The following is a 72,089-nucleotide window of genomic DNA, read 5'->3' as shown; positions in this document are numbered from 1 at the left end:
ACGCTTCCTACACAGTTAGAGATGTCATTCCAGGGGTCTGATTGATTGAAATGAATAGTTTAATCTCTCATATAATAAAATTAGTTATGTTGTTAGGTTTATGATTAGGTTGAAAACCTTAAATGATACCTAAACATCTCCCATGCTAACTGCAACTTGCATGTAAGCTAGCCTCAACAGCACTACAATACAAAACTGGTTTATTGGGTATTGTGCAAAACTCCCTGCAGTTGGTCAAGGGTTTTTTTTTTTTTTTTTTTTTTTTTTTTTTGTTACAGCACAGGCTGGAGCAGATTTTCGAATAACTGAACAGTTGAAAACAAAAATTGACACTCATCATATCCATTCATCCCATGCAGAAAATAGAATAGATTCTAATATAAAATCTTAAGCAGCATTGCAGTGAGTCGGTTTTGGACTTACATACATGTGTTTGTTTTCAGGATTTACGTGTGGTTTTTGCCATGCACAAAAATTGGACTCTTTTGGAATTGGAAATTTGAGGAAAGTCCTTTAATCTTAAATTCTGAACAGTGAATGTTTCACTGTGGACACTGTGGACATACAGATTTGAACTGAAGGGTATATCCCCGGTAGGGTCTATCCGGGGGTACTGGAGAAGAGAGTCCGACTGATAGTTGAACCTAACCTCGGATACAGGAGGAACAATGCGGATTCTGCCCCGGTCGTGGAACACAGGACCAGCTCTTTACCGTCGCTAGGATCCTGGAGGGTGCGTAAAAGTTTGCTCAACCAGTCTACATGTGTTGTGTGGATCTGGAGAAGGCATTCGACCGCGTCCCTCGAGGTATTCTGTGGGGGGTGCTCGGGGAGTATGGGGTACTGGGCTCTTTGCTACGAGCCATCCAGTCCCCGTATAAACAGAGCAGGAGTCTAGTTTGTATGGCTGGCAGTAAGTACGACTGATTTCCAGTTGGAGTTGGACTCCGTCAGGGCTGCCCGTTGTCACCGGTTCTGTTCATAACTTTTATGGACAGAATTTCTCGGCGTAGCCAAGTGGTGGAAGGTGTCTGGTTTGGTGGTCTTAGGATTCCAAATCTGCTTTTTGCGGATGATGTGGTCTTGTTGGCTTCATCGAGCTGGGACCTCCAATTTGCAGCTGAGTGAGAGGCGGTAGGGATGAGGATCAGCACCTCCAAGTCCGAGTCCATGGTACTCAGTCGGAAAAGTGTGGAGTGCTCTCTCCAGGTTGGAAGTGAGATCCTGCCTCAAGTGGAGGAGTTTAAATACCTCGTGGTCTTATTCACGAGTGAGGGAAAGATGGAGCGTGAGATTGACAGGCGGATCGGTGCAGCGTCAGCAGTAATGCGGGCTCTGTACCGGTCCGTTGTGGTGAAGAGAGAGCTGAGCAGAAAAGCAAAGCTCTCGATTTACAATTCAATCTACGTCTCAACTCCATCACTGCGTTTAATGAACAGATCACAAGAAGACACTTGGTTCTACAAAGTTAATGTGAAGGAGCTTTAATCCTAATTCTGATTTGGGGTTTAGTCTCTGTTAAACTGAATCTGTTAAACTAGGCTCAGTTTCCTAAAAACATCTTAGTGTTAAGATGTGTCGTCTTAATGGAGAAAGAGTGTTCAGTGTGATCCTCACTCGACCACATAAAAAGCTTCTTGTTCTAAGATTCCTTTCAGGAATCCAGATCTGATTGGTTGGTGTTGTGGTTTAGACTCTGGTAGACTGAATCTGATTGGTTGGTGTTGGGGTTTAGACTGTGCTGGATTGGACCCATATTCATGTTATCCCCATCTTCAGTTTCATAATCTTTATGAACCTGAAATATGAGCAACACACAAAATAAGATCTTCTGTAAACTTCAGTTCACATAACTGCCTGCCATGTCATCGCTGTCCAATCTAAAACATATATCTCCAGTGGATTTTTAGTTTATCATATCATTTGAACAAAACAGCTGTCCTTCACACTGTCAGAAAATTTCATGGCAAAACGACCAATAGAAATGCTCTAAAATTACTTGGAATAAAATGTTTAACATTAACTTTCACTGAAGTTTTTTATTCTTCTCCTGTAAAGTTATCATATTGGAGACAGATTTTTCTTTGGACAGCGCCAATATACAGTTCCAACATCAACAAATTCTGTATCAGATTAAAGCATGTCTGATCTATAGCTCAGAGCTTAGACACAGAAAATCATGAAAGGATAATATTAATTTGGTCATTGTGCATTAACTGAGATAAACATTGTTTAAGTAATGAATCTCTCTACTGTACACACTATATTTAAATAAAATTTCCCTTTTTTTTTTTGTACAGTTCTCTCTTTAACGTCATCACCCCTCTTCACTTACTCTGTCCTTTGTTTCTGATGGACGGCTGATAGAAGCTGAGTCTACAGAAAGAGAGAAACTGCAGTCAGACAAATGTTCTTTTCATTAATTCTCCACTAGAGGGAGTCTGTGGCATTAACCAGATGTGAGAAACTATTCCAGGTCTCTACTATCTACTGTTCAGCAGTAATCTCAGATAGATCTCCTCTGATCTCAGCTGTAGATTAAAGAATTTCAGTCATTTCTGTCACTTTCTTTGAGATTATTATGTCACACCAAACCCCTGAATAATCCCTGAATGATTTCTGACCGTGTTGTTTATGTGAGTGAGTCTCTGTGTGTAGAGGACCTTGTGTTTTCTTCCATCTCAGTTTGTAGAAGATCAGAGCTGATCCCACGATCAGCAGCAGAGTCACACACACAGTGATTATGATGATGATGATTATGATGATGACGAAGAAAGTGGAGGGACCTGGAGCTGAGAGACAGAAAGAACAGACCAGGATCAACTTTATCACACACACCTTCTCAATCAAAACAAGAACCCTCCACTTCCACATCACTTCCACATCGAGTCAAGTTCCTGGAGTGGAGTCTAAACACTGAACCACTGTCTGTTCACATTTAACATGAAAATAGAGTGAAGAGGGAGTTCTGAATAATGACTGAGTTCTTACTGTGATGTTCTTCATCAGTTGAAGCTGCTGTTTGGTTCATAGTTGTGGGTGGTCTCTCTGGGAGCAGTAGATGTTTTATACATTAAAACACATAAAAACACAGTAAAATCTTTAGTAATTCTGTACATTCATATGTGGACACACACACACACACACACACACACACTAGAAACATCTGATAAAACCCAGGCAGACAATCTGATCTCAGACTCTGTTACTGCCCTGTTCTCTGTGGTCTGAAGATGACCCTCACACTCAGTGTGTTGTTCAAATGATGCTCATTATAGATTTACACTAAACACATTTCCCCAATAATAACATTATGGAGTTTTAGATATTTTTGACAAACATGAAAAACAAAAAGGCTCTAAATCATCTTACAATCAGAAAAACACTCAGGACTCTCTGACCAATAGGAAAAGACCATGTCTCTCACCAGTGACCTGCAGCTGGATCTCTGAGAAGAGGGAGTAATAACTGACATTGTTCCCTTTATTCCACACTCCACAGTAATAAACTCCTCCATCTTCTTCTCTCACATCACTGATTCTCACACTGACAACTTTAGAGCTGTCTTCAGAGAAGGAGAATCTGTTTCTCTGAGACTCTGTGGTAGTGATCATTTTAGTAATATAATGACCATCCTGTTTGTGGAAGAACTTGATGTCTGTCTTAAACTCATCTGGAGATGAACAGTTGATGGTGAGGGTCTCTCCCAGAAAACCAGTCACAGCACTTGGACCAGAACAACACGGATCTGTCAATCACACAAAATAAATGACATCGTCTAATAATTTAAGGTGGAGTTTCTCAATGACCTTATGACCTCTTTATTCTTTCAGAAATATCTCAGTTTATACAGAATTTCATGATGAATATCATTAGTTAGATATTGATGTTCCTAACCTCTGATCACTTTCAGTTCCACATCATGACTCCAGTCTCTCCACACCGATATGATCCAGAGTCCTGTAAACTCAGGTTTCTGTAGAATACTATAAGAAATCCCAGAGAGTAGTATACAGAAAGTCTCTCTTTATGAACCCATGTGTACTGTGTTTGTACATTTATACACTCATCTTTTCCCTTCTTACAGAAATATGTTTCATGGTTTCCATAATACTGATGTTTAGACTGCATCCAGACACTTCCTCCGGTATAGCCAGTCACATCGAAGCAACCCACTGGACCTGCCAATCAAATTTAAAATAGCACATCACCTTCTGTAATTCCAATAAATTCTCTCAGATACCACACATTTAGAGATGTAAAATCTGAATATGTTTCTGTGTAAAAGAATCTTAAAGTTAAACACAAAAAGTCTTCAGTTTACAGCAGAAAAACTGACCTGAGATCAGGAAGAAGGTGAAGATGAGGAGGGTCTTCATCCTGAACTGAACTCCAGCTTCACTGATGTTCACCCAAAATCCAGTCCACTGAGTGTGTGAGTGTGTTGTTCTCCTCAGAGCTCAGTTCTACTTCTCTTTGGAATGTCTTGTCCTCTCTGTGTTGCTGTCTCTTCTCAGTTTTAAAAGCTCCTCAGAACTCACAGCTCCTCTCTTCACCCCCAGACCCATTTTAAGAGGATATGACGTGATGTATTTTGTGTTATTTATACACACCTGCACAGCTATATGACTAGAAGTACCACTGCATTTCAACCACAATAATACTTATTATTCAGACAGATGCTATGTTTGTTCACTGCTCATCGTCCAGCTCTTAGAATCCAGCACATCACAGGCTCTGATGGTTAAGGTCAGGTCCACGATAAAACCTTTTAAAGGGGCAATGTGATAGAGAATATATCCAATCTCTTGCTACATGAGACCATCTCTGATCATCATCTAATCATATGAAAAAAAATGTCAAGACAAATATGAAATTGCTTTAAACCATTATATCCACCCACAATCATGCAATATTAGAAAGTGCAATATAATGACTTCAACTGTTAGTGATTTTATCATTAACCTTCCAAAACTTACCACCATTTCTTCCCCAACTCACCCAAATGACCCTGAGCTCATTACAAACAACCTACAGACTGCACTGTGTACAGACCTAGATAGTGTTGCACCAGTCAATATCAAACAATTCAGAGAGAAAAAGCTAGCTCCATGGTACAGTGACAGCACACATGCCTTAAAACTGGCTGCGTATAAAAGGAGACACACAAATCTAGAATGTTTCCTCACCGACTACAAACATGCCTTATCTAAAGCCAAATCACATACATCTCTTCCCTTATAGAAAACAACAAAAACTACCCTAGATTCCTTTTTAGCACTGTGTCAAACCTAATTGGCAACAAAAAGGAAATCAACTCCATTGTCCCCTCTGATTTCGGTAGCAATGACTTTATGAGTTTTTTTAATGATAAAATTGATTGCAATCGACTTAAAATCCCAAATCAGTCCAAAGTCAGATCTGTTCTTGTAGATGAACCCCCCACCAGCTCTGAGGTGCACTACTTCAGTCTTGTCAATGAAAATGACTTGCTTAGTTTAATTAGCTCAATGACAATGACATTCATGAAAATTTTCAGTCTGGATTTAGACCAAATCACAGAACACAAACAGCTTTAACAAGAGTAACTAATGACTTACTCCTAGCTGCCCATGGGTCTGTGATTTGTAACACTGAAGGATCAAATCCATATGCCTTCCAATTTGTTTCTCTTTTCTGTAAAGCATGGTAATGGTCAGTCATTTCTTCAGTTGTGCAGTCAAGTCAAAGGACTCATTTTGTACTTCTAAATTAATAAGTTGATACCAAAACATTTGAATTCAATTTCTTCCACCTGAAACTATCTGTTTGCTAGTTTCAGAAAACACTTTACTAGTATCCACATTATGCTCTATTTTTAACATAAGCTTCTGAGTTATGTTTACTTCCTTCTGCAATTGTAAAGAATTTACTTCATAGTTGACATACATGTTATTGTTTCATTCATAAAGGTTGTAATAGATTCAGATGTGATAGAAGTAGAAGTTATCATTAGTAGTGTAGTAGCATTTATCTCTACTTATCTCTACTTATCTCTGTTTGCTAAAGTAGTAATCTGATTTGTTGCATTATTTCCCTTAATTATTTCTGGAGACAAATTAATCAGCTTCATTTGTGTTTAATTAACCTTCAGAGTGGTTGCCCCAGTATATTGGTCCTGAACTCCTTTATATAGCAACTATATACTTCAATAGGACTCAAGTTCTTTATCCTAACTGTCACTGTACGAGTTATGTAATCCCCTCTATCCACACATTTGTAAATGGTACAAATTTAAGCTCTGGCTCTAAATAAGTACAGGTGTATTCCCTTGGTCATCCCATGTAACATTACACAAAAGAATTGAAAAATCATCTCTAATTTTGAACCATCTAAAGGTACTAAACTAAAGATAGTTTCTCTGGTCATGAGGCAAAGAGAAGACATGCTGGAGAGATTAAATTTTTTGACAGACCTGGGAACACCTTGGCATTTCCCTGGATGTGATGTGTCATATGTTCACTGGTTGTCCTTGCTTGGATGACCTTTGGCAGGTACTAACTAATGTATATTCAAAATACCCCACAATACTGCCTTTTTAAATGCCCTTTCCAAAATATTTTGTCCCTCAAATTAGTATCTGTTCAATAATCATTTTTATGCTTGGCCATTTCTCCTGCTTCCAATTCTAAAATCTAAAATTCAGGATCCAAATCTAATTCAGGATCTGTATATTTACTTGTACCTAATACATTCCACCCTTCACCAGGTGTTATTCACTTCATCCACCTTGGTGCTTTTATATATTTAACCACAAAGTTCTAAGCAGATACGAACACACCTGCCTTTTTCATGATAACCACTAGATGGCAGAAATGCACTAAGAAAAGCAGACGTTAATATAGGCTCCCAACAGGACACAGCTCTGGGTAAAATAGCATAATCCTCATCTGAACAAACCAATGAGTAAAAATGGAAAAATCTTCATCATGCTTTTAATTTCAGGGATGTGGCAGCAACAGGGCTAGGATTTGATGTTGATTAGATGTGAACATTTTGTTGTAAATAGTACACAAACACCTTGAAATATTAATATTGTGAAGTGATGTGCTTGAGATCATTGTACAACCGTATGATGAAATTTGATCACTGTATTTAACCCACCAGTGACAGTGAGCACACATACACACTAGTGATTAGAGGCAGTGAACACACACACACACACACACAGAAAGAGCAGCGGGCAGCAATTCTCTACACCTAGGGAGCATTAATAATATGTAATAATAATGTAATAAAAATATTATTATTTTTTTTCACTCTGTTAAAATAAAATATTTAATATTTTTGTCTAAAACTGGGCTACAGTTAGTGTAGCTGTCACACAGCTCTAGGGTCCTGACTGACTGAAGAATTTGGTTCTTTCCAAGTCTGTGTTTACAGATCCCTGGAGGGGACGTCAGGGAAAAAAACTATTTGAGTAAACAATTTACACATTTTAATCAAATAGAGTGAACAAATAGCAATTTGTGAGCACATTTTAGTTAATTTGGGTGAACAAATTAGTAATTTGGGTGAACGAATTAGTAATTTGTGCGCATGATTTGGCAATTTTGAGTGAACAATCTCTGTATGACTGATGTTTTCTCTCACTCTATAGGCTCCACCTTCATCAACAGAGGAACAAAGGATTGATTTATTAAATCCTTTACATTTAAAATTTTTCATTTATTTATTTAACATTTTAAAAATTTATTTTAAGTTTATTTAAAAATTGAGTTCCTACATGTAATAATCTTTCTGTATTTAACCATTTATTTCTTAATTGGTTTATTAATTGTTTATTTGAAGGTAGTGTCAGTTGGTTTGTAACTATAAGCTTTCATATTATTCTTATATATTTATATAAGTTAAAACACATGCCCCTGCCCAGAGAGACTGACGCACAGATAGGAGTCTAACCAACCTTCACAGGAATTATGTAAAATATCTATGGCTCCTAAGTTATAAACAGGACAATTGTGTAAAATGTAAAGCTATGGAATTCGATCCAGTGCAAATAATTATTCTATTTTGGTGTCGTTGTGTTTAAATGACAGCTATGAGCTTCTAGTGCTCAGCCGAAAAATGATGCACGCCATTTACTTCAACACTTCCGTACACTCACATCATAATCACAGTGTAATATACACTGAACTGATATCTTTTGTCTTTATGGACAAAATAAAGTCATTTTATTCCATGTGCAGTGACTGCAGTCATTTGAACCAGGCACATTATAAGAGTTGTGGCAAAAGGAAGCTTCTTCTATGGAGCCCCCAGTGAATTAATTAGTTATTTGGTGTGCAGAATTAACTAAATTGGGCGCACAAATTACTAATTTGTTCACGGCAATTCGTTCACTCGTTAAAACATGTAAATCATTCACTCAAATTAATTAAAATGTGTGAACGAATTGTGAACCTTTCACTGAATTTTTTCTTTCACCCACTTCCCCTCCAGGACTCCATACTGGTTTCCTCCTACAGTCCAAAAACTCATTGGTTGGTGGATTAGTTCATATATTCATATGTGCTGTTCATGTGTCTATATGAGTGAATGATGAATGGAAATGATGGATGGAATGATGGACGAAAAGGTTTAGATCTCATGTGACCTCTGAAGTGGTCCTATCTTTAAAGATATTTAAGAATTTTTTTTTAATTTGGAGATTCTATGAGATTTCTTTTTAAAACCACCCAGACTTCCTCAAACCATTCTGAGAGGAAGGCTTTGGAGAAAATAAAGTTTTAATCTTACAGTCTGGTTGTAATATCTCTGTCAAATCAATAATGAGAAAACCTTGTAAAAAAGTGTTTATCCAAATGTAGTGCATGGTTTATATGTGTTTATTTATGTGTTGTTTTTTATGCTTTTTATCTTCACACTCTAAAATCCAGTGTTTATTCCAAGAAAATACAGATGGTACATATATTTAGTCATAAAATATTTGGCAGCAATGTATTAATAATATCACAAACTTAAAGAAGCAAAAATCCTTCTTTTGTATTGATGTTTCATTCCATTTATTCCATTATATAATTACATATGTTATAAATAATTCAAAGAGAAACTCATAAAAGACATGCACAACTACAACTAACAGTGCTCACAAAATTATACTGGATTATAGAAAACATTTACATAAAAAAAAAAAAATTAAAATCCCCGTAGCTTTATAAAGTAGAAATGCTTCTAAATGTATAGTGAACACACAATAGTGAAATAAATGAGTTGCTCATTTATTTTAAATCTTAAAAAAAGTAAAAAAAAAGTGTAGAAGATTATTAATTAAATTAGTAATTTAATTAAAATTAGTAATTTAGTAATTTTAGTAATTAAAATTTGAAATGGTTAATTACTGAGCAATTAATCAGTATAGGGCTGAGTTCAGCTGAATCTGATTGGTCGGTGTGGAGTTTAGACTGGTAAACTGAACTAGTTTATATTACATTGGGGTGATTTTAGATTCTGGTAAAGAGAATCTGTATTCTCATAGACTGAGTCCGATTGGCCACTTTTATTATTGAAGTTCTGGTAGATCAGATCCATGTTCATATTCTGGTTTCCAGGTGGACCATTTTCATAATCAGTTTGAAATAAGAAGAACACAGGGTACAGGTTAACAATGTGTTTAGGTTAATCACTTGCTGTATGTTTCATCCATGTTTCATACACGAAGATAAATGTATACTGATTTGAGTTAAACTTGACAAAAGTCAAACACCAGAAATTATGAAGAGTTTAAAATTAAACTATTGAGGTTTGTTTAAAGAATATAAACAATATAAGTCATGTTCTGATTCTCCATAATCTATTAAAGATACTATGTAGGTTTGAGACTGAGTTTAAAATTGTTTTCTTTGTTGTTCCTTGACTTGCATTTAGTCAGTTCACTTACTGCATCTTTTGTTCCTCTGTTGATAATGGTGGAGCCCAGAGAGCGAGAGAAAACATGAGTCATACAGAGATCGATTCAGTTTCTCTCCACTAGAGGGAGTGTTCATGAACCAGATCTATCCACATACATCTGAAGCCAACACTGGACCTATAGAACTAGAATTCAGTAGTGTGTGTGTGTGTGTGTGTGTGTGTGTGTGTGTGTGTGTGTGTGTGTGTGTGTGCGTGTGGTAGGTACCTTGTTTATTCCTGTATTTCAGTTGTAGAAGATCAGAGCTGATCCTCCAATCAGTAGCAAAGCACACACATGATGATGACGTTAGAGGAACCTGGAAAATAGACACAAAGAGAAACCCAAACAAAACAAACTATTAGACCCTCTTCCTCCATCTGTAACTAAATCCTGTCACTCTGCACTGGTTTCTCAAATATTCTTTCCCTGCCTTAATCCTTCATGTGCTGTTGCTAGTCTGCTTATAGACTATCTCAAAACTCACAATCTCTTTGGACAATTTCAGTCCGGATTCTGTCCCAACCACTGCACTCTACCTTAAAAATAAGCAAAGATAATGAAACCCCTTTTCATCTTCCAGGCTACCAACTGAAGGGTCACAGTTGAAGGATTTTCCATCATAGGTGTGGACAAAAATAAATCCAAGTGAAACTATTGGATAAAATTAATTACTTCAGATTAACTATTGTCTTGTTACAATTTTTATGTTGCTTTAGTCAAAATAAGTTCAGGTACTAGGCAAATGTTATCAAGATTTGCAATAAATGTATATGCTAATATGTTTCCCATTAATGTTAAAGAATATTTAATCATGTGCCAGACAAGAAAAGGTTGCTAGTTTTCTCACCAGTGACCTGCAGCTGTATCTCTGTGTAGAGGGAGAAATGACTGACCATCCCTCCTTTCCACACTCCACAGTAATAAACTCCACTGTCTTCTTCTTGTACATCCCTGATATTAACACTGACATCTTTAGAGCGCATGTCTTCAGAGATGGAGAATCTGTCGTCCTGAGACCATGTGAAATTAATAACTTTATAAAAATCCTGACCATCTAATTTATAGAAACCTTTAGTTTCTGTCTTAAACTCCTCTGGAGATGAACAGTTGATGGTGAGAGTCTCTCCCAGAAAACCAGTCACAGCACATGGACCAGAACAACACGGATCTGTCAATCATACAAAATAAATGACATCATCTAATAATTTAAGGTGGAGTTTCTCAATGACCTTATGACCTCTTGATTCTTTCAGAAATATCTCAGTTTATACAGAATTTCATGATGAATATCATTAGTGAGATACTGATGTTTCTAACCTGTCTTCACTTTCAGTTCCACATCATGACTCCACCCTCCAGACTCTCCACACCGATATGATCCAGAGTCCTGTAAATTCAGGCTTCTGTACAACACTGTAAGAACTCTATAAGAGTCATGTAGAGAAAGTCTCTCTTTATGAACCCATGTGTTCTGTGTTTGTACATTTACACACCCATCTGTTCCTTTCTTACAGAAATATTTATTATTCTGTCCATACTGCTGGTGCTCACAGAAGATCCTGAGACTTTCTTTTGAGTAGCCAGTAACATTGAATGCAACCACGGCACCTGCCAATCAGAAGAACTCACTGAACTCATCTTATAAAACACGTCAATGTGCTGTGTACAGTGGTAGACTACACCACAGCTTTTCACAAAGAGGACTAGGGTTCAGTTCCCTGGTCAGGTAGGAGCACCACTACACCATTAAGGGTCCTTGAGCAAGACTCCTATAGCTCCATTATACTTACACTTTAAAATGATTGTAACTGCATAGCTTGCAGTACAAGTTAGTGCCTTAACAGCCAATTATATCAAAGCAACTCACTAGACTAGCCAATCAAATAGAAGTATCCACCTCATGCTCCAATGTCATTATGATGCTTAAATCACAATTTCATAAATATGTCAACAGAAGAATTGACCTGACATCAGGAAGAAGGTGAAGATGAGGAGGGTCTTCGTCCTGAACTGAGCTCCAGCTTCACTGATGTTCACCCATCTCCAGTCCACGGTCTTTAAGATTGTGTGAATATGTTGTTCTCCTCAAAGCTTCTCTTTGGAATGTCCCATCCTCTCTGTGTCTCTGTCTCTTCTCTCTGCTTCAAAAGTTGTTCAGAACTCACAGCTCCTCCCTTCACCCCCAGACATCTAGTTTAATAGGATATGAGGTGATGTATTTTGTGTTATTTATTCACACCCGCACTGCCATAGAACTAAAGTTACCACTGTGTTTCAACCGCAGTGATACTTTTTATTCTGACAGTGGTTGTGTTTGTTCACTGCTCATCGCCCTGCTCTTAGAGTCCAGGAGATCACAGGCTCAGACGGTTAAGGTCAGGTCCAGGATAAAAACATTTAATGGTGTAGTGGTGCTCCTGCCTGATCAGGGAACTGAACACTAATCCCCTTTGTGAAAGGCTGTGGTGTAGCCCAACACTGTAAACACCACATAAAAGTGTTCTATAAGATGAGTTAAATGAGTTCTTCTGATTGGCAGGTCCCATGTGCGGATTCACTATTATTGGCTACTCAAAAGGAAATCTCAGGAATGTTAGTTTTCTAAAATTCTTGGTCATTTTCGTAGGTTTCTCTTTCTCGGGTGTATATTTCTGCCTTAAATGTTTTTATCCTGGATCTGACCTTAACCGTTGGAGCCTGTGATCTGCTGGACCATGAGCAGTTAACAAACCCAACCACAATCAGAATAAAAAGTATCACTGCGGTTGAAACGCAGTGGTAACTTTAGTTTTTCACAAGTGCTGCAAAAGCATGTGCATTAATATGTTAAGTTCTACAGGATTTGCATACAATATTTTGCATCTTATCCTGTGTATAAATACAATGAACTGCAAACATCGCTTCCTGAAGATTCATATGAAATGCAAAAAGGAACTCCTGAACAACTTGGAGTAACTCAGCAAACTCCTTCCAGTCATTTACATGCAGCGGGAAACATTTAAAAAGAAGGAAATTGAAGGCCTCATGAACAGAGTCAGAAGAATAAAAATGACTAAAGTGATAGATACTGTAACTGAGAATAATTTGATGATTAAATGTATTCTTGTCTAATCACAAGTAAATTGTAAATAAAAACACTTTTAAACACATTCCTACACCTGATATTTAAGAGTGAAAGAATAGAGTAGCTGCCGAGATATTTTGAAGAACACAGTTTCAGAAGGTGGAGTTTAATCCACATGTTATACTCCAGTCCTGGAAGGTCACAGGTCAGTAGAATTTATTCATTATAACATTTGTCAGCTGGAATCAGATCAGCAGATGAGGATCAGTCTACTTTACCCTGAGCTGTGGACTGGAGGGTGCCTGGTTTAACATACCTGTTTGATCAGTGTATTCTGCCATGTAGTGATTAACACCGGAAAGGCAAGTGTGTAATCAGGAACTAATAGAAAGTTGTGCATAATTAATTAGTGTAGCTGTACAAACTGATGGATGGTGTCTTAGTTCCAGGGAAACTTACTGAGTCAGAAATGTTCACAGCTGTAGTGAATGGAACAAGATGTCCTCCTCAAAAATCTCCACACAGGAAGAAACTACATGAAATTATTATAAACATGACATTGATTGACCAGTTTAGAAAATATGTTGGCCTTAATCCATCAGCCTCAAGATGAAGACATCTGAATAATGCAGTAACGAGTAACACTGATGATCTGATTGCAGTTTTTACCTCAAAAAATTACTCTTTATCAATTGGGCGGAGCTGGGGGACTTTAGTCTGGGTCGTTGTGTGGATGTGAATTTGACATGTTCCATGGCTCAAACACTGTCACTGACCAAATGCACTCCTTGAGACTGCTGTAAAATACTTATAATACAGCACTTTCAGAGGGCTTGTGGTGTCAATGACTCCAAGGCTTTTTGTAGTACGAGGGGGACCAACACAATATTAAGCTGGTGGTTTTAATATATGCATGATTAGCGTATGTGTGCCTATAATATAGATTTGTGTATGTATAATATATAGTTGCTAGATGTTTAGTTTAATCTGCAATAACCTCACATCTTTTTGTTAAACTTGGCATGTGGTCAGTGATGCTGAAGGGAGGTGTTGACTTGACAGGAAACCTAGATAAAGACCTAGACAGAAAGAGAAACAGACTAAACTCAGAGGGAGCTGAACAGACAGAGAGAGCAAAAGAGACCATCCTGGACAAAGAGAGCTAAACAGACAAACTTAGACATGGAGAGTTAAACAGAGACCTAGACTGAGTGACAGATACATACAGACCAGGATAGGGAATTATTTACTGACCAGAGACAGAGAGAAATACTGACAGACCAGAGACAGGGAAATACTAACAGACAAACCAAACAAATACACGAAGCACAAGGAAGGAACATACAGATCAGACTGACATACAAAAAGAAGCACGAGGGGGCAGGATTACAAAGGAGACACAGATGGAGATACTGACGAGGGGGTGGAGCGAAGGCGGGACTAGGACATGAACAAAAATAAATAGAACCATGTGCTGGATGTGTGAATCTGTCACTTTCCTGAGGAGGATAAAATTACAAGTGCTACTAAGTTTCAAGTAATGAAATATATATATATATATATATATATATATATATATATATATATATATATATATATATATAGACACACACATACATACACTAATCATCCATATATTAAAACCACCTGCCTAATATTGTGTTAGTACAGCTCATACTACTCTTTTAATAACATAATAACATTGGAGCATGAGGTGGATACTTTTGATTGGCTGATCTCCTGAGTTGCTTTGATATAATTGGCTGTTAAAGCACCAAAATATACTGCAAGCTATGCAGTTATAATCATATTACAGAGTAAGGCTAATGGAGCAGTAGGATTCTTGCTCAAGGTCATTTAATGGTGTAGTGGTGCTCCTGCCTGATCAGGGAACTGAACCCTAGTCCCCTTTGTGAAAGACTGGTGTAGCCCAACACTGTAAATACCACATAAAAGTGTTTTATGAGTTAACCCTAAGAACTCTATCTATATAGCTATTTTGCTATTCTGTTTTTTTCTTTCAGTGCCTCTTTCAGTTGCATTTAAACAGTAATTATGTGACATAGCCATATTCAGTATGTTGTTTTATTTTCTAAAGACCCTTTGCTACTCAAATATATAATCACTTGAGGTTTTCATGCTGACCGATAAATCAATTTTTCTATAAATTTGTCATGTTTTGACCAAAATTTTACCTAGCGCCTGCTTATTTTTTTTTTCATATTTCTCAATGTACAGCCTTGAAATCATACTCCCACATCAGATATCTTGACACAGATTGTTAGTGTGAGGTGTCTGTTAGTTGAAAGCATAAGCATTTTTGATGCTAATTTATTACATGTCATATTTCTGTGACAAAATATATTTGTAGCATCATATGGACATATTTTTCTTGATATTCTAAGCTCTGGGATGTATGACTGATAAAGCTCTGGCAGTCACAGCAGGCCCAGACTTTCAGGAATTTAGTTCAGGGCAAATATGAACAATATCCCAACAAATAAAAAATGTTTTGGTACTTTGTCAGTTTTCTCAACTGCTGATATTAATTACAATTATTATTATTATCATAATCTTTTAGAAATATGATGAAATAATACTTGTTTATTTAGAATACACACATTAAAGATTATTTAAGCTTTTTAGTTTATATTTGTTGATCTAATGCAGTGTTATTTGATGTGAAACTTACAAATACCTTGAAAAACTATAAATCAATAATAGGAATATGTTTTTGCTGATGACTCGTATTTTTCTGCCCGGAGACAGCGTGGGTTGACGTCATGTGAGTCAAAACTAAACTGAAAGTAAACAGTGTCCTTCTTGTCCCTTGGCAGAGTCCTCATTTATTATTATTGTGAATATGATTACAATCCTTCATGACAAGAACATAACACATAGATTTTGAAGGAGCGCCTTGATTTTTAGGTGATTTTTCACACTGTATTATTCCCAGAGGCTTCACAGCAATATTTTTAGAAACGGTAGGATCTGCGCTTTCTAACGGTATACGGAGCTCACAGACGCATTCAGACATTCAAGACTTACAAATCTAATTATATAAGTTGTGATTTTACCCCGCAAAATGCGGAGTTCTTAAATGAGTTCTTCTGATTGGCAGATCCTGTGTGCGGATTCAATATTTTTGGCTACTCAAAAGGAAGTCTCAGGAATGTTAGTTTTCTATAATTCTTGGTCATTTTCGTAGGTTTCTCTTCCTCATGTTTGTATTTCTGCTTTAAAGAATCTTGAGCAAGACCCCTACTGCTCCATTAGCCTTATTCTGTAATATGATTATAACTGCATAGCTTGCAGTACATTTAGTGCCTTAACAGCCAATTATATCAAAGCAACTCATGGGATCAGCCAATCAAATAGAAGTATCCACTTCATGCTCCAATGTCATTGTAATATTTTGGGTATTAAAAGAGGACTCTTTTGGTAGTATGAGCTGTACCAACACATATTAGGCAGGTGGTTTTAATATATGAATGATTAGTGTATGTGTGTGTGTGTGTTTGTGTGTGTGTGTGTGTGTACATATATATATACAGGGGTTGGACAATGAAACTGAAACACCTGTCATTTTAGTGTGGGGGGTTTCATGGCTAAATTGGACCAGCCTGGTGGCCAATCTTCATTAATTGCACATTGCACCAGTAAGAGCAGAGTGTGAAGGATCAATTAGCAGAGGGTAAGAGCACAGTTTTGCTCAAAAATATTGCAATGCACACAACATTATGGGTGACATACCAGAGATCAAAAGAGGACAAATTGTTGGTGCATGTCTTGCTAGCGCATCTGTGACCAAGACAGCAAGTCTTTGTGATGTATCAAGAGCCACGTTATCCAGGGTAATGTCAGCATACCACCAAGAAGGACGAAGCACATCCAACAGGATTAACTGTGGACGCAAGAGGAAGCTGTCTGAAAGGGATGTTCTGGTGCTAACCCGGATTGTATGAAAAAAACATAAAACCACGGCTGCCCAAATCACAGCAGAATTAAATGTGCACCTCAACTCTCCTGTTTCCACCAGAACTGTCTGTCGGGAGCTCCACAGGGTCAATATTCACGGCCAGGCTGCTATAGCCAAACCTTTGGTTACTCATGCCAATGCCAAACGTCGGTTTCAATGGTGCAAGGAGCACAAATCTTGGGCTGTGGACAATGTAAATCATGTATTGTTCTCTCATGAGTCCACCTTTACTGAGTTACGGTGTGGAGAAGCCCCAAAGAAGCGTACCACCCAGACTGTTGCATGCCCAGAGTGAAGCATGGGGGTGGATCAGTGATGGTTTGGGCTGCCATATCATGGCATTCCCTTGGCCCAATCCTTGTGCTAGATGGGCGCGTCACTGCAAGGACTACCGAACCATTCTGGAGGACCATGTGCATCCAATGGTTCAAACATTGTATCCTGAAGGCGGTGCCATGTATCAGGATGACAATGCACCAATACACACAGCAAGACTGGTGAAAGATTGGTTTGTATCCTGGTCTGTATGTATCTGTCAGTCTAGATCTCTCTGTATCTGTATCTGTCTCTCTAGTCTAGGTCTCTGTTTAACTCTCCATGTCTAAGTTTAGTCTGTTTCTCTCTCTGTCTAGGTCTTTATCTAGGTTTCCTCTCAAGTCAACACCTCCCTTCAGCATCACTGACCACATGCCAAGTTTAACAAAAAGATGTGAGGTTATTGCAGATATGTTCACAACATTTGGACTAATGTTAGAAGTGCATTTAACATCTAGCAACTATATATTGTACATACACAAATTTACACAAATCTATATTATAGGCACACATACGCTAATCATCCATATATTAAAACCACCAGCTTAATATTGTGTTGGTCCCCCTCGTACTACAAAAAGCCTTGGAGTCATTGACACCACAAGCCCTCTGAAAGTGCTGTATTATAAGTATTTTACAGCAGTCTCAAGGAGTGCATTTGGTCAGTGACAGTGTTTGAGCCATGGAACATGTCAAATTCACATCCACAAAACGACCCAGACTAAAGTCCCCCAGCTCCATCCAATTGTTAAAGAGTATTTTTTTTAGGTAAAAACTGCAATCAGATCATCAGTGTTACTCGTTACTGCATTATTCAGATGTCTTGATCTTGTGGCTGATGGATTTAGGCCAAAATATTTTCTAAACTGGTCAATCAATGTCAAGTTTATAATAATTTCATGTAGTTTCTTCCTGTGTGGAGATTTTTGAGGAGGACATCTTGTTCCATTCACTACAGCTGTGAACATTTCTGACTCAGTAAGTTTCCCTGGAACTAAGACACCATCCATCAGTTTGTACAGCTACACTAATTAATTATGCACAACTTTCTATTAGTTCCTGATTACACACTTGCCTTTCTGGTGTTAATCACTACATGGCAGAATACACTGATCAAACAGGTATGTTAAACCAGGCACCCTCCAGTCCACAGCTCAGGGTAAAGTAGACTGATCCTCATCTGCTGATCTGATTCCAGCTGACAAATGTTATAATGAATAAATTCTACTGACCTGTGACCTTCCAGGACTGGAGTATAACATGTGGATTAAACTCCACCTTCTGAAACTGTGTTCTTCAAAACATCTCGGCAGCTACTCTATTCTTTCACTCTTAAATATCAGGTGTAGGAATGTGTTTAAAAGTGTTTTTATTTACAATTTACTTGTGATTAGACAAGAATACATTTAATCATCAAATTATTCTCAGTTACAGTATCTATCACTTTAGTCATTTTTATTCTTCTGACTCTGTTCATGAGGCCTTCATTTTCCTTCTTTTTAAATGTTTCCCGCTGCATGTAAATGACTGGAAGGAGTTTGCTGAGTTACTCCAAGTTGTTCAGGAGTTCCTTTTTGATAAGATGCAAAATATTGTATGCAAAATCCTGTAGAACTTTACAAATTAATGCACATGCTTTTGCAGCGCTTGTGAAAACTTGACTGCAGTGACCAATAAATTGTTTCTCCCTTGCCATATTATTATCATATTATATCCCTTGGCATGGTGGCGCAGCAGGTAGTGTCGCAGTCACACAGCTCCAGGGACCTGGAGGTTGTGGGTTTGATTCCCGCTCCGGGTGACTGTCTGTGAGGAGTTGGTGTGTTCTCCCCGTGTCTGCGTGGGTTTCCTCCGGGTGCTCCGGTTTCCTCCCACAGTCCAAAAACACACATTAGTAGGTGGATTGGCGACTTAAACAGTGATGACACTTCTGCTTTAGATTATCGTAATGCTTATGAGCTCATATGATACCTTATATATAACTAAACCACTCATCCGATATCACTGCAGATTGTTAGAGCTCTAAAAGATATCAGGTTTGTGAAAGGCTCAGTTAACACTCAAGAACAAGGGGTATGAGTAACAAAAATAAATTACTGGATTGAACCTTGGTCTTGAACATCTTGGAATAAGGTGGCCTGAGTCAAAACTGTTTTAACTGTTTATTAAAGATATTTACCTGTCAAAATGTTTCATGAATTATAATAATGCATAAAAAATTAAGGAAAATGATTAATGGAAAAAGATAATAGGGATTTTCAAACCTTTTTCGACCAGGGATTTGACCAACATTTTGTCCTGTGATATATTTCAAGACCTAGGCAACACAAACCCTGAACCTTTACCACTTTATAAAATGAAATATAACATGCATTGGCCTATTTTTTTCTCTATACTACAATTAAATATATTCAGAATTAGGGTGAATCCCATTTCTGTGTATTGCCTTGGGTTATAGGAAATAAACTGAACCATGTCAGTAATTTCCTTAAACTATGATAAGAAGTTTATTAACATAGTTTACTGTAGTGTCAATGTGTTATGACACTTTTCTTCATAAAATCATAAAACAGTGGTAGTGGTACACCGATGTCTCAGTAGGTAGTTAGTTAATTCCCAATTTCATCTTAAATGGTGAATCAGTTACATTCTAGCATATGATGTTACTGCAAAATTTGAGTGAAAAAAAGTGGAACTGGAAGGTTCAAAACATAGCTGTGGAAAAAGATGCTGAATTTAGTTTCATATCACAGAAGAGTGAGAAGCGGGTGCTGACTATTGAAAACGAAGACGAATGACAATGCATATTCCTCAAGTCCAACAGTGCTCCTATAACTGCAGACTAGCAGAGCTGCTTACAGAACAACTATACTCTCCTGGGAATGAAGATCAGCTCTTTTTTATTTGTGTTCTGGTGACATATCAGGCCTTGAAATGCTATTCAGATTTGTAGGGGAAGATTTTAAACACTACACCCAAGGATGACACTCAAAAACAAGGGGTAAGGGTTATGGGGTTCGCCCTTAAAGTTAGAACAGCAGCAGTCGGACTAACAATACATTCTGGGTTGCAACATAATTTAAAGCCTGCACAAGGTGCTGGGGTGTTGTACATTTTCGTTTTGTGTTTGTTAAAATTCAGTGACTTCATTATTTCCATATTTTTATAACCCCTAAGCTAGACCAAAAAACATTTAACCCTGAAAAAACATCATTAGATATACACTATATAACTATTACATCTGAAGTAAACACACCCACAAAAAAAAAAAATATATATAAAACCAAAAGACAAACAAAACGCATTAACCATTTAATAAACATTAAGACATTTTCAACAAACCTTTAAAATGATGTTGCAATTTTAATCTAAAACACTTTTTTTAAGATTCTGAGAACATTTCCTCACCATTTGCTGCTCTATGCTTTCTTTGTACTCTGGAAAATATTTCTATGTTTGTACACAGCTCTGGCTCAGTAAATGAGAAACAAACTAAGTGTCTCAGTCTGAAGTGGCTGAACTCAGGGGTTCTCTCTCTCTCTCTCTCTCTCTCTCTCTGTCTGAGCCACAACCCAGAAATGTTGTTCGGATGCAGGAGAGTGTGCAAAACATTGAAAAGCAAGAAAACGATTGAGGATGTCTCTCTATTTCTGCACCACAAGTGGGTAACATTGACTTATTTTCACTGTTCAGATGTATAATGTATACTAGAAATTATTCCATATTTGGGAGACTACTAACTTTTCATGAAAATAAACACTGAGAGAAAACAGTTATAAATGAGTTTGCATCATCAAACAGTGAATAAAAACTTACAGACAAGTTAAACTTCAACCACAAACACACTACAGTAGTCTTCATACTCAAACATACCCTTCCACCTTTAAAGTTTCTAAATGAACACAAACAGAGGGGTTGTTTGTTTTGCTGAGATCAGCAGTTCCCCAGAGTCACCTTTAACCCTGAATTAAACACTAAAATGTTCCTTAAAATGTTTACCCTGAAGTAAAATGTTAATACACTCAATAAACCAGTAACCATGAGATAAACACCTTAAGCCACTTAGTAAAAAATTAACCCTGATATAAACATTAAGATGCTCAATAAACCATTAACCCTGAAATTAACACAGCAAGACAATCCATAAACAAAACTCAAATAATCATTATGACATTCAACAAACCATTGATCTTGAAATAATCCTAATATTTTCAATTAACCAATCATCTGAAATAAACACTGAAAGACACTCAAAACATGAATAAACCTGAAGATGCTCAATAATTCCTTTATCTATAATTTTGATGTTGTGGTATCAGGATCTACTTCAGTTGTCAGAGTATTGGCCGGACAGATACCGCTCCACCATTTCGCATACAACAGCCTCACCTGGAGGTAAAAGAGAGGACAGAGGAGTGAGAGTGTGAATTAGAAAACCCTGTATTACATGGTTCAAATCACTGGGACATGTGAAATTAGCTGTTTTGTAAGGTGTAATAAGAGTGTAGGAATAAAATGTTGGAGGCTTTTTATAAAGTGTTCAGATTTACCCCAGAGCTAAAGAACCATGTTTGTGTGAGAGCACACAACTGGTAAAAGGGTAGTGTTGGTGTTTGTTGGGAAATGGTGGGTCAGTGGGATTGACCCTAAGGTGGAGCAGGTAAAGACAGACCTCTTGGTTGAAGACACAGTGGATGAGGAAGATGAATGTTCCCTGCTGGGAGTTGAGGAGCAGGAAGATCATCTCCAACACCTTACTGCCGTCCATGAAGAGACCCAGGACCCAGGAGCAGCCGAGGATGATGAACTGGAGCATGGTTTTCAGCAACACACTTTTAAAAAGTCGCTGGTCACGCTCAGTGCGTTTGGTTTTCAGACTTTCACTCGTCACTTTTTTCAGAGTTGAGGTCATGAGGATCAAGATGCTCAAGAAGAGAAGAGTGTTGGCCTGACAAGGAATATAACAGCAGTGTAATCTTTGTCTGTGTTCATAATTTTACACCCCTTTGGTCCTTTTATCTTTGACTTTAATTGTTATTTGTGCACTTGCCACCATGAGCCATATTCTCACTTTGTTCATGCATTAAAAATGTTTCCTAAGCCTGTTTTCTGAGTCTCAGTTTTGTTATCTTTGTCACTTTTGTTCAGTTTATTTCACCAATGACATTTCAAACAATACATCTCGCACATCCATCCTGCCTCCATTCCTGATTCATTACAGATCACTGCTCTAAAAGACCAAAAGAGAACCTCACAATATTTGTGTTGTACTTACAGCAAGAATGAAACAAACAGGCCCCAGAAAGCTCCACATAAAGCCTCCATCTATCTTAAGCCAGCATCTAAAAAAACACACACACACATATATATATATACCTGTTAAGAACCTTAATTCGACATCTAATTTATATCTCCACTGAATAAAAAAAAACACACCCAACACACTTACTTTTCACTGCCATATCCTTTAGGAACCAGTCCAGCAGACACACCCACCACAATCAGAGGAATAATGTATCCAATCAGAACCAGGTATTTCCAGTTAAGCCCCTCCTTCTTTGATCTTAACTTAGCGAGGTTCTTCACATGGATTAAGAGCAGCACAGCTTCAATGAACATCCACACAAAAGCAGAGAGGAAGAGGAAGTGTAGAGCACCTGCCAACACTGCACAAAACACCTGAAGAGAGAGAGAGAGAGAGAGAGAGAGAGAGAGAGAGAGAGAGAGAGAAACAAAAGAAATAGAGAGATAGAGAAAGAGCAAGTATGAGTAATAGTGAGTTGCACAGTGAGTGATAGACAGAAATCAGGATTGAAAATTGTATTTATTTATTTATTTTAAAAAATCTATATTTTATTACTTGCTCCCAACAATTTGATCCATAAAAGATCCAGTCACAACAGCTTTGTGTGAAGTAATTGAGTTTGAAAAAGTGTCAGCCTGAAAAGCATCTGTTTGCTACCTATTGCTAGACTCTAATTTATTCCAGTTAACCTGAGTGAGTCACATTTCCAAAAGCCTCTCGGCATAATCATACAGATAAATGTAGCAGTACATGTGCTGGTCATACAATTAGAATATCATGAAAAAAAGTTTATTTATTTCAGTAACTCCATTCAAAAAGTGAAACTTGTATATTATACTTATTCATTACACACAGACTGATATATTTCAAGTGTTTATATTTTTTATTTGATGATTATAACTGACTAATGAAAACCTCAGATTCAGTATCTCAGAAAATTATAATATTGTGAAAAGGTTCATTATTGAACACACCTGGTGCCACACTCTAATCAGCAAATTAACTCAAAACACCTGCAAAGGCCTTTAAATGGTTTCTCAGTCTAGTTCTGTAGGCTCCACAATCATGGGGAAGACTGCTTGACAACTGTCCAAAAGACGACCACTGACACCAAATAAATACACCTTTCACGTTTAACTTTTTGAATGGAATTACTGAAATAAATCAACTTTTTCATGGAGAGGGCTGCATCTTCCCTCCCTTCTTTCCCTCTCTGTGCTTGACAGCAGTAAGCAATATAGGGAACGGACAATGGCTACATTGAGAAACTTGGAAATGTTTTGGTTAGTTTCCCCTGCCCCCCAAAAGGTAATTCCACTCACCTACAGAGGTTTTATGTAACGCAGGAATATCTGTGTGAGCAGAAAGAGGAGGTGAGCCAGCAGCAGGGTTAAACACAGGTTGATCAGAGCGGTGTTGGTCAGTCTTGGGTTTCGTTGATAATTAGCAAAGGTGAACAGGGACAAGCTCAGGAACACCAGCCCCACTGATACAGCTAGGATCCCAATCACCTTCTTCACAGTATTATTCTGAAAAACAACACTCAGGAAACTGTTATAACAGACGAGAACCTCCTTGTCTGAGCTCCTGCTAGTGAACAAAATATATTTGTCCTTTACTAAATCACTGAAGAAATCTTTGTCTGAGAGACTGATTTGTGTTAACAGTAGCTCCTCTCCAGAGCTTAAGGCTGATAGAGAAAAACAATAAAGCACAAAAAACACAAACCACAGAAATGTTCATGTTTTATATAATTGGTCAGGTATGCACTTACTATGTGTTGATTTTCCTAGATATAGCACTGACTAGATGCACTTAATATGCTCTGTTCTTAGGTATAAGCACTGACTATATACTGTGTATTGTACCTACTATGTTTTGTTCTTTCTAGGTATTGCACTGACTAGATACTATGCAAATTTAGTTCTTTCTAGGTATCAGCACTGGCCCTTGTTCTTGCAGTGTCTAAGCACAAGGGGAGACTGGACTCAAACCTATTTGTAGTAGCTAGGATAAAACATTGTTTGAACACTAAGCACTTTTGTGAATTGCTCTGGATAAGACCGTCTGCTAAATGCTGTAAATATAAATGTATGACAATGCACAGATGCTCCTCAATGAACTCTCACTACATCCCCTAATGTCATATAACAGTTATGGGTAAACCATCCCACCATGTGCTTTTTAACTCTGTAGGACCATTTCCAAAGTCAAAAGCAGGCCTTTGTGTCTTTCTAGTGGTTCTGAATATGTTTCTGTATATTAGCCGCATTGATTTATGAAGCTGTTTAAAGTGTTGTTAAGAAGTCAATTAACATTTTTAAATATGTTGGTAATGTTTGGGAGTCATTGCAAGATATGAATTCACAAGAAGTCTGGGTGATTATTACTTACAATGTTACATGTCACTGGATCACCTCTATTGGAGGGAAGGTAGTAGAATAATAAAACCTATGAGATCAGGACCCTTAAATGTTCCAAGTAACTTCTAATGCTGTCTAGTTCCTAAGCTGTGGCCTTCATAGCAACATTTCCACAGGTTGCTTTGTGTTTGTGTAGAGAAATGATGGGATAGAAAAAATAATATTACACATGTGCTCCAGTAAAAGGAGAACTGTTTGATCTTAAATCTTTTTCTGTACATAGATATCATTTTGCTCTTACTTCATCATCTGGACATGGTCTTGTCTGCATGATGAGAGCGAAGGTGGACAGGTGAACACAGGAGCACACACTGTGACTGCTGTTGTTCGGGAGAAGTTCACAACCATCTTCACTCCATGCAGTTTTGTTCCAGTACACACACAAGAGTTTAATATATGGTACAAGTTTCTGCACAACAGAAAAGAAAATAACCCTTAAATTGAGACTTGTTTATCTCATACAGTGTTGCACAAGTGTTTTTAAACACCTCCACTTTTAGCAGTTGCTAAGTAACAGTACCAGATTTTGATTTTGTGTTCAGATTATACACCCATAACTGACATTAAATGAAGGTGAACTCAGAATCTTGGGGTAAAGGTCTCAACAGCATTGCCGTAGTAAAAGACAAGGCCCTAAAATAAGGGTATAATGGCATCAGACACCAAAGTGCTTGATGTAAATTTTAAGTGAAAATGCCAATGTAGGTATGATATTCCTGGGAAGAACAAAGCCCAAAAAGCTGAACAGTATGGTCAGAGAGTCATTATAGTGAGGCAGAGAATGCTGCACCAGTTCTAAAAAAAAATGGGATATGAAAACTGTTCTGAAAAATGTGAGATTTCCTGTGTTGTAGTCAAACAAGGTAAAAAAAAGAAAATGGTTATTTGGTAATGTAGATTGAAGTCATGTAATTGTAAGTTTCTGACAAGCATTCTTCACATGTGCACAAAAGTGACAAATGTGAGAGATAAATGTGTCCCTGAAGGATAACAGTGAATGGTATTGTCAATTATACACCAGGATATACAGGAGTTGTTCTTGGTCCACTGGGACAAACAACAAAACTGGATTAGACAAGGGTTGTGTCATCATGCTTGACCAGAGTATAGTAGGCCTGCAATGAGATAGAATCTAAGAATATACCAAGGCTTCAGGTTGAAGTGGATACTTCCTCAGTTTTCAAGAATGAGAGAATGAGAGGGATGAATATCTAGCCACTGGAATGTGGAATACAGAAAAGTCAGGCCATAGCCAAGAGCAGAAAAAAGTGATCAGTGATCGTTCTGGCTTCAGTTATACTTTTACCTTTAGTAGCTGTTATTCTCCTGTTATTCTCCAATTCTTTTGACTGTCATGTAATGCAGCAGTTGTAAAGCACATTGTTTAGAGATAATTGCAGTTATATTGTTCAGAATGCATCCGTATCTATCCCGCATTTAATTATTACTAATGCATTGTCTTTAATTGCATTTTAGAGTGACATGCTTATTGGATATATTTCTTTAGTTTTTGAGAATGTAATGATTACATGTTATATGTGTAGACAGCATGGATGCTTCACTCTGGTGTATATTCAGTATATTTATGTGGGATTATTTGTGTTGTAGTTTTACTGAGTTCCTGGCACACCCTTCTGCTGAATGGTGAACAATAAACCTATTTAAATTTCAAGAGTGTTTGGACATGTTTATCTGACAAGCTGTGTAACTGGTCTTCACCTGTGAGGGCAGAATAGTGATAAAGTTCCCAATAAGGTGATGTTGCAGAGGAGTCACTGAAGAGCCATATTCATGATGTGACAAATCATGGGGGCATATTACTGCAATGGAAGTCCAGGCAAAATAGAACTTACCAATCTGAAGCCCTCCAAAACCTGCTTAACCTGAAGTGTAGACACAATGAAAGGGCTGAGATGGGGATGGGACACGATAAGAATGTGCTGGGGGCAGCTTCAGCAAGAGTGAACCTGTCCAGTGGTGCTCACATGAAGGAAACTTAAGCAGTAAGGATTAGTATTACTTAATTAAACCTAATGATAAAATTGAATCTCTGATTGTATCACATTTGGTAGTAAACACAGACTAGGAGCAGTGAGCACACAAACACTTTGAGAAGCAAGCAGCAAGTCATAGCACCCAGGGAGCTTTCAGTTGTGGATTTTAGGAAGGAGAAAGCACAGTTTCATCTCTTACTCAAACATGTTTTTCCTACCAGTGCTGAGTGTACATTTCTCTAATATAAGTACAGTGCTGCTCCCAAGAACCTACACTAAGAAGAGAAAAATCCTGCTTCATTAGTCATTGCAAATTAATGTAAATAATGGGTCTTACGTTATCTGCTGTCAGTCATGTGCATGAATGTGGGATCAGAAACAGAGTAAAGATGGAAAAGAAGTACAATGGAAGGAAGACAAAAGTATGGTGAAAGAGAGCTTGGGATGATAAAGGCAGAAGTTGGGATAATAAAGAAAGGAGTTGAAAAGGACAGCAAGAAGAAGGCAAAAATGAATGTTTTACAACAGACAGGGCAGCAGATGTAGGACTGCAGGCTGAAAATTATGTGGATTTCTGGGATCAAATGCTCAGAGCTCAAGCAGGAGGCAGGATGCTCACTAGGAAGATATAGAAGAGGTGGGCAGGGGTGTGGGGCTAAAGTGTTGCTTACACTTGCACATGTTGCTTACCTAAATTTGAATAGTTCTGAAGCAAACTGAGATCCCTTTGAGGGCAGAGTGAAAAAATTGACTGTTTATTCATACCCTTCTGAAAAATGGCCACTTTCCATGTTGATATAAAAGTGAACCAAGGTACTGAAATGCAGGAGTGTGCACAAACAGCACCAGCCATGAGAGTCAGAATATGCAATTAAGGAGAGTACAGGAAGGAAGTCCTGCTGCATTGAGACCCAGCATGGTCTAGTGAATGCAGTGAAAAAAAAATTTAGATGATATGTTGTTAGTAGAAGTAGCCGGAATAGCCACAAAAGATCTTAAACAAGATAGAGGGACCTTGCTGGTGTGGTGATTAGCTAGATGGTTGCTATGATACCTCAAGATGTTGCTAAGGTGTTGCGAGGGGTTTGTTTTAATGGAATGAATGTACCCTAAGAGGAATAATTTGCCTGCCTCTAATGACTATTTGCCTGACCTCTAATGACAATAAAAAAAGAGTTACACTCTGTGCCACAATCAAGTTTTTTTTAGAACCTGGCAGTCCAAATTTCTCTGCAAAGGGCTGGACTTTTGCAAACAAACATAGACACCCAGTTTTCCATTTATCAGGTTATTTCACTTGATCTCAGTCTCTAAACAGCTGATCAGCTGAGCTCCTTCTGTGTTGTAATGAAGACCTGCAGCTGCACTGGCCCTTTGTGGATAAAGCTGGACACCTCTGCATTAGAAAAGTAATAACTCACTGCAGTATGTTTCAGGGTGAGATTGACTGGTTTGGTGAGCTGTGTGATGTTGGTTCTCAGCAGTGTGACAGAAACCACAGGGGATATCATGGTTTTGGTTGTTTCATTGTCGGTGTTAAAAAGGGCAGGGTCCTGCAAGGTTGTGAAGTTGGTGTAACTCATCAGAGAAACAGCTGCTGATCCTGAGAGCCAAATAAATAAGTTTGCTTAATATATATAAATTAATAAATACCATAATTTAACAAAAATAACTAATTAAAAAAATAATAATTGTATTATTTTAATTTTTAAATAATTAATTTTAAAAATGAATATAAATTAAAACGTACCTTGGTTTTTTTCTGCAATCCCAATAAGGTCAATATCCAAATGAACTGTGCTGGTGGTGAGTGGAGGGATTTTTACTGTGGAGGCATTAGGTCCCACCATCAACAGTTGTATCTCTGACATGTAAAAAACACATTAGTCCATTAGACCAGAGATCAGTTTCTGTAACATTGGTTCAGATATGAGTCTGGTATTCAGTCACACTCTCTGCAGAGTAACACACCACACTACTAAAGTATTAAAGAAAACCATTATGGAATAGTAAATACTGAGTCTGTGACAGTGGGAGCTGGGTATTTACCTAAATTTGGGACAGTTATGTGTGTGATGTTGTAGGTTTCTACAGGCACCACCAGAGCAGACACCAGTCTCTCAGTCGCTATCAATATGTCATTGGCATGTTCCACATACTTTTTGTTGGGTTCTCCATATAAGATACTGTCATTCATCATTGTCTTCACAGCATCAACCACAACCTAGACCATTCCAGAAAATACAGGGAATGTTAGATATTCAAACACAAAGACACAATGTTCATCAATGGTATGATTTCAGAATAAAGTGTTATAAAGAATAAAGTGTTCCTCACGTTCTGTGGTAGTTCTGTAAATGTTTTATTGAGAACCTCCTTTGAAAGGGCAACTGAAAACTTTTCTTTAAAATAATCCTAGAGAACAACACAATAAAAAAACAAAAACAAACAATGATTCAAGCTTTTAAAAAAATCCTAACATTACTTAGTTTGGACCCTGGGAGGAAACATGCAGGGCACCCAGAGGAAACCCACACCGACACGTGCAGACACTGCAGAAGGAAAGCAATTTCAGGTTAATGAACTTACATTTTATTCTGTGAACTAATTAAACCCGTCCTGATTATATATATTATATATACATTCTTTTTTTTTCCACAGAAGCATGACACGATTGCAGCAGGTCGTGTCGCTGTCACATAGCCCCAGGGACCTGTGGCTGTGGGTTCAAGCACCCCGTGACTGTTGTGGTGCGGAGTTTGTTGTGCTCTCCCTGTGTCCATGTGGGTTTCCTCTGTTTGCTCCGGTTTCATCCCAGTCCAAAAACACACTTTGGTAGGTGGATTGTTGAATCAAAAGTGTCCATAGATGTGAGTGTGTGAGTGAATGTATGAGTGTGTGTCACCCTGTGAAGGACTGGCACCCTGTCCAGGCTCCTAATGAAATAATACTTATTTATAGTATACACAATAAAAAAATGGGGTGGCACGGTGGTGCAGCAGGTGGTGTCACAATCACACAGCTCCAGGGACCTGGAGTTTGTGGGTTCGAGTTCCACTCCGGGTGACTGTCTGTGAGGAGTTTGGTGAGTTTGAAACACTAAAAATAAATGAGTAAAAATAAAGAACTGCATGTTTTTGCTGAATGACAGGGTTGATGTCATGTGACGCCATGTAATGAGTTATAATGGCAGAATAAAACATGCAATTTGAAGGAGCGCCTTGTTTTTTAGGTGTTTTATCTGGGATTACTCCCAAAGGCTTAACCAAACTGCAATGAGAGCACTGTTTTAAGAAATGGGACATCTGTGGTTTTATCGGTATGCAGAGCACACAGATAACTTGAGGCATTCATGAGTTATAAAGCTGAGAATATAGGTTGCGCTTTTATCCCTCAAACTGCGGGATTCAGGTACAAAGCTTAGGTGGGAGCAGAACAGATGTTGCTGATCTTTGGTAAGAGAGGGTGTGTGCGGGACAAATGCTAGCAGGAGCAGGCAGGAGTGGGATAAAAATAATCAGCGTAGAACTCTAGTTTGTGACTTACAAACCTCTAGACCTTGTTACTTAAGTGTTGCACTTGAATGTCAAAAATTTGTGTGTATCTGCGATGTGGTTCCTGTGGTGTGGAAAATATTCTTGCAAATATTTTAATAATAATAGAAAAATAAATGTTTTTCTTTCATTCATTATCTGTAACCGCTTATCCAATTCAGGGTCGCGGTGGGTCCAGAGCCTACCTGGAATCATTGGGCGCAAGGCGGGAATACACCCTGGAGGGGGCGCCAGTCCTTCACAAGGCAACACACACACACACCCACACACATATATTCACTCACACCTACGGACACTTTTGAGTCGCCAATCCACTTGCCAACGTGTGTTTTTGGACTGTGGGAGGAAACCGGAGCACCCGGAGGAAACCCACGCGGACACAGGGAGAACACACCAACTCCTCACAGACAGTCACACGGAGCGGGAATCAAACCCACAACCTCCAGGTCCCTGGAGCTGTGTGACTGAGACACTACCTGCTGCAACACTGTGCCGCCCAAAATAAATATTTGTACATGTTAAAACATTACAGATGTACTAATTAAATCTGGGTGCACAAAATATTTCTACAGCCACAAATGTATTACACATTCACAGATATGAACTTGGGAATTCTTGAAGTTTAAACATTAATGTACATATGTGATATACAGTACAACTGCAGGATGTTAAAATATTTTTGATTGTCATTTCACAAGCTCAAAATATTTATGACAGTAGTGTGACTCAGAACAACAGAAAAATCAAATTTTATGGTTGATAGTATCTATTATCTTTCCCTGACTATAAACTTGCCCTGGTATAACATACATTTTCTATGGACAAAAATAAATGAATAAATAAATAAATAAATAAATAAAAGTGAAAAGATTATGAAAATTAAGTGTAAGAATACCAGTATGGTTTAAACCTGAATTTACAATGAAATTTCTTTGCCCTTGTCCTTTAAAAGCAAAACATTTTAAAAACTTTAACTGTTGTGTAAAAAGCTTTAATTTAGTACATTTCCTGCATTCAGAACTTTATGAGCTGAATGTTTTTTGTCCTAGAAGCAGTGAAATGTACAAAAGGGTCAAAATAATATTATATACAGAACTGATCAAAACAGGACCGGGGCTTTTATTAATGTAAACTTGACGTGTCATAAAGCAGTCTTCCTGATCCCTGAACAGACTGGATAAATAGAGGTGGATTTAACCGATATTATGTTTCAAATTCAATTTAAAAAAAAAGAAAAAACTATGAATGGTTTCCCATTGAAAATAATAATACTTTTAATATCTGAATAGGAAATATGAAGACTACCAAACTTATTTAGGAAGAACTTGAAACAAACCTGCATTTCTGGAGACAGTGTGGCATTCAGAACTGTAAGACAAGGACAACTTTTTTAGCTACAGAATACAATTTTTTTTTTTGCATATGTGTATAAATAAATCTTAGTGGGAGTATATACAATTATGCTTATTATTAATTGGGACCCTGATGAGTCTGATTGAAGACTTGTTATAATTAAACTATAAGTCATCTTACAATCAAAAATACCCTCAGAACTATCTGACTAATAGGAAAAGAATTTCTCTCACCATTGACCTGCAGCTGGATCTCTGAGAAGAGGGAGTAATAATGGACTGAATCCGATTCATTCCACATTCCACAGTAATAAACTCCTCCATCGTCTTCTCTCACATCACTGATTCTCACACTGATAACTTTAAAGCTTCTGTCTTCAGAGATGGAGAATCTGTTTCTCTGAGACTCTGTGGTAGTGATCACTTTAGTAATATAATCACCATCCTGTTTGTAGAGGTACTTGGTGTCCGTCTTAAACTCCTCTGGATACGAACAGTTGATGGTGAGAGACTCTCCCAGAAAACCAGTCACGGCACTTGGACCCGAACAACACGGATCTGTCAATCATACAAAATAAATGACATCATCTAATAATTTAATGTGGAGTTTCTCAATGACCTTATGACCTCTTTATTCTTTCAGAAATATCTCAGTTTATACAGAATTTCATGATGAATATCATTAGTGAGATATTGATGTTTCTAACCTCTCTTCACTTTCAGTTCCACATCATGACTCCACCCTCCAGTCTCTCCACACTGATATGATCCAGAGTCCTGTAAACTCAGGTTTCTGTAGACTATAAAAAAAAGACAGAGTGTTGGGTACAAAATGCCTCTCTTTATGAACCCATGTCAACTGTGTTTGTACATTCATACACTCATCTGTTCCCTTCTTACAGAAATATGTTCCATTCTGTCCATACTGCTGATGATAAAAGTAGATACTGACAGTTCCTCCTGTATAGCCAATCACATCGAAGCAGCCCACTGGACCTGACAATCAAAATTAAAATAGCAGATCACCTTCTATAATTCCAGTAAATTCTCTCAGATCTGCAGCAAAATCCCTGCAGCACTAAATCTCCTTCAGCTGTGATGTAAAATCTGAATCATATGTTTCTGTGTAAAAGAATCATACATTTAAGCACAGAACATCTTCAGTTTGGAGCAGAAAAACTGACCTGAGATCAGGAAGAAGGTGAAGATGAGGAAGATCTTCATCTTCAACTGAGCTCCAGCTTCACTGATGTTCACCCAAACTCCAGTCCACTGTCTTTAAGAATGTATGAGTGTTGTTCTCCTCAGAGCTCAATTATGCTTCTCTTTAGGATGTCTTGTCCCGTCTGTCTCTGTCTCTTGTCTCCTCTTCTGATGGCTTTAGCTGCTTCCTCTTTCTCTTAAAAGTGTCAAAGTTACTTAGAAGTTGCACCACATCCTTTCAACATCAGTAACAACTTAAAGTTAAACACAGATAAGAAATTATGTCTGTGCTGTATTATTTTCATATTAAATCACTGAACCACAACAGAACCATAGTTACCAGTGCATATAAGACATAGCAATGTTATTACTAGGAGATTCATCCTCGTGCTTTTTTTACAGCCACATATTATCTATCTATTGTATTATATAATATTGTATTACAGGCAAATATGACCTAATGGTTAGAGAAGAGGCCTTAGGACCTAGAGGTTGTTGGTTTGATTCCCATGATTGAAAGGAAAATTGGGAGTGGTGAGAATGAAGGAACATCACTGTCCTCCTCCCTCAATCCACAGATGAGGGTACCTTAAGCAAGGCAGTAAAAACCCACAACTGCTCTGGTAGACTGAATCTGATTGGTAGTGTTGGAGTCTAGACTCTGGTATACTGTATCTGATTGGCTGGTGTTGGGATCTATACTTTTGTATATAGCATCTGTCTCGTATGAATTACTGTGGTAGGTTGGATCTGCTTCCTGCTTCCTTGCTGTTCAGATGCATTGCTGCTTAGCTCTGCTATCTTTTATTTCCTTACTTTCTTTTCAAAAGCTCCTTGTTTTTTGTGATATAGTATCTGAGCTTGTTAAACATACACATGTCAGCAACACTACGAAGCCACAACTGGATATTTTATTTTTGATACTTTTTAAAGCAGTGCGATAGTTCTAGGAACCAGGACAGCTCCATCAGGCCACAGCAGAAGAATCTTTTAAGAGAGAGAACAGTGAGTTCAGGTCAGATATTTGAATATAGCCAATCTAAAACATAAACTTCTATGGCAAAGTGCATGATGTAATGTGCTTAGCTTTGTGTTTTGTTTTATATCGTTTCTTGTTTGTGCTCCCCTTGTCATGTGACTGTTTCCCCCTGTCTTGTGTCTGCGTCCTGCTTGTTCCCTGTTCATGTGATACTCTTCCCTTGTGTTTCTAGTGTCAGGTGTTTTAATTAGTGCCCAGGTGTTTCTTGTTTGTGTTGTCTTGATATAGTCCTGGTCAGTGTTTCCTAGTCGTGGGTCACTGTTGGTGTGGTTGTATGTATGCTGAATGTGCTTCATATTGCTGTCTTGCCAAATTATATCTAGTTTTATGTTTATAGCCTTGCTCTGTGTATAGCCTTGCCCTGTGTTTAGCCACATTTTTCTGTATAGTCCTTGTTTAGAATTTAGTCGTGTTTTGTGTTTAGCCCTTGTGTTTAGCATTTAGCCTCTGTGTTTAGCCCTTGTGTTTAGCGTTCAGTCTCTGTCTAGTTTCCTTTTAGTTATTGTTAATAAAGTCTCCTGCACTTACCTCCTTCCCTTGCTCCTTGACCACTCCTACACACTACTGATGTTACACATGAGTTACTAAGTTAACCCTTCTAATTATCAGATCTCTCACATATAAAGCACAAGATAAATGAATATATTACAGCACATGGGCCTGATTTTATACTTTTAACTGAAATTAATGTAGTGCTGCAACTGTCTTAATGAAGTCAGCTGCTCCATATTTTCATTTTTTTTAATGTATCTTGTGCTAGTAGAAAAGGTGGAGGTCTAGCTGCTCTGTTCCATGGTTCTTTTCAATATAAGCAGTTATCATTTGGTGACTACACAATATTTGAATAACTCTGTGTAGTTCCGAAAGGAACCACAGATATTACTAGTGTTCTTTGATATGTGGGCACCACTAGACCCCAGGGGCAGATGGGTTTGTGTCAAGAAAAGGATTATAAAAGACTACACAGCTACACTTTTCATGAGCAAAATGTGCACCACACCATGGGAACAATCCACCTCCAGATCTGCTGGATAGTTTTAACTCAAAAATCGTCAGTGTTATGGATGTGATTGCACCAGTTAAAATGAAGGCTTTGTCTTACAAACAGAAAGCCCCTTAGAGAAATGCTTGTGTTGCTCAAATCCAAAAGAGGGAATGTCACAAGGCAGAAAGCAAATGGCATAAAACCAGTCTTCATATTCACAAAGAAATCTTCAAAGATAAATTACGCGAATACAACACAATATGCAAAACATAACAATCCTACTTTTCTAGCATCAACAACAACAACATTAACAACAGCAAAATCCTCTTCGCCGTGGTCAACAGACTTAACTCACAAACAGCAATGGACCCTGAATTAGTATCAACTGAGAGATGTAATGAATTTATATCATTTTTTGACACTAAAATCCAGAACATCAGATGAGTGATTAGTAAATGCATATCCAACAATGAGTCCACAGACCAATTCCTAATTTACCGTTCATTAGCAAAATCATTGAGAAAATTGTTTTCAGGCAAATCACTAGCTTCTGTTTTCCCTGTTTCCTTAATGTCTCTGTTAGAGTTCTCTTACTCACAGAAATTACAATGAGAGGCCTGTGTTCAGTGTATTTCAATAACAGCCCAATAAAATTATACTTTAATTAAAAATCATCTGTCTATATCATAAACTTATGAACTACCTGAGCTTCCACCAAACCACAGCAGATTACTGCTCGGACAGTTCAACCATTAGATTGAAACACAGGAACATTATTTTTAGATCAGAGCACAAATTAAACAAAGATTGGGCACATTATTTTGTTTAGTCAGTAACACCTAATACATTGAGGTATTTACTAGGGCTGTCAAATTTAACACATTTATTTATTTTTAAAGCTAGTGAAGTTGCTTTACAATATTTGGCCACAATTTCCCCCATAATTCATACTTAGAGTACTAGTATTTTATCCATTGTGGTTATAGTTTACAATCGATAGGCAGTACTAATATAAACTTAATTGTATTGTGTTGACCTGATAGTGATACAGCTATTTTACGTTTAAATATCCATTATTAAAAGATTCAATCTTAAGAAAAGACAACGCATTTAGTTGCGATTAAGTGAATCAAGGAAAGTTTATTTTGAAATCCAGTGACAGAGCTAGTATTTACATTAAGGTCAGTGTGAATGCAGGGTGAGTCTTAAGAAGAGATTCAAGCATAACATTTTAAGCAATTTAATTTAGTAACAAATTTAAGTAGAAAAGGAAAGAATAAAATGATATATAGTATCAGTTTGTTTAATCTTAGTAAGCATAAGATGCAGTGATAATGAAAGCACACTGCACTCTGAATATTGTTGTATCAGAAGAATCACAGCACATCCAACAATAAAGAACACTTCATGAACTTTGTTTACATTGACAGGAAACGCATTAGCATAAAGCTTCAGTTCTGAAGAGTAAACGTTTCACTGTGGACGTACAGACTTGAAATGAAGGGTCAATCACTGCATTTAATGAATGGATCACAAGAAGACACTTGGTTCTACAACAGGGGTCTGCAACCTTTACCACTCAAAGAGCCATTTGGACCCATTTCACACAGTAAAGAAAAAACTGGGAGCCACAAAACCCTTTTGAAATTTTAAATGAAATAACACTGCGCATAACAGGGTTTTTTTTTTTTTTGCCTTTGTGCTATGTATAAACAAACAATACTCTGTTACATTTATGAAATTAATGAACGACTGCAGAGAAAATGAAATAACATTTCTGCATGCAACAGAATATTTTTAACTCCGATAAAAAACGACGTTCGTTTGACCGTTAAGTAAAATACTCAATGTCTATTTGAGTCCTGGTCGTAATGAAAAAAATATATATATATTTGTAACTCCGAAAAAAAACGTTGTATTTGAGTCCTTGTAGTAATGGGGAAAAAAAACTCAAAGCTTATCCACTGGCAGCAAACAAAAATGCTGTCCTTTCTCTACGTGCCGTCATTATTTTACTGGCGCTGTGCAGTCAGTTGTCAAAAAGTTCCAGAAACAATCTTCATAGAATTACATTTTGAAAATGAACGAACCAATATATATATATTTTTAAATTAAATACTCATGAATTATTTTCAAAAGCTGAGCCGCATCAGAGGTATTAAAGAGCCGCGGGTTGCCGACCCCTGTTCTACACAGTTAGGTGAAGGAGGTTTAAGCCTGAGTCTGATTTGGGGTTTAGTCTCTGTTCAACTGAATCTGTCTGAAGACTGAAGACGGTAGACTGAATCTGGGCCTAGATTAGTGTTAAGATGTGTCATCTTAACAGAGAGGGAGAGTGTTCAGTGTGATCCTCATTTGACCACTTAAGAATCCTCTTTGTTCTGAGATGTTTTTGGGAAACCCAGATCTGATTGGTTAGTGTTGAGGTTTAGACTCTGGTAGACTGAATCTGATTGGTTGGTGTTGGGGGTTAGACTCTGGTAGACTGAATCTGATTGGTTGGTGTTAGGGCCTAGACTCTGGTCGATTGCATCTGATGCAATGTTGTTGGGATCTATAATCTCGTATATAGAATCTGTCTCATTTTTGTTATTGTAGTGGATTGGATTCATCCTCATGTTGTTTCCAGGTCGATCATTTATATAATCACCAGTAGTCTGAAATATTAGCAACACACAGAATAAAATTATCGGATGATAAATACAAACCTTCCATAAACTTGAGTTCACATATCTGCCTGCTATATACAGTTCCAACATGAATATATTCTGTATCAGACTGGAACATGTCCGATCAAAAGATCAGAGCTCAGACACTCAGAAAATCATGAAAGGATAATATTACTTAGGTAATCGTGCATTTACTGTGATGAACACTGTTTTAGTAATGAATCTGTGTACTGTACACACTGTAATGTGATTTGTATTAAATTTCCCTTTTTTTATTTTGTAATTCTCTCTTTAATTTCATCCCCCTCTTCACTTACACTTTCCTTTGTTCCTGACGGACAGCTGATAGAAGCTGAGTCTATAGAAAGAGAGAAACATCAGTCAGACAAATGTTCTCTTCGTCCATTCTCCACTAGAGGGAGTCTGTGGCATTAACCAGATGTGAGAAACTATTCCAGGTCTCTACTATCTACTGTCCAGCAGTAATCTCAGATAGATCTCCTCTGATCTCAGCTGTAGATGAAAGAATTTCAGTCATTTCTGTCACTTTCTTTGAGATTATTATGTCACGACCAAATCCCTGAATAATTCAAATTATTTCTGACCGTGTTGTTTATGTGAGTGAGTCTCTGTGTGTAGAGGACCTTGTGTTTTCCTGAATCTCAGTTTGTAGATCAGAGCTGATCCTCCAATCAGCAGCAGAGTCACACACACAGAGTTGATGATGATGATGAAGGTAGAGGAAGCTGGAGCTGAGAGACAGAGAGAACAGACCAGGATCAACTTTATCACACGCCAGAGATGGGGACTTGAGTTTGAGACTCGGACTCGAGACACACTTAAGTCACAGATATAATGTTTTCAGACTCGATTTGAGACTCGTCTCCAAATGACTCAGACTCAAGATTGGGGATTTGTGAACAATTTTTGTGTTAGGGCGACATGGTGGTGCAGCAGGTAGTGTCACAGTCACACAGCTCCAGGGACCTGGAGGTTGTGGGTTTGATTCCCGCTCCGGGTGACTGTCTGTGAGGAATGTGTCCTCCCTGTGTCCGCATGGGTTTCCTCTGGGTGCTCCGGTTTCTTTCCACACTCCAAAAATGTCCATAGGTGTGAGTGAATGTATGAGTGTGTGTGTGTGTGTGTGTGTGTGTGTGTGTTGCCCTGTGAAGGACTGGCGCCCCCACCAGGGTATAATCCTGCCTTGCGCCCAATGATTCCAGGTAGGCTCTGGACCCACCGCGACCCTGAACTGGATAAGTGGTTACAGATAATGAATGAATCTTTGTTGTTTGTTTAGTGACCAGCATTCAGTTCCCTCCCTGCCATGTGCAATGAAGTGCATGCACACAGCCACAGATATAGCAGCGACAAGTTCACCCATTGTAGCAGAGCCTTTTGTCATTAATATAATTTGTTATAAAATATACTTCTATATTAATAATTATAGTGGATGGATTTGCTGAATTTTTATTCATAGTAATCCATGGACAAAAAGCCCAGAGGCAGCATATTTATTTGTAATTATCTGATTAATTCAGCCGACTGCTGTTTAGTTTACTGTGCTCTCTGCAGCAAAGCACAACTCACCGAATTTAAGGTACTCTATTTTTATTCTTGCTTGATTTTTATTAAAAATTAACAACCCGTTATCAATAAAATAATGTCCACTCACAGTGGAGTAGCCCAAACTAGTCCAAGGCCCCCTCAGCCAAGTACTAATTCCCCACATTAGAGTTCACACGCAAAAAACTCTCCTTTATTGTTTCAGTGAGTCAAATTCTGAGTCAGAGCATGAGGCAAATGAGGCAACTGCAGCATTCTTTTCATTTCCAGCAGATGTACTGCACCAAACCCTTAGCATAAAGCAGGATTAAAAATCGGTCATGATTCATAAATGATGCTACAAACAGAACATAATAGTTCAAATATTGAAAAATACAGTTGTTGAAGGTTTTTTTTTTTGTGGGTTTCTACACATTGCACTGAATTATACTTTTAAAAGTGATTGTACAGCTGATCAGTTTTGATACTAGTGTGTGCTAAAAATGACAGTACTGTACATGATTTAAAATTATAACAAATATGCAGTAATGTGGGTCTGAACAAACTGATCTCAGACTCTGTTACTGCCCTGTTCTCTGTGGTGTGAAGATGACCTCACACTCAGTGTGTTGTTCAAATGATGCTCATTATAGATTTACACTAAACACATTTCCCCAATAATAACATTATGGAGTTTAGCCTAGATTTTTGGCAAATATGTTAAGCAAAAAAAAAAAATACTTCAAACTGCTGTAGTGAATGTTACAAATATTCACCTCTCCTTCTGGAGAATGTAATGATGATACAACTGGATTTTAACATCACTGCAGTACCTTTACATTTACACTGTTTGTACCTTTAATGAAAATACTGTCTTCTGTGAGGGTAGGAAAATAGGTATTGTCTCTCACCAGTGATCTTTAGCTGGATCTCTGAGAAGAGGGGGGCGCAATTAATGAATAATGTCTCCTCAAGCCACAGACCAATCCACACTCCACAGTAATAAACTCCTCTATCTTCTTCTCTCACATCACTGATTCTCACACTGACAACTTTAGAGCTTCTGTCTTCAGAGATGGAGAATCTGTTTCTCTGAGTCTCTGTGGTACGGATCAGTTCAGTAAAATATTGACCATCCTGTTTGTGCAAGTACTTGATGTGCCCCTTAAACTCCTCTGGATATGAACAGTTAATGGTGAGAGTCTCTCCCAGAAAACCAGTCACGGCACTTGGACCCGAACAACACGGATCTGTCAATCATACAAAATAAATGACATCATCTAATAATTTAATGTGGAGTTTCTCAATGACCTTATGACCTCTTTATTCTTTCAGAAATATCTCAGTTTATACAGAATTTCATGATGAATATCATTAGTGAGATATTGATGTTTCTAACCTCTCTTCACTTTCAGTTCCACATCATGACTCCACCCTCCAGTCTCTCCACACCGATATGATCCAGAGTCCTGTAAACTCAGGTTTCTGTACAACACTCCCAGAAATTCTCTCTTTATGAACCCATGTGTTCTGTGTTTGTACATTTATACACTCATCTGTTCCATTCTTACAGAAATATGTATTGTACTTTCCAGGTTGTTGGTGTTGACATTGGATTAACACACTTCCTCCTGAGTAACCAATTGCATCAAAGCCACCGACTGGACCTGCCAATCAGAAGAATGCATTTAACACATTTAAGGAATATTTATTCTTTAGCCACTGGAATGCATTGCTTTTTAACACTGGTCCCAGATAAATAGGTAATAAGATTTAATCTCTCACTGGTGCTAAATAAGAACACCTGCCAAATACTGCCATTCTAAATTTATGTTCATAAACTAATTATATACAGAATAATATGTTATATGCACATTTTTATTTTATGAATAAAATTTCTTCTTTGTGCTGGTGCCTAATATAACACTGAATGTGCTGAAAACATCTGCTTTGACAAATTCTGAAATCAGTGGAGAATGTTGCACAGAAACACAAAGTCCCACAGGTAAAATTTTTACAAGCAAAACAAAACTTTCCTATTGTCAACACAACATAACCACAAAGCATTACTCTTAGAGTTAAAACAGAAAACTACAAGTTTGGAAATTAAAAAAAATGCTGCATATAAGTGTGCAGTGGTTCTAGAACTACTTCTTGCTTCCCATCAGTACAGTATTCAATTAGGATAATTTATGAATTAACCCCCAAAGCTACAAAATTCTGTGCCAGGTAAAATATAAGCAATAGTTAAAATTAAAAAAGCACTTTCATGGTAGTGCTTCATGTTCACAAAATCAAAAAGGTGATTCTGGATTGGCTCCAAATCCACTATGACCCTGAATGAGATGAATTTACAGAAAATGAATGCACAAAAACGTCACAAACACAAATATGTACAAAAAAGAGAACCAGGAAGAAAAAGTTAATAAAATATTTCATTGTATGATTATGGTTAAACTATAGTATAACCATGGTTACTATAATTCATCACAACTAAACTATGGTAGTATCATAGCACAAACTGCTGATTTTTACTTTTATGCATAATTTGATAACAACAGCTGCTGTGTTGAAATTTCTATTGCCTTGCATTGAAACTGAAAGGATTTTGTCCTCTCCTGTAAAATTACCAATTTGGAGATAATTGATTTTCATTGGACAGCGAACAAAATACAGTAATCAGAAGTACACCACAATATCTCATGGTACTGTCTTGGTTAACTATGATTTAACCATGATTAATATAAACCACCACAATAAAACCATGGTAGTACCATTATATAACTATAGTAACCACAGTAGCTTATGGTACAATTATGGTTAACTATGTTAAACCATAGTCACTAAAAACCACAACAACAAAACCATGGTAGTATCATAGTATAACTATAGCAACCAAAGTAGACTGTGGTACAATCATGGTTAACTATGCCTTAACCATGGTTACTAAAAACCACCACAATATAACAAATGGTAATTTCATAGTATAACTATAGCAACCATAGTAGACTATAGTACAATCATGGTTAACTATGCCTTAACTATTGTTACTAAAAACCACCACAATATAACCATGTTAATTTCATAGTACCTCCTCCTTGGATCACCACCTTAACTTGGTGGAGGGGTTTGCATGCCTGCATGAGCCTAGGAGCTATGTTGTCTGGGGCAATAGCCTCTCCCAAGGCAAATTGGTCCTAGGTGATGGGCCAGACAAAGAGTGAATCATAAAGACAAGGTTGAAGTTAAGAACATGGACACAGCCTCCCTTGCCCGGAGTAGGGTTACCGGGGCCTCACCCTGGAGGTGGGTGACGCCTGGGGGAGGGGCTCCTTGGCGAGCACCTGGTGGCTGGACTTTCACCCATGGGGTCCAGCCGGGCTTAGCCTGAAGGAGTTACATGGGTCCACTCTCCCATGGGCCCACCACCTGTGGGAGAGGTAGTAATCTGGGTCTGGTGCATTGTGGATGGGGTGGCAGCCGGGGTCGGCGGCCCTGGCGTTCTGATCCTCGGTTACTGAAACTGTCTTTTGGAATATGGAACATAACCTCTCTGGGGGGAAAAGAGCCTGAGCTGGTGCGCGAGGTTGAGAGGTACCGGCTAGATATAGTTGGGTTCACCTCGACACACAGTATGGGCTCTGGAACCAATCTCCTTGAGAGGGGCTGGATGCTCTTTCACTCTGGAGTTGCCCAGGGTGAGAGGGGTAAGGCAGGTGTGGGCTTACTCATAGCCCCCTGGCTTAGCGCCTGTACGTTGGGGTTTACCCCACTGGACAAGAGGGTAATTTCCCTGCGCCTTCGGGTTGGGGAAAGGGCTCTGACTGCTGTTTGTGCTTATGCACCGAACAGCAGTTCAGAGTACCATGCCTTCTTGGGGACCCTAGAGGGGGTGCTGGAGAACACTCATTCTGGGGACTCCATTGTTCTGCTGGGGGATTTCAACGCTCACATGTGTAATGACAGTGAGACCTGGAGGGGTGTGATTGGGAGGAGTGGCCCCGCTGATCTGAACCCGTGTGGTGTTCAGTTATTGGATTTCTGTGCCCGTCACAATTTGTCCATTACAAACACCATGTTTGAGCATAAGGGTGTCCACAAGTACACATCAGGACACCCTAGGCCGCATTTTGATGATTGACTTTATAGTCATATCATCGGACCTGCAGTCATATGTTCTGGACACTCAGGTGAAGAGAGGCACTGAGCTGTCAACTGATCAACTGATGTCAACTGAGTTGGATCAGATGGCGGGGCCAGACCTGGCAGGCCCAAACACGTGCTGAGGGTTTGCTGGGAACGTTTGGCAGAGGAACCTGCCAGAAAGATCTTCAACTCCCACATCCGGCAGAGCTTCGACTGCATCCCGGGGGAGGCTTGTGAAATTGAGTCTGAGTGGGCCATGTTCCGGACCATTGTTGAGGCGGCTGAACGGAGCTGTGGCTGCAAGGTTGTCAGTGCCTGTCAGGGTGGCAATCCCCGCACTTGGTGGTGGACACCCTGGGTGAGGAGGGGCTGTCAAGCTGAAGAAAGAGTCCTATCGAGCCTGGTTGGCTTGGGGGACTCCGGAGGTAGCCGACAGGTACCGGGGAGCCAAGTGGCTCATGGCTTCGGCTTTCACTGAGGCAAAAACTCGGGTGTGGGAGGAGTTCGGTGAGAACATGGAAAATGACTTTTGGTTGGCTCCGGGAAGTTTCTGGCAAACCATCAGGCGACTCAGGAGGGGAAAGCGTTTTTTCACCAAGCCTGTGAGGTGAGCCAATATGGTGAGGGTGGGGAACTGTTGACCTTGACTGGGGACGTTATTAGGCGGTGGAAGGAATGCTTCAAGGATCTTTTCAATCCCACTAGCATGTCTTCCGCAGAGGAAGCAGAGTCTGGGGACCCCGGGGTGGGTGGGGGGCTCGTCTGTCACTGGGGCTGAGGTGGCCGAGGTGGTAGGGCCCCTTAGAGACATGGTTAGGAGCTCGGACATCTGGGAGAGACTCGGAGTGGAGCCGCTGCTCCTCCACGTCGAGAGGAGCCAGTTGAAGTGGTTCGGGCATCTGGTCCGGATGCCTCCTGGACGCCTTCCTGGTGAGGTGTTCCGGGCATGTCCAACGGGGAGGAGGCCACGGGGCAGACCAAGAACACGCTGGAGAGACTACATGTCTCAACTGGCCTGGGAACGCCTCGGTATACCCCCCGAGGAGCTGGAGGTGGTGACTGGGGAGAGGGAGGTCTGGGTTTCTTTGCTCCGACTGCTTCCCCCGCGACCCGGATCCGGAGAAGTGGTGGATAATGGACGGATGGATTTCATAGTAAAAATATAGTAAACACAGTACACCATAGTAGCTCATGGTACAATCATGGTTAACTATTAACTATTCAACTATAGCTTCTATACAATACCATAGTAAAACCATTTTTAATTTTGGTAAGGTGAGCCTGTTCAATACAATGCTACTAAAACTAACATACTTACTATTGAATAGTATGGCAGCCATATTTTTCTTTTCAACAAAAAATATATATAGCATTCTATGGTAAAACCACTGTATAGGTACCATAGTAACCATGCCATAGATGTCACTTCAATCAACTTCCTTTTTGTAAGGAATGTCTACTGCTCTTTTTTTAATCATGTGATCCTTTGCAATGTTCCCTTAAATGTGTCATGTGACTTGTTTTTACAGGTGTTTCTTTATCTGCCTGTTTAAAAGCCCAGGTTCTTGTTTCTGTGTTTGTTGCTCATTTCTAGTAATGTTTCAGAGTATCTGTATTTCCATGGTTTGTAGAGTTCTTCTTTTTTTTTCCCTCTTTTTCCTTGATCGGTATATCTTTTATTTGTTGTTTTTCCCATGTTAATGGTCCTTGTTTCTAGCCTGCCTCTGTAGTTCCTTGTTAGTGTTCATCTTGGTATATTTGGTGTTTACTCATGCCGTGACCTTGTTTTCACAGTTAGATTGTGTTTGATGTCTTCATGTATAGTTTCTCTGTGTCTTCCCACAGTGTTTTGGGTTCTCATGTTTTGTCTTCATTTTCTCTTAAATGGTATAGCCTTTGTTTACTCCAGGATCAGACTACACAATATTTTTGTTAATTACTTTGTCAAATTAGTGCTTTAAATTTGTGCTGGAGAGGGAGGCTGGTGGTTAAGAGTGTCAGAGTTGGTGGTTAAATTTAATATCATATTATTATTTTACTGTGTTATATTATTAGGTTAGTGTTTAGTGGGCTACTTGATTTTAGTGTTATTTCATTAATTAATTATATATATATATTTGAGCGCGTTGTAGTGCATATTTATTCAATGACATGTACACACACGATCACTTATTTTATTTATATATATATATATATATATATATATATATATATATATATATATATATATTATTATGGAGTGTAGGATAGTTGTAGGCTTCTGCCTGTCACCATGGAGCCACCCAGAAAAAGGAGGATTCTCCTGTCTGGGAACATTTCAAATTAGTTGCTCAAAACAAACCAGGTCATAATATGGTATTTGAGTTTCAGAAAGTCATCATTATGATCTCTTCCATAGCCTATATAATCTTTCCTTATGTGTTTTATTGTCATATGAAGGTAAAGTGCTTACTGTGTCACTTACAGCAACAAACGTCTTCCATGATGAGGCATTACAGAGCAATACATGATCATGCCCAGTCTGCTGCCAGTGGTCCAGACACCAGTCTAATAAATAATCTTTCTTGAATTTTATGTCATATGGTTGGCCCCTATAATGTTCCCTATTATGTTTTATTACAGATTTCTGGAAGAAAATGGTGGATGATGCCCTAGTTAATACGGTCATCAAAGACTCCCAACCCAGGTGCGTATGGTAGGCATATGGATCAAGTGTTTCATTGCTACTTGAACATGAAATGAATAGTAGGCTAACTACTAATATTTGTGTATTCAGGCTCTAAAGGCAATGGTGGACAAGCAGTATGAGGAGGTTAAGGAGGAGGCCAAGGAGAAACTGCAACAAGTTGTCTGTCAGCCTCACATCTGACATGTGGTCTTCCATCTACATAGAAGCATAACTTGGTGTGACCTGTCATTTCATTGACGGAGAAGATCAGCTTGGGACAATTCTGCTTGGGCTAGAGCATTTTCTAAGCACCCATCCTGCTGAGAACTTGGGACTGGCTCATAAAAGATTCATGGAGGAGTGGGGCTGTCAGGTATTTTTAAGGGTATACATGGGGGATGTAGCCAGAAGCATCTTATGTTACCTTCACTTAGCTTTGGGTATACTTACTTGTAGCAGCCTTGGACACTCCCAGACAGAGGCAACTGCACCATCCAGCCCAGTTATAGGGAAGTTTCCTGCCTTTGGAGAGGGTCATACCATTCTTGAAGCTGGGGCAGGGGGTTATTAGGTTGTCTTGAGTGTTTTGCCATGTATATTGTTAAGTAATTCATTTGTTTAGGCTTAGTGTTTATTATGGGTTAGTTTGATATTATTTGGGGATGAAGTCTTTTAGGATAATTTGTATATTGGAAAAGTGAGCTAATTGAGTCGTTACTTGAGTTGGGTTCATTTTTTCCTAGGCGTTGGTAGTAACCAGACACGCTGGTTAATTGGGCAGGACAAAGCTAAACGTCTATTGATGCTGCAGCTAACATGATTGTGTGTGTGTAAACAAATTGAATTGACATGCTCTATGTATTGCTCTTTCTTTAAATTTAATTGTCAAAAAGTCCTTTGTCCTTTTTTAAAAATAGATAATAGACAAGTATAAATAAATCAAATAAATCGGTTTAACATACTTTTTTACTAGATGCACATTTGTGCCCTTAAGACTGATTGGGAATCAGATGAATACAGCTGAAACTCCCAACATAAATCTGTAAGCAGGATTAAAAAATGTAACACTTTATTTAACACTAAATATATAACAAAATGTAAAACATGGTGAAGCATCAAGACATTTAAACACACTGATCATTGCAGCATGCTAATACTCCATTCATAATATGTGCAATAAAAATGGGAAGCCACAATCAAGATAGAGGGAAAAGGTAATTAAATGAACAGTGAACAAGAGACACCTGACAAGAATCTATCAACATAATAGCTGGCCACTCACAGGGGCAGATAGGCAAGAGAAGTAGCAAAATACAAAACTACACAGAAACAGTTGGAGAGAGAAGCATTAAACCCAGAGAAACAGAGCTGGAAACAGGGTTAAAGAGAGAAAAAAATCCTCATTTTAACCCTCAAACGTAAGCCTTTAAAAATCTTACATTTCTGCCTTGAGTTTCAAAGTTAGGTATTTGTGTGTCCACCTTCTTTAATGCAGACTTTCCAAAAAAAAATAAATAAATAAAATCACCTCTCTCTCCTCCTCAACAACCAGTCACATTATAGCAGTGCACTAGACCAGCCAAACAAACAGAAGCAGAAGTTTTTAATCAATTCTTCCAAGTTCTCTCACTTCTACAGAGCATCTACTAAAATACAGAACTAGGATCTTAGTGTTAAAGACTCAAAATTCAGAATCGGTTCTGATTCATTCACTTAAAGTAGAACATCTGACCTGAGATCAGGAACAGTGTGAAGATGAAGAGGGTCTTCATTTGAGGTCAGCTTTGAGGATATTCACTTAAAATTGTTTTTTCTTTTTCTCTGTTCTCTGTCTCTTTATTCTGAACTTCACAGCTCCTCCCCTCCTTTACCAGAGGTGGATATGACATCAATGTGTTATAAATATCAGTTTACCCAGATCATTAAAGACCATTAGACAATGCAGATATTTCAGCTCATAAACACCTTCAGTAACTTGCAATGCACGATCAGTAGTTTGTGGACAGTTGTGCATGCAATTGTTTTTTTCTATTTTAAATCAAGGGTTTTAACCCCCTATATGTGCCCCTCCCATAGTGTGCTCTGAGTAGATTGAATCAACAACTGATGTCCTCAGGAAGTATTCTGAACCATTCTGGAGAAAGCTCTTCCTCTGCTCCTCAAATTATTACAGGGGTAGGGTGTTAGCACCTCTAGCTCACACTTGGGATTGAGTATGAAGACTTTACACTCAGGTGATGCTAATCTAGAGTGTATTTCTTTTGGTAAAGCTTTGGTAAAACAGTTCTATTACAGCAAGAGGTGCACTTATGGACATCACATATGAGAAGTGTCTACTACTGCTGTTGTGAAAGTTTCCAATGAAACCAGCTACTCTTTTTTTCATATCAGCCAGTGTCCACAGAGCAGAGATGCTGTGGGTGTTGACTGATTATGGTACAAATGACCTCAGTAGCATTAACCACAGAGAAGCTATAAATAGATCAGAGTGAAGCAGTATATGGTAGATATGAGACTGCAGCTTAAAGGTTACTGTTTGGCATAAGCTCAAAGACAACCAAGAACATTGACGGGTCAAGACTGCACTGTTTTGAAGACCACAGTAAGAACTTGATGTCACAGAGAAAGTCTCTCTTTGTGAACCCATGTGTAGTGTTTGTATATTTATACACATCTTTTCCCTTCTTACAGAAATATGTTTCATTGTTTCCATAATGCTGATGTTTACACTGCATCCAGACACTTCCTCCTGAGTTGCCAATCACATCGTAGCAGCCCACTGGACCTGCCAATCAAATTGCACAGTGACAACATTGCAGCGAAATTACTTTCCGTCTGTCCACTCACCCAAACAGGGGTTAGGTGTGCGCAACAGACGCAACGGCAGCAGGTGCCCCGCGCCATCTTACAGTTAAAAGAAACAGCTGAATTACAACAGGGAAGTGGTGGTAAAAAAAAAAAAAAGAAGGTCACAGACTGTGCCTTAAGGAAGCACAGTGTGTGATCTTGAAAAAAACAACACCTTTAGCACACAAGCAATACACACAGATAGTTTCAGTGACATGGACAAAAGCAGTAGGAGGAGGCACTGGTCTTCCAAACGTTCAATCTTGGAGTTCAAAGCTGTTAGTTGCTCCTTGATGGAATCGAAGCTTCTACTCACAGTCCCAGTCTGTGTGCCAACGGCTCTGCCCATCTCATCAATCATGTTGGTCAGTTTCTTTGAGCTGTTTACAACTGACTCAACTCTTTTAATTTTCAGATAAACCAGGGCACCGCCTAATCCAATCAGCAGCCCACGATCATAAATCCGAATAGGTATACATCTTCAATGTCCTCAATGGAAAGAGGCGCCAGACATACCACGCAGTACCATATGCATACCACTCCAGTAAATTCTGTCAGATCTGCAGCAAAATCCCTGCAGCAGTAAATCTTCTTCAGTGGTGATGAATCATATGTTTCTGTGTAAAAAAGTTAAATACAGAACATCTTCAGTTTGGAGCAGAAAAACTGACCTGAGATCTGAGAAGACCTGAGCGTCTTCATCCTGAACTGAGCTCCAGCTTCACTGATGTTTACCCAAACTCCAGTCCACTGTGAGTGTGTTGTTCTCCTCAGAGCTCAGTTCTACTTCTCTTCTCCTCTCAGTGTGAATCTGTTTCGTCTCTGTCTCCTCTCTGATTTGGCTGCTTCCTCTTTCTCTGGAACTGGGTTTAGGGCTGAAAGGTTGTTGGTTCAATTCCCATGACAGGCAGGAACATTGGGGGCAATGGAAGTGAAGGAACAGCACTGTCCTCCTCCCTCAATTCACAGCTGAACCCACAACTGCTCCATGGGCACCAGGGAAGGCAGCCCCCCAGCCCCCCACCTGCAAAGGTAAAGAACACTGGGAAATGAACCCACTCACCCACACACACACACACACTCAAGCTTCAACATGAAGCAAACAGGTGGGCAGGTAAATCTAAAACTTTGATTTTAACAGATTTATTTGAATGTAACTGTTTTGGCAAAGGCCAGTGGTCAGCGTGTACACTCTGACTCTGTCTGCAGCTACTAAACCCATATGCAGCAAGCTGGGATGCACTGATTTGTCAGATGCCACTATAAAATTATATTAGTTGTTATTCACTCTCAATTGTTTTAATCTTGTGGCTGATTGCTGTGTGTTTGAGACCAAATCCTACTCAGAACTCTGGTGAAACATTGTCATGTTTATAGTATTTCATGTATTCACTTCTTAAGAGCAGCATTGAGAGGAGGACGTCTGGTTCCATTCTCCACAACAATGAAGAATTCCTGGTCAGTATGTTTCTTCACATGCTCCAAACGAAGGCAAACAAAGGCACAAAGGCACCTGGACTTCGACTTGTTCTCCTGCTGGCCACATTTGTGGATCAGGCTGCATTTGTGTGTGGATCAGGTGAAATGCGAAAGGAAAGTCTCAAAATCCAAAAACCTATGAGAGGAAATTAACAAATACACATCACAGAAAACACACGAGTGAATTGATCCACAAACGCAGATTCCACAATTTACAAATGCATTTTAAATTCAAGACTTTGACTTTACAAATATATTCAATATAAATTTAAACAAATGTATTTATTTTTGCATTAAATTTTGATATCTATGAAAACCAAACACATGTATTTAAGAATGTAACTGTATTTGTACAAATTGCAGACTGTGAGACACAGATTGGGATGTGTTCATCTGTGAATAGTGAAACATATTTGTGACTTTTTGAGTGTTTTATTTGTGGATTAACATTTACGCATTTGTAAAGTATTTTGAGACTAATTTCTCTCCATAGTAATACACCCTGGAGGGGGCACCAGTCCTTCACTGGGTGACACACACACACACATTTACTCACACACTCACACCTATGGACACTTGAGTCTCCAATCCACCTACCAACATGTGTTTTCTGACCGTGGGAGGAAACCGGAGCACCCGGAGGAAACCTACACGGACACGGGGAGAACACATCACACTCCTCACAGACAGTCACCCGGAGCGGGACTACAACACACAACCTCCAGGAGGTTGGAACAATGGAACAATTATGGTCCCTTGAGGGTATCACAGTGAACGTATATAACTAAATAAACCTGCATCACTTTCTTTAAATGTCTACAATTTCATTAAGCAGATTTTCTAAAGAGGGATGTTAAACCAGGCCAACAGTAAATGCACACATATTAAAATAATTCCATACTATTCGAAAAACTGTTGAAATTACTCATGGTACATACAGTATAATAACATTCAACAAAAAGGACAATCGTAACATTATTGTAAACTTGTACTTTAAAACATGTTATTGGGATGGTTTCCCAGAGAGAGATTAAGCCTAGTCCTAGACTAAAATGGCCTTTTAACCCAGACTAACAGAAATCTGCTTTCTCAGTCATATGTTAAAAGTCCTACATTTAGTCTAATTCTGAATGATCTACTCAGATTTCTTGAGGGGGATTAGTGCTAATGCAGGACTAAACTGAGGCTTAAATAAAACCTGACTGACAGAAGGCAGGTTTAACTCCAGATTAATGTATTTTGTCAAAGACACATGGATCACTATGTCATTGAAGACCAAATAGTACCACCAGCCATGTTCTTGCTGACAAAAGAGATTATTATTATACAAAAGAGTCATGTGGAAACATTTTTCAACTAAGAGGACTATACATAAACTACCCTGATTCTACAACCCTGCTGAACTACAAAGTACATTTCTATGAATATGGGCACTTTCCAGGAGTCATAGGCTGAATATAGAACCCGTATTCCCATAAAAGGCTTATCTACTCCAGATTCTGAGAAATACAGGACATACAAAGGATTGAAATTACGGTACTCTCCTCTCCAAGATGCAGTAACATTTAACAAAAAATTAAATTCAACTAAGCTAAGTATATAAATAAATAGAAGACAAGTGCAGGACATATGATACCAGCAGCTCACTGATAGACATACATAAGACAATGGGACACTGAAGACAATAACCTGATTTGGAGGTAGGATACTGGATGTACAAGGCAGTGTAAACAATAGTGCAAGATAATTGTAATAGAAAGAGGTAGGATACTGGATGTACAGAGCAAAGTAAACAGTAGTGCAAGATAATCGTAATAGGAGGAGATAGGATGCTGGATGTACTGGATGCACCTCCTTAAGATACTTTAACTTACGTTAATTAAATTCAATTTCCAACCTTTCATGGATAGTGAGTTTTGTGTTGCATTGACCAGTAGGCCTACTGACAGACACAGCCATACTTGTTGAGAACTCCACTTCAGTTCTGTCCACATGACCTTCTCCTTGAAACCAGAACAGTTCAGACAAATGTAAATGTACAAATTTGTTACATCCCTGAATCATGCCTTTGCAATTATGATCAACAACATTACTTATACAATCCTCCTACAAATGAGTGTAGTTATAATAGTCTAGAACAAGTTGATTATATTAGAGGGAGATTAATCAAGTTGCAATATAAAAGATTATATGTTAACACAAAGTGATATAATTCAGAATAAACATATTTTACGCAACTTTTAACCAAAATGGCACACACATACCATCTAAAATGTAACAGACAGCTGGTTTGTAGGGATGCTGTTGTTCTTAATAAAAAATGTAATTTAAATCACATAATTAAGTGTAGTTCACATAAGTTTAGTTCTGGGATAAACTATAGCTTCCTTTTAGAATTTATGGTAGTTCTCACAGGGGCATTTGCTGTAGTCCTTTTTTTTTATCCATTTATAATCTATATTCAATCTTTGATATTGCATTTAATAAACAAATCTGTGTTAAAATCTGTGATAAAATCATTCCTTTGTTATTTGTGTGTGCAATTAACTTATTCCATTACATGATTATATTAAATTATATTACTCCACTATGCAAAGTAAACCCATACTATAGCCTACATAAGGGTGGGTGTGAATGCTGGGTGAGTATTAGGAGGAAAGTAAAGCATTCATAATATTTTCAAACAATTTTAAATAACTCAAAACATAAATACAAAAGAGCATAACACTTTTTAATAAAAACATTCAAATAAAAAAAAAATTTAGTATCTACAGCTTTTTTTCATTACTACAATTAAAGAAATTAAATAATTAATTATTTTTAAAAAACACACTGCAATTTGAATATTGTTAGCTCAGAAAAATCAAAACACATTCAACAAAAGAACACTTCATGGACCTTGTTTACATTGATAGGAAACACATTAGCATAAAGCTTCAGTTCTGAACAGTGACATATTTCACTGTGGACATACAGACTCGAACTTGACACTTGACTGTAGAAAGTTAAGGTAAAGGAGCTTTAAGCTTGAGTCTGGTTTGGTGTTTAGTCTCTGTTAAACTGAATCTGTCTGATGACTCTGGTAGACTGAATCTGATTGCTTAGTGTTGTTGTTGATAATCTGATAGAGTAAACCTGATAGGCTGGTGTAGGAATTTAGGCTCTGTTAGACTGAATCTGATTGAAAAGCATTTTGAGGTTCACAGTCTTAAAGACAGAATCTTATTGATTGGGATTGGGTTTTAGACTTTGGTAAATGGGCGGTAGTTCTCTGTTTCTGGGATCCAGGCTCTGATAATCAGGACCTGATTGGTTGGTGTTGGGGTCTAGACTCCGGTAGATTGTATCTGACTGGATAGTGTTGGGGTCTAGACTCTGGTAGGTTGAAACATATTGGACGTGGTTGGGATCTATAATCTCATATATAGCTTCTGTGTCATTTGTGTTATTGCAGTACATTGGATCCATCCTTATGTTGTTTCCAGATTGATCATTTGCATAATCCACATCAGTCTGAAATAAGAGCAACACACAAAATAAAATGATCAGAACATAAATACAAACATTCCGTAATTTTCAGTTCACAAATCTGCCTGGTATATACAGTTCCAAAATGAACATATTCTGTATCAGATTGAAACATGTCTGATCTATAAATCAGAGCTCAGACGCTCAGAAAATCATGAAAGGATAATATTACTTTCGTAATTGTTCATTAACTGCGATAAAATTCTTTTTTAACATCATCCCCCCTCTTTACTTACTCTGTCCTTTGTTCCTGATGGACGTCTGATAGAAGCTGAGTCTACAGAAAGAGAGAAACATCAGTCAGACAAATGTTCTCTTCATTCATTCTCCTCTAGAGGGAGTCTGTGGCAGTAACCAGATGTGAGAAACTATTACAGATCTCTACTATCTACTGTCCAGCAGTAATCTCAGATAGATCTCCTCTGATCTCACTTTTCTCACTCTCTCTTTCTGTCACTTTCTTTGAGATTATTATGTCACGCCCAAATCCCTGAATAATTCAAATGATTTCAGACCGTGTTGTTTATGTGAATGAGTCTTTGTGTGTAGAGGACCTTGTGTTTTCTTCCATCGCAGTTTGTAGAAGATCAAAGTTGGTCCTCCAGTCAGCAGCAGAGTCAAACACACAGTGATGATGATTATGATGATGATGATGATGGTAGAGGAAACTGGAGCTGAGAGACAGAGAGAACAGACCAGAATCAACTTTATCACACACATCTTCTCAATCAAACCAGGAACCCTCCACTTCCACAGCACTTCCACATCGGGTCCAGTTCCTGGAGTGGAGTCTAAACTCTGAACAACTGTCTGTTCACATTTAACATGAAAATAGAGTGAAAGAGGGAGTTCTGAATAATGACTGAGTTCTTACTGAGATGTTCTTCAACAGTTGAAGCTGTTGTTGGGTTCATAGTTGTGGGTGGTCTCTCTGGGAGCAGTAGATGTTTTATACAATAAAATACATAAAACACAGTAAAATCTTTAGTAATTATGTACATTCATATGTGGACACACACACACACACACACACACACACACACACTAGAAACATCTGATAAAACCCAGACAGACAAACTGATCTCAGACTCTGTTACTGCCCTGTTCTCTGTGGTCTGAAGATGACCCTCACACTCAGTGTGTTGTTCAAATGATGTTCATTATAGATTTACACTAAACACATTTCCCCAATAATAACATTATGGAGCTTTAGATATTTTTGACAAACATGAAAAACAAAAAGGCTCTAAATCATCTTACAATCAGAAAAAACACTCAGGACTCTCTGACCAATAGGAAAAGATCATGTCTCTCACCCGTGACCTGCAGCTGGATTTCTGTGTAGAACAAGTCATAACTGATTGACTCTCCTGCAACCCACACTCCACAGTAATAAACTCCTCCATCTTCTTCTCTCACATCACTGATTCTCACACTGAAAACTTTTGAGTTTCTGTCTTCAGAGATGGAGAATCTGTTTCTCTGAGACCATGTGGTAGTGATCAGTTCAGTGAAATCTGCACCATCCTGTTTGTAGAAACGTTTTGTTTTTGCCTTAAATTCCTCTGGATATGGACAGTTGATGGTGAGAGTCTCTCCCAGAAAACCAGTCACAGCACTTGGACCCGAACAACACGGATCTGTCAATCATACAAAATAAATGACATCATCTAATAATTTAAGGTGGAGTTTCTCAATGACCTTATGACCTCTTTATTCTTTCAGAAATATCTCAGTTTATACAGAATTTCATGATGAATATCATTAGTGAGATATTGATGTTTCTAACCTCTCTTCACTTTCAGTTCCACATCATGACTCCACACTCCAGTCTCTCCACACCGATATGATCCAGAGTCCTGTGAACTCAGGTTTCTGTGCAACACTATTAGACGTCCAGGATAGTCAAGTAGAGAAATGTCCTCTTTATGAAGCCAGCTCATTTGGTTTTGTACAGTTATCCACTCCTTTGTTCCCTTGTTCCCAAAATATTTAGTATTCTGTCCATACTGCTGATGTTTACAGTTGATCCTGATATATCCCCCAGGGTAGCCAGTCACATCAAAACAGCCTGCCAGACCTGCCAATCAAAAGGGCAATTTGAACTCATGTCATTTTATGAAACACTTTCAAGTTGTGTCCTCTTCATTCTTAGGATCTATTGTTTCCAGTGGTTTGGTTAGCATAGTGGATAACACCACTGTCAGTTTTGAGCCAATCATAATTACTGAAAGAGAAAGTGCTGATGCTTCTCTGCAGGAGACTTTCTTGTGTAAGTCCATTAGTATATTTGGAGAATACTGGATGTGAATGTTATCCATGAGAGTTGCAGGCTTGATCCCCTAGAGGGCAATATGAGATGACAAACTTGTTAGTGCTGCCAGTGAAGACACACAGAGACAATGCATAACTTCCCTACTGTTTGTATAACTTGTGAGTTACAAATAATGAGCTGGAGATTTTACAGTTGGTAAGTTGGTGTGAAGGTTTAATACATTATTAAGGATGAGGTGAATGGCTAGGTTTGGAAAATAAAAAGAGAAAGAAGAGGAAATAGAGTGGAGTGGATGAAAAGGAATTAAAGTGCTGACTATAAAGACATTTGAAAGGATTTGCTCCGACAGTGAATGAGCTCAAGTGTATTTTACACTCAAATATATTTGTACTGTGTGTAGTACAAACTCCAATGAAACACAAAACAATAGCAGTGCAAGCCACTCTGAAAATGTTTTTTTCTAAATGCCATAAATATAAATCACAGTGATTGTAAGGGAAATGAGATAGTTCAGATGTTGAAATTTGATTCTCACTCTGAATATGTAGCAGACCTGAGACTACTGGCTCAAGATTGTAATTATAGAGAAAGACTTTGGGGCAGATCCTATGACCCTTTTCTTGCATGATGAGTTTGGCACCTTGAAGGCTGTTATTTATGTGTCAGCTAATGCCACACATTTGCTGATCTCATACAGTTCCTAATGCTATGAGAGTGATGGTAAAACAGAAGATTGTCTATTTACCTTATCATCATTCCAATTAATTATACAGAATGAACAGCACCCATGTCTCCAGTGTTAAAACCTGATATAAAAAGTAGGATGGGGATTACAAAATGACTTGCAATCAAGTAGCATTATTGGAGCTGTGTCCCATTCCTAAAGTGGAGGATTTGTTTACAGTTCTACCAAGAGGACCAACATTTTGAAAACATATGAGCCATGCATACCAGATTACCTTAGATGTGCAATTATAACCATAAACACCATATTATACACATAATATCATGCCTTTTGGACTGCTGAATGCACCTGCAACCTTCCAGCGCTTTCAAGTCCCAGGAGTCACTGAGGAAGAATTATTAATAAACTTTGAAGAAATTTCATTTTATTTATTTATTTTATTTCATTCATTATCTGTAACCGCTTATCCAGTTCAGGGTCACGGTGGGTTCAGAGCCTTCCTGGAATCATTGGGCGCAAGGCGGGAATACACCCTGGAGGGGGCGCCAGTCCTTCACAGGGCAACACAGACACACACACACACATTCCCTCACACACACACACACACCTACGAACACTTTGGAGTCGCCAATCCACCTACCAACGTGTGTTTTTGGACTGTGGGAGGAAACCGGAGCACCCGGAGGAAACCCACGTGGACACGGGGGAGAACACAATTTTATTTCATATTTAATTTAATATTTTTATTATTTTGCAGAAAGTTAGCAGGATTGCACCTGAATATGAAATGTGAAATCATATGCATTTCTGGAAGCAGAAGGGCAATATGTAGGGCATGTGATGGATTTAAATTGTTGTGTCCTGTAGAGGTAATATTCAAAACCCTGTTGGAAGAACTGGCACCAACAAATTTAACAGACTTCAAAGCATATTATAATGTGAATTGGTGATGGAAGACCCAAGTGCAGAGTGAACCAATGTAAAGTGGGTTGTAAAAAGTGCCTGTGTAACATGAAGCAAATACTTGTGAGTGGTGTTTTGTGCCACCATAAGCTGGAGTTGAATCAGCAAATTCCTGCACTATAAGCTGGTGCATCACCATTACACCACAGGCAAGTTAACGTTGAGAATTGGAATTGCACTTTTTAAATATCAAGGAAAAAGTTGGGAACAGTCAAACAAAGGCAACACCAAAACTGAGGACTCAAAGCAAATGACAGCTTTTCTCATAAAAAAATAATTCAGCCCCTGTTTGAAAAGGACTCAGTACTTAAGTCTTTTCTATTTTGAAACTCTACTTTTTTTGAAATACCATATTGGTCACCCCTCAAGAAAAAAAAAAACAGCTGAACATCTGTTTGGATGGTCTTTTATATAGGAATTAAGCAGGTGCACCCAGTCAGCACTGATTGCAGTGATTAGTGTTGGGGAGCCTGGGAATCGGAATTCTGGGAGCTGGTGATGCCTGCTCTCCAATTTAGTATCTTAGCTTCCACTGGCTATCTCAACAGCTGACTCTGTAATAGTCTTCAAATGCAGACTGAAGACCCATCACTTGTGATCTACTTAAGTGAGCACTAAACTAAGTGCATTGAAATACACTGTATTGCACTTATACTGCACTTAATTCCTTTTCTTTCTAAGTAAGAGTACTGACTAAATGATGTGTATTGCACAGTGGCGGATGCTGGTCTTTCAAGGAGGGGAAGCTCAATTTCGTCCTACATCATAAAATGTGTCGGTTTATTTATACGTAAATTCTACCCTCCGTTCCTTTTCAAGACAATGATCTGGGACCCTGTCGTACCAACAAGGTGTATTTTCAGGGACTTGACTAGTGTCCTCTCAATGGCCAGCAGAGCTAGGCTGCTTAATGTGAAGTGTGTCCGCCTGTGAGTGCTTTGTGACGGTGGAGGGGCTCAGCAGCACCCGCTGGACAGAAACTGCGATAGAAGTCAGAAAGAGTGATAGAAGTCAGTCTCCAAACACAAACAGCTACAAAAACCCCACCAGAAATAGAAGCTCGATTTGTCGCTAGTCGTTTTTAACAAAGAAAATGCCACTAAGCGGTTTAAGACAGTCTCCGGATCAACTCAGAACAGAATGACAATGTAATGCTCCCACGGATCTTTACCCCAAAGGCTCGCTGGTTCGCTTAGTGATGTGTTGGTCGCGAACGAACCGGTTCAAAGAGCTGGCTCTTGTAAGTGAACGATGAGAGCCGGTTCCCGTCTAAGACCGAGCAATTTTTTTCTAAGGCTTGTCATTCAACCAATCAGAGAACAACAAGCAAGCTCCAGCCCTCCAACCCTCCAAGCTGAGACACTTGGTTTTCCTGAATGCCAATCTGCCTTCCAAAAAATAGTTGAAGAAAACGTTAAATCAGTTAAATGTTTGTTGACAGTTGTGGTTGTTTTAATCACTACCGTTGAATGCTGCTGTTTTGCACTTTGCAGACTATTTGTTTATTTTATTACCCAGAAATGGATGATTATTTAATTTAATAAGCTATTTTCTAAAACCTACCTTTTGGGTTCCATTGGCTATATTCCAGAGTTTACAAGTGATTTTTATTAAGGTGTTTAAATAAAAATCCAGTTATTTATACAATTGAATGTGTGAGTGCAATCAGTGAGTTATTACAAGACAGCCATAAAAACAATTGGCCATTGCAACACTATTTATTATTTTTAATATTGAACAATAATCTTTTGTCCATATAGTCATGTAAAATGTAGGTAATATTGATCTGTACCAGTGGAAATAAGTGGTAAAACAAAGAGCCATTTAGGAGCCGAAAGAGCCGAGCCAAAAGAGCCGGCTCCCCAAAAAGAGCCAAAATTCCCATCACTAGATTCGCTCATTTCGCTGTCAATCAAAAAGGGATTCAGCCTCAGACAGATCATCCAATCATCATGCAGAAGCTGAGCGTCCGGGCCAGCCGAGACCAGCCCACTGCCCCATAGACCCCCAGAGACGCTGAGCGTTCGATGGGCGCGACAAAGCCCAGCCTTTATTCAATCACTCGTCTCGTTTCCCTGAACTTTGCTGCTTCGCTATTGAACTCTGTGGACGCTCAGCGTCTACATTGTTTAAAGCACTGTGAAGCTGATTGAGAGGAAAGTTGCTTCTTTACCAGTGATAAGAAGCTGATTCTGAACAAAAGTTGAGGGCGTTGTAGTGCATATTTATTCAATGACATGTACACACAACAGTATATATTTGATCACTTATTTTTTGGCATTTTAGGGGAAGCTGAGCTTCCCTTGCAGTCTTAGAGCAATCTCCTCTGGTATTGCATTTATGCTAGGTTTTTTCTTTCTTGGTATCAGCACTGGCCCTAGTTCTGGCAGCATCTGAGTTCAGGGGGAGTTTAGACTGTAACCTATATGTACTAGTTAGGATACACACTCTGTCTGAAAACTAAGCCCTTTTATAAATCACTCTGTATAAGAACATCTGCTAAATGCTATCAATATAAATGTGAAAACACAAACAGGACTCTGCTAAATCAAAACTTTACTGTTCCACAAACTCAAAAAAGAAGAAATTGTTGAAGATAATTGAAGTGTTAAAGTGAGTTCAACTTTATATTTTAAGTTAGCATCATTCAATACAGTTAATTAATTTGAACATTAGAGTTTATAGCATAGGCTGTCGTCTTGGGTGTGTGGAGAGTTTGGGTGGGCAAAAAAATTTTTCTTTTCGATTGTAAAAAACAATGTAATATAATTAGAGAAGGAGAGGGGACCACAGAAAGAATACAATTACAGCATCCAATTTTTGTAAGAGGATGTGGGGTCATTACTCATTACTCTCTCTCTCTCTCTCTCTGTCTTGCCAACTGCTCTTATTTCCTCATGTGATCCCTAGCCACGTGCCCGTGTTTGTGTCATGTGACTGTTACAGGAGATTCTCATTTCCTGTCTGTGTAAAACCCGGTATCTTTGTGTTGCTGGCCATTAAATGTGTCTAGAATTAGTTGTTTTTATATAGTTTCAGGTTGTTTCTATATTTCTGGTCATATTTTAGAGTCTGTTCTTGGTTTAGTTTCGCTGTTTAGTCTTGTTCTGTCATCTTGTTTGTAAATTAAACCCACTTTACATTTGTATCTGTCCTCATTCTGTATCCATGTGTTGTCCATGCATCCAGGCAAGGAGGAAGGTTGTAGGTGCTATGAAGCTTTATTTAACCAAGTCCAAGACTAAACAGAATCTTAACACCAAACTAAGAAACAAGAAATTTAAACAAGAAGAACATGGCAGGATATGTTACAATCATGATCATGATTAAAGTTTGAAACTGGGACAAACGGTTTAAATGCACATGGAAGGGAACAAGAAACATCTGAGTATTCAGTCACCACGGCTCTCGTGTGCTGGGCAGAGCAATGGAGGAACAAAGGAAAGGAGCAAGGAACCAAACTGAGCACAAGCACTTAGACACAGGATCATGTGGACCAGAAAAACAGAAATTCAGAGCTAGCATGCCCTTTACCTAGTGTGCAGTGACTATTAGATCAACTCTTGATGTAGTATGATTCATTCTGAATGAAAATACTGTTCCACTGCTCTACATATTGGTGCTGTTGGGAGGGGGTGGGGTATTTCACTCTTGGTAATGCTGTCCTATGGAGATTATAATTGCTTTTGTCAGAAAAGAAGGAAGTTTAGTATCATATATCAAATTAAGTTGCTAACTTTGGCCATATAGTGTGTTGTGGTGGCAGCTTCCAGTAAAACACACAGTACTACTACTTTGGTTCAATTCCAGGTACCGGCAAGAAAAAATCTTCCCCAGGCGCCGAGGTCTTTGGCAGCGCCCTACTCCGGTTGTGTGTGTGTTCACTGCCCCTAGTGTGGGTGAAGAATTGTTCACTAGTGTGTATTTGTGTGTTCACTACCACGAAAGGGTCAAATGCAGAGAAGTAATTTCCCTAAGGTGATCAATAAAGGATCATGTTCTTAAATCAGCCACTGACCACAGAGCAGGGACGCTTTGGGCCCTGGTTAATTAGAGCACTCATTAACACAGTGACTTTAACCACAGAGACACAATAAAATCATAACACAAAGAAGTAGAGAATTGTGGGCGTAAGACTGTAGCTTAAAAGGCACTCACAGAAAAACAAGACCAGTGAACACTGACCACAAACCCTCCTCTGAAACATCCTGCTCTTTTTAAACATTATTGTGTACTGTATAGTTGTGTGCTTTTTTTCTCTGCTGTTTGCCACTGCATTGGTGATGTCCACAGGAGTGTGTTGACGAGTCAAAATGAATGATATCACAGGAAGTGAAAATGCTTCAGCTTTAAAAGGGAATGTCTACGATTATGGGGAACTGCAGTTTTTTTCTGGTTTGTTTATGTTCACAAGAACCACGTTTTTTAATGTGGAATGATGTGTTAGAAGGGAAAAAAATGACTGTTGTTTGCACCAGGCTCAAGGTGTTTTGTAGCAGTTTTGTCTGTTTACTTTCCAGCAGTTACCAGTCTACCCAATTTAGAAACATTTCCACCTTGATCTACCTTTCCTCCTTATCTGAAACAGCACAACTAATCAATATTACCCACCTACAGAGCAGGAAGAAAGCAACATTCTCATCTCGGTTCATGTTTTCAAAGTTTTAGTTCTTTCTATTGTTCAAAAATCTCCAGTTGCCTTTTCACTGCCATGAGCAGAGACAGAATGCCTAGCATACAGCCTAGCATGACACTTTTTTAACCATTTACTGACTCCAGGGATTTGTAAACACATTAGACCTGATTTAAGCATGAAAATAAGCCAGAGAGCTAGAAAATTATGAAAAAAAAAATCTATTTTATAAAAAGTGTTTTCTGATTGCAGTCATGAATGTCGCCTTTAAGAGAAGACTCTTAGAATGTCAATTTGACGTATAAATAATAGGTACTGGTAGTTTTTCTTTATTCTTTATGAAATGTTTGATTTATTTGTTGTTTTGAAAAATGGTATAATATTATGTTTTGAAAAATGTTGCTGCAGTGATTTTATATAGGTACAATTCAGCAAGTTAGACTATCATCAAAAATTAATTGATTTCAGTAATTCAATTGCGCAGCACAATGGCGCAGCAGGTAGTGTCACAGTCACACAGCTCCAGACACCTGGAGGTTCTAGTCCCATTCCAGGTGACTGTGAGGAGTTTGATGTGTGCAGGTGGATTGGCAACTCAAAGTGTCCATAGGTGTGAATGCGGGTGTGTGTTGCCCTGTAAAGGAATTGTGCCCAAACAAAGGTTTGTTCCTGCCTTCCACCCAGTGACTCCAGGTAGGCTCCAACCCTGAACTGGATAAGCTCTTACAGATAATGAATGAATCAATTAATTATTCAGTTAATTAAGAGAAAGTCATATATATAGATTAATTACAAACAGAGTGATCTATTTCCAGTGTTTATTTCTTTTAATGTTGATGTTTATGGCTTACAGTCAATGAAAGCCCAAAAGTCTTCATCTCATCTCATCTCATCTTCTTTTCCACTTGTCCATTTAAGGGTCGTGGTGCCAAAAGTCTTTATCTCAGAAAATTTGAATATTATATTAGGCCTAGTTAAAAAATTATGTTTAATACAGAAATGTTGTTCTACTGAAAAGTATGTATTGTATATGCACTCAGTACTTGGTTGGGGCTCCTTTTCCATGAATTACAGCACCAACGCTATGTGGCGTGGAGGTGATCAGTCTGTGGCATTGCTGATGTGTTATGGAATCCCACACTGCTTTGATAGTGGCCTTCAGCTCATCTGCATTGTTGGGTCTGGTCACTCTCGTCTTCCTCTTGACAATACCCCATAGATTTTCTATTTTTCTATTTTCTAGGGGTTTAGGTCGGGCGAACTGGCCAATCAAGCACAGTACTACTTTGGTTACTAAACCAGGTTTTGGTATTTTTGGCAGTGTGGACAGGAGCCAGGTCCTGCTGGAAAATGAAATCTACATTTTCATAAAGCTCATCAGCAGCGGGAAGCATGAATTGCTCTAAAATGTCCTGGTAGATGGCTGTGCTGACTTTGGACGTGATATAACACAGTGGACCAACACCAGCTGATGACATGGCTCTCCAAACCATCACTGACTGTGGAATCTTCACACTAGACTCAAGCAGCTTGGACTGTGTACCTCTCCACTCTTCCTCCAGACTCTGGGACCTTGATTTCCAAATGCAAAATTTACTTTCATCTAAAAACAAGACCTTGGGCATTGAGAAAAAGTCCAATTTTTTTTTCCTCCTTGGCTCAGGTGAGACTTTTCTGGCCTTGTCTCTAGGTCATGAGAAGCTTGACACAAGGAATGTGCCAGTTGCTGCCCATGTCCTGGATACGTCTGTGTGTGATGGCTCTTGAAGCACTGACTCCAGCAGCAGTAAACTCCTTGTGTGAATCTCCCTCAGATTTTTGAATGACCTTTTCTTGACAATCCTTTTAAGGCTGTGGTTTTCCCTGTTGCCTGTGAACCTTTGTCTACCGCACTTTTTCCTTCCACTCAATTTTCCATTAATGTGCTTGGATACAGCAGGAGGGAGTCAGTGACTGCCTTCTGGACACCTGTCAAGTCAGCAGTCTTCCCCATGATTGTTTAGCCTACTGAACCAAACTAAAGGAACAATTTTAAAGGCTTAGGAAACCTTTGCAGGTGTTTTGTGTTTATTATTTTGATAATGACTTTTGGGTTGTCATTGGCTGTATGCCATAATCATCAACATTAAAATAAATAAACAGTTGAAATAGATGACTCTGATTGTAATGAAACTATATAACATTCATCACCGTTTGAATTGAATTAGTGAAATAAATTATTATTATTTATTGAATAATCTGCTTGCGAATGAAGTGCGATTTGAGCTGTGTCCTCTCGTAACGCAAAACCACCATCCCCAGCCCTGCCCATGGAAAGCATATTAGGCACAAACACTGACTCTGCTAACACTGCGGACACACATCCCCCTTATTGCAGCACCACCTCCCCAAATGAAAAGGTGCACACTCATCACCAACCCCCACCACCTCAGTGATCATCAGTAAATTTACATACACTGTCAGAAGAAAATGCCGAAACATTTCTATCTTCAAAGGTGCAGCAGAGCTCTTAAATTTCAGTTGTGTACATTAATGGTCCATTACATTCTCCCCTTCCTGAAGAAAATATTTTTAAATCTGTATGTTTATATAATAAGTGTTTTAAATACAGGATGGGAATTTACAGACAATGAATGAATAAATGGAAAAAGAAGTTGGTGGGATGTTCTGAAATTCATTGAAAATAAAAATTTACAAATAAAGCGAAATAGGCAATAATTGGCAATAATTATGTTTCCAAAGATACAAAGATATACCACTGATGATCCCACCACAGTGACAATAAAAGCTACCACCTTGTGGTATTATTATAGGTATATATGTTATACCTGGGGTGTATGAATAGATGTGCAGAATTCAAATAGAACATCTGACCTGAGATCAGGAAGAAGGTGAAGATGAGGAGGGTCTTCATCCTGAACTGAACTCCAGCTTCACTGATGTTCACCCAAACTCCAGTCCACTGTCTTTAAGATTGTGTGAGTGTGTTGTTCACCACAGAGCTCAGTTCTACTTCTCCTTGGAATGTCTCATCCTGTCTTCTGTCTGATTTCACTGCTTCCTCTTCTATTGAACAATGGCAAAGTTGCCTAAGATCCACTACTTCTCTGTTTAGCATCACTGAAGGGAGAAGCCAGGTTTACCACAGAGTTTTGATGGCATTGTGTAAGTGGAACCATTAGTAATCACTTCCGAAGCTAATGAGCTCCAAAGTGCTGCATTAAAACTTAGTGTTAGTTATTGCAATCAACCAGGGAACAAACAGCAAGTCGATCAGTGGTCTTGGTTCTCTGGTTGGTTTCCCACTTTCACAGCAAATTATCAGAGTTTGTTCCTTCATTGTTGCGGTGTCCAGCTCTTGCTAGATTCTTTAATCGGCCACTGATTCAAGGAGCGTTTGAACCTCTTCAAAAGACCACAGGATAATTTTACGAGCTGCCGTCGTGAGTTGGATAAAACAAATTTGATCTCTGCTGCAGCTGGAGGTATTACAGATGGAGAGTTGGTGCTGGACGTCTGTGTTGCGTGGCGTACGACTCTCTATGGACAATCAGCACTCTGCAAGGTTTACACGCCACGTTTTAGTCCCTACTCGGAAGCACAAGAGGACAGGGACTAAAAAAGAAGCTGCTTCTAGAACCAGAACCAGATTTACCTGATGGAGAAGTATAAAAGCTGAGTACAGTCAAGCAGAATACTGTAGGGACAATGGAGTGGAAAAGAGCTAGTAGTGTATCAAGCTCCAATGCCATTGTGCTAGTTAATTTGGTTCTCTAAATTAGTGTTCTCCTTCAACTGTGTAGCGCCCTAAAGGCACTGTGCTGGCATTACTTTTAAAAAGTGTTCTCCTTCAAGTTCCAAAACGCATTGTGTTAGTGTTGCTCAGTGGTGGACAAAGTGCACAAACAATGTACTTGAGTCAAAGTACAGATACTCAGTGTAAAATATTACTCCAGTAAAAGAAGAAGTATTCGATTGAGATATCCACTTAGGGAAAAATACAAACATACTTACCTTCAAATGTACTTAAGTATCAAAATTAAAATTGTGGATGGTTTTGATGGTCCTATTATCATTGTGTAACATAATGTTTGAATCATAAATACTTAATCAAGGCTTTGTAGGTGAAAAGACTAGTGTCACTTTTGGTTCCCCAATCTTTTAATAGAATGTCAAAATAGAATGTTAATTAATCTGACACAGAAACGGCTAAAGATCAATTACAATGAATGTTATTTCAATTGTCACATACACCCAAGGTGTTTCCCCTCCAAACCGACAGAGTTTGCTGTCTCCTGAATATTAACCCAATTTATGATTCTGAGTTAAACCAAACCCTACGCCATAGCCTGACTCGCACCTCTTCAGAATTATAACTGTGCGTCACATCGATACTTGTGTAATATGTGGTGCCTACACTTATCCAAAAGTGCAGTTCCTGCAGGGCTGAGCCTCACAATAATTGCATCACAATAATTGTGAAGTTGTAATTTTAAAATAAAAAATATTACATAGAGTTCCTTTAAGCTCTGTTTTGTCTTCATAGTTGCAAAGTAGATTTGTTTTTGAGTCATCTGTTTCTTAAACACATTTTTAGTTTTTATGGCATTTTGCCTGGTACTTGGTTTTGTTGTTTTGGATTTGCCTTCTGGACTTGTTTATCTTGCTGTGCTGATACTGTACAGATTTTCAGGTCTTGGAATATTTCTGGTTTTGACCTGACTTCAATTATTGTGTTAATTTACACTGTAAGTTGTTAAACAGTGTTAAATAAACCTGCCATTGATTCTTACCTTCGGTTTGGAGTAACTAATGACATTTTCAGATCTGTAAACCATGTAATATTAATGAATAGTAGTCACTGCCGACTCTAAATACAGTACAAATTATTTTGTTAATTCATGACGGTTCTCAGAACTAAAACAACTGATTACTTACAGTCTCAAATACACACCACAGTTACTTGGTTTTAGGTGGAGAAACTAGGTTTACTTGTTTTAGCGCTCTGACTGTATCCGTCTGTCTCCTGGCAATGTGCAGAGAGCTGTGCAGAGCCAGGAGATATGTTCAGACATGGTTTTATCCACACATGAACCAAATGTATCCACACTACCATAATGTAGTGGAGTAAAAATAAGATATTTCACTTTGAAATACAAAGTTAAAGTAAAACGTCACCCAAAATGGAAATACTTCAGTAACATACAGATACACTAAAAAGTACAGTAATGAATTGGTAAAAAGGTTTTGTGTACAGCTTCAGTGACCAGCTTTATTTTTAGTGTTCTCCTCCCAAGTGTGTAGGGCTCCAATGACCCTTTTGAAAGAGTGGTGGCTGGCTTCACATACCACATCTACAGCTTTCACCTTCCTAAGCTTAGCCCAGGGGTCGGCAACCCGCGGCTCTTTAATACCTCTGATGCGGCTCAGCTTTTGAAAATAATTAATGAGTATTTAATTAAAATATATATATATTGGTTCATTCATTTTCGAAATGTAATTCTATGAAGATTATGGCGATCTTGTAACATCTAAAATAATTTAATATTTAAAATATTTTTGTCGCTCTTAATACACGTCACAACTTCCAATGTGCGACACCCGCCAGTGTGCGGTTTCTTGAACTTTACGACAGCTGACTGCACAGCGCCAGTAAAATAATGACGGCACGTAGAGGGAGGACAGCATTTTTGTTTGCTGCCAGTGGATAATTTAAGTTCGGCGTTTTTTTTCCGTTACTACAAGGACTCAAATAGACATTGAGTATTTTATTTAACCGTCAACCCAACGTTTTTTTTTAGGAGTTAAAAATACTTTGTTGCATGCAGAAATGTTATTTTTTCTGCATGCAACAAAGTATTTTTAACTCCGAAAAAAAAAAAAAACGTTGGGTTTCTCGGCATTTTCTCGGCAGTCGTTCATTAATTTCATAAATGTAACACAGTATAGTTTGTTTATACATAGCACAAAGGCAAAAAAATAAAAAATAACACTTATGCGCAGTGTTATTTCATTTAAAATTTCAAAAGGGTTTTGTGGCTCCCAGTGTTTTCTTTACTGTGTGAAATGGGTCCAAATGGCTCTTTGAGTGGTAAAGGTTACCGACCCCTGGTTTAGCCTGTTGTGAGTGAGACAAATAATGGATCCAGCAATGACTTAAACAAATGACTAATATTTAGTTGTAAGGGACTTTTCAAGGAGGGTGTCTGGTTCCATTCAGCACCGCTGTGAACAGTTCTGACCCTGTAACTCCTCTAGAACCAATGCATTCCGCACCACTTTGTTTGATCTTTTCCTGAGAACAAAGCAGAAAGCGTTTAAACTGTTGGGGGAAGTTCCCGCAGAAACACTTTTTCATGTCCGCCTCTAGGTGGCGATAAATGCACAGATAAAAACAGACAAGACATTTCAGACCAGATTCCCTCCAGGTCAAGTCTCCTGGAATATTTACGCATGTGATCACTGTTGGGAAACACTATTTTGTTTTGGACATTGGATTATTAGAATATTTACTGTTGTGGTGATTAAAATATCAGTCAGAGCTGGAACCACCATGACCTCATCAACATGAAGAAGGTGCTAAAGATTAATGAATGAATGAATCAGTAAATAAATAAATAATCAAATCAAATGTATTTGTATAGCACTTTTTACAGCTGATTTTGTCGCAAAGCAGCTTCACAGAATTCCAATAAAGACAAAGTTTTGATATGAAACTTAAAGCCCCCAGGTGAGAAAGCCATGGTCGAGCACACGGGACCTATCCTCCTCTGGTCAAACTACATACAAATTATTGACATAAAAGGACCCTATACCATTACATAGGTCTGCTGTTATGCTCTTGTGAATGATGATGATGATATTATTATTATATTTTTATTATTATTATTACTTGTAGTAATAGTTAGGAGTCCATAAAAAATTCAATGAAGGATGAGCTGGTGGTCCAAGGCGAGTGGTGGTAGCTAGAGCATGAGCAGCTGATCTGAAGCATGGAGCAAGATCTAGACAGTCATCCAATCAGTGTCCGGACAGGCGGACAGGTGGGTGGTCGTCCACATGAAAAAAGATAGCGATATGGAATTTGTTTTGATCTGTTCTATGCAAAACAGCGAATGTACACATTTCCAGAGTGAGGCAGATCAGCTTTAACTAAAAGGAGAGAACCAGAAGCGGGAGATGCGGGAGCACCCTTAAACACTGGCATCCCTCTGCTCCACTGTCGACAAACCTGAGTGATCGCATGAAGGGCCAGATGACACCAGTGTCTCAATTTACTATAATTCCCTGTGTCCATGGACCCCCTGGATCTGCTGCCTTTATCTATGGGGGAGCATTAACTACCAAAATATAAACTAAACTAATGAGTTTTTAGCCTACATTTGAAGACTGCGAATGTGTCTGAATCCTGAACATTTTCTAGAACATCATTTCAGAGTTGGGGGGCTTTATAAGAAAAGTTCCCCCAGCTGGCGATGTTGCGAAGATGATACAAAAGCTGTCCTAGTGTTACTGCCTATGTGTTGATTAAATGATAAATCCGGGTAAATTATGACGCCAAGAATTTTTGCTACTGAACCATGTTTAATTGGAAAGTCAGTGAGATTTAAAATGAAATCTGATAATTTATTTCTTGCCACTTTTGGACCCAGAAGCAGAGCCTCTGTTTTGTTAACTGTTTAGAAGGAGGAAGTTACGCAACATCCAGCCTTTCACGTCTTTTACACAGTCCCCTATTTTCCTTAATTTGTTTGTCTTTGAGATTGGCTGAAATATACAATTGCATATCGTCTGCGTAACAGTGAAAGTTAATGTAATGGTTTCCTATAACTCTGCCTAGCGATAACATGTATAATGTAAATAATAATGGTCCTAAAATAGAGCCTTGTGGAATTCCAAATCTTACTTTGGAGTAATTGGAAAATAAATTGTCTACTTTTACGAACTTGAACTTTCCATTAAGTAAGATATGAACCAGGATAGGTCCCTGTGATTCCAACCATGTTTTCAACTATTTCTAGGAGAAAATTGTTGTCTATCGTATCAAAAGCTGCGCTGAGGTCAAGAAGCACCAACAGGTATATGTGGCCTCAGTCAGAGGCAAGAAGAAGCTTGTTTGTTATCTTGACTAGAGCTGTCTCAGTGCTATGATGTTGCCTGAATCCAGATTGAAATTTTTCATATATATGATTCCTATGTAGATATGAACTAATTTGTTGGGCCACAGCTTTTTCTAAGATCTTAGACATAAATGGTAGGTTAGAAATAGGCCTGCATTTAAACAATATACTAGAGTCAAGATTTGGTTTCTTGATCAGAGGTTTAATAACTGCTAGTTTAAAAGCTTTGGGTACATGGACCAGGCTAAGGGATGAGTTTACTATAGTTAAAAGAGGATTGGTAATAGCTGGTAATACATCTTTGAGTAATTTTGTGGGAATTGCATCAAGTGTGCAAGTTGCAGTTTGCAGAGTTGATGATCTTCTCTAGTTCTAACTGTGGGAGTGAGAAACAAGTTTCCAGTCTTTCCTCTGCAATTACGTTATGTATTATATCAGCCAGATATCAGATGACAGCCAAGTTGGATTTAATTCTGTGGGTTTAAAATTGTTGTTTAATGTTTTCAATGTTATTATTAAAAACTTCACTAGAGAGAGTCGTCGGAATTTGTGGTTCAGAACCTGCCCTAATTTTTAATTTTTTTTTGTAATTCTGGAAAACACACTAAACAGTACTCTAGGATTATATTTATTATTGTACATCAGCGAGGCCAGATATGCTGAAGGAGCTTTAGAGAGAGCATTTCTATACTCTATAAGGCTGTCTTTCCAGGCAGAGTGGAACACTTCCAGATTGGTTAATCACCATTTTCACTCTAGTTTCTGTGATGTTTGTTTTAAGGTACGGGTTTTGTCATTATACCATGGAGCAAGTTTTTTTTGTTTTGTCATTTTTTGTCATTTTTTTGTTTGGTGCCACATTTTCTAAATTAGATCTAAAACAAATCAGGTAATTTCTAAATAGTCAGTACATCTAGCTCCATTGGGTCTGATGGAGTGGGAACAGGGGTTGATAGTTCTGGGAGGTTTTCTATAAATTGTAGGGCTGTAGATGGTTTTGAATACTTTGTAGAATAGCGAGGGGACGTACATATATTATGGCTAAGACATAGGTCATAGGAAAATAGGTAATGGTCAGAGATTGCTGAGGTTTGTAGTAAGATATTAAATTTGTCTATGTTAAGATCTAATCTCAAAATTAAAGCTAAGGTGTGACTACGGTAGTGTGTAGGCCCTGTTACATTATGAGTAATACCAACAGAGTCTAGGATTGAAGTAAATGCATTTTTAGTGGGTAATCTGCCTTCTCAAAATGGATATTGAAATCTCCTACAATTATAACTTTATAATTGCACACAGCTAGGTTTACAGCGAAAACACTGAATTCTTTTAGAAATTCTGAGTAGGGCCCTGGGTGTCCAGAGCCTACCTGGAATCATTGGCCACA

General features: G+C 38.5%; 3 protein-coding genes, 1 long non-coding RNA gene and 2 pseudogenes across 4 annotated transcripts; 1 reads left to right on the top strand and 5 right to left on the bottom strand.

Moving 5' to 3' along the window:
- Nucleotides 1-1,654: 1,654 nt before the first annotated feature.
- Nucleotides 1,655-4,379, bottom strand: LOC136677220 (polymeric immunoglobulin receptor-like; annotated as a pseudogene).
- A 17,118-nt stretch (nt 4,380-21,497) lies between these two features.
- LOC136686591 (adhesion G protein-coupled receptor E3-like) lies at nt 21,498-29,102 on the bottom strand (annotated as a pseudogene).
- A 313-nt stretch (nt 29,103-29,415) lies between these two features.
- Nucleotides 29,416-33,194, bottom strand: LOC136677210 (polymeric immunoglobulin receptor-like). The gene is made up of 5 exons (XM_066654680.1): nt 33,102-33,194; nt 32,818-32,913; nt 32,625-32,717; nt 32,152-32,475; nt 29,416-29,426 (listed from the first exon to the last, which is right to left on the bottom strand). The coding sequence occupies exons 1-5, from the start codon at nt 33,139-33,141 to the stop codon at nt 29,416-29,418; spliced, it is 564 nt and encodes a 187-aa protein (XP_066510777.1). The 5' UTR covers nt 33,142-33,194.
- Nucleotides 33,195-37,507: 4,313 nt separating this feature from the next.
- On the bottom strand, nt 37,508-40,902 carry LOC136677201 (uncharacterized). Its single transcript, XM_066654669.1, has 5 exons — nt 40,758-40,902; nt 40,270-40,608; nt 38,458-38,565; nt 38,131-38,171; nt 37,508-37,801 (listed from the first exon to the last, which is right to left on the bottom strand). The coding sequence occupies exons 1-5, from the start codon at nt 40,900-40,902 to the stop codon at nt 37,508-37,510; spliced, it is 927 nt and encodes a 308-aa protein (XP_066510766.1).
- A 4,187-nt stretch (nt 40,903-45,089) lies between these two features.
- Nucleotides 45,090-46,977, top strand: LOC136686605 (uncharacterized). The gene is made up of 3 exons (XR_010800335.1): nt 45,090-45,127; nt 46,127-46,190; nt 46,281-46,977. It is a non-coding gene; the product is annotated as an uncharacterized lncRNA (long non-coding RNA).
- Nucleotides 46,978-53,336: 6,359 nt separating this feature from the next.
- Nucleotides 53,337-65,523, bottom strand: LOC136686594 (CMRF35-like molecule 1). The gene is made up of 7 exons (XM_066660486.1): nt 65,457-65,523; nt 55,816-56,106; nt 55,343-55,666; nt 54,901-54,957; nt 54,581-54,700; nt 54,263-54,303; nt 53,337-54,011 (listed from the first exon to the last, which is right to left on the bottom strand). The coding sequence occupies exons 1-7, from the start codon at nt 65,494-65,496 to the stop codon at nt 53,721-53,723; spliced, it is 1,164 nt and encodes a 387-aa protein (XP_066516583.1). The 5' UTR covers nt 65,497-65,523; the 3' UTR covers nt 53,337-53,720.
- Between the last annotated feature and the right edge of the window lie 6,566 nt (nt 65,524-72,089).

This window comes from Hoplias malabaricus, chromosome 2, assembly GCF_029633855.1.
Source record: "Hoplias malabaricus isolate fHopMal1 chromosome 2, fHopMal1.hap1, whole genome shotgun sequence".
Taxonomy (NCBI): domain Eukaryota; kingdom Metazoa; phylum Chordata; class Actinopteri; order Characiformes; family Erythrinidae; genus Hoplias; species Hoplias malabaricus.
The sequence above is the reverse complement of the archived record's forward strand: the minus strand, read 5'-3'. Positions and strand labels throughout refer to the sequence as shown.

Excerpts from the sequence above, each read along its gene's own strand:
- LOC136677210 (XM_066654680.1), bottom strand. The coding sequence starts at position 33,141 with ATGAAGATCTTCCTCATCTTCACCTTCTTCCTGATCTCAG. Across the intron at positions 32,718-32,817 it reads ACAGAATGGAACATATTTCT|TCTACAGAAACCTGAGTTTA; the intron begins GTAAGAAGGGAA and ends TTTTTTTTATAG. Across the intron at positions 32,476-32,624 it reads GGAACTGAAAGTGAAGAGAG|ATCCGTGTTGTTCGGGTCCA; the intron begins GTTAGAAACATC and ends TATGATTGACAG.
- LOC136677201 (XM_066654669.1), bottom strand. The coding sequence starts at position 40,902 with ATGTACAAACACAGAACACATGGGTTCATAAAGAGAGAATTTCTGGGA. Across the intron at positions 38,566-40,269 it reads GATCCAGCTAAAGATCACTG|CTCCAGCTTCCTCTACCTTC; the intron begins GTGAGAGACAAT and ends TCTGTCTCTCAG. Across the intron at positions 38,172-38,457 it reads GAGATTCAGGAAAACACAAG|ACTCAGCTTCTATCAGCTGT; the intron begins GTCCTCTACACA and ends CTCTTTCTATAG.
- LOC136686594 (XM_066660486.1), bottom strand. The coding sequence starts at position 65,496 with ATGAAGACCCTCCTCATCTTCACCTTCTTCCTGATCTCAG. Across the intron at positions 54,958-55,342 it reads AATCCAGCTGCAGGTCACGG|AGAGACCACCCACAACTATG; the intron begins GTGAGAGACATG and ends TACTGCTCCCAG. Across the intron at positions 54,701-54,900 it reads AACTGTTGAAGAACATCTCA|CTCCAGTTTCCTCTACCATC; the intron begins GTAAGAACTCAG and ends TCTGTCTCTCAG.